Below are 72089 nucleotides of genomic sequence, written 5' to 3'. Positions count from 1 at the left end.
GTTACCTTCATTATTCAGAACAGAAGTTAAATGCCTTGAAAATGGATTTCCTGAGGAAACTCTTATTGTTGTTTTTTACCCCAAAGAACCTTATCCTTAACAATGACAAACTCTAATCTTTTGTTTTAGTTTTCCCCCCAAAAGAATCAGTTTTTCTCTGTTGTCCTGCCCTTGAAACTCTGCCAACAGATTCATTATGGTTACAGGAAAAAGAAGAAACCACAAGTTCTTTGTCCAAAAATACCTGGGCACATATCTCTGAAAAAATATGGCACTCTCCCAAACCACTAACAGGTTACTTCAGCCCCATAAGACACTCTTTCACTTATTTCACTGTGGCTATTTCTATTTCTATTTCTGCTTTGATGAATAACATATTTCCCCTCTGGAATTGTTATATGAAAAGAGATTCTATGCACTTGATAAAAAGAAGAAATAAGGAACTCAATATCCATTCATCATTGAAACCTTTTTCAATGCACATATTAAGGTCTGAATGTTCACATTTCATGCCAACACTTAAAAGCAAGTAACAAAAACTTGCTCACAATGATAAAGTCATTGTCCGAGATGGGCAGCTATTGAAATTGAATATGTAAATAAATATTTTACAGCAAACAGATAATGCATTACTAGGCTCTAAATGTACACTGCGAGCTCTGTCAGATGCACAATGCAAAATAATAAGATATATTTAACAGCATATTAACAAATATATTTTAATTTTCCAATATTCAGAATCTCAAGGGGAAAAAAGGATTTCATTGCTGTTTCATGAAAAAATCTAAATCTTTTCTAGATGATTTTATAATGCAATATTTAAACCTAAAACGCTACCAAATTCCATGTGCCAGCCTGATGCTAAAGAATGAAATCTTAGCATAGAAAAGGAAAACACCATTATTCTTGTCCAGTTGAGAAATGACAACACAGAGGGAAAATGTGCAAAACTTTCTCTTTGCTGACTTAGACTTATAGTAACTTTATTGTCACTTTGAATGTAGACTAATCGGCGTACATTAAAATGAAATTTAATTGCATACATATGTCAGAGGATCTCCATCTCTAATATAAACTACATAAACATGACAAAATAAATAAATAAGTACAAAATTATGCATATATCCTCATATATTATATGACACGGAGAAACAACACAATCTAGTATGCATGTACATGGCGAAAGAAACAAAGCTTGTGAGTTTTTCAGACAGATGGCATAGGGAACAAAGCTGTTAAAGAATCTGGTAGTCCTTCTAGAAATACTTTGAAACCTCCTCCCAGAGGGGAGCAACAGCAACAGACTGTGAAGTGGGTGTGTGGGATGTCTAACAATGCTTTGAGCTCTAAGCACATACTGGATATCTTTAAAAAGCAGGCATCAGACCCATCTTTGGCTCAACCTAGGAATGTTAATAGATGAACATCTCATTTTAGCAAAGGCATTTGGAATAAATTATGAGAATGATGGTAGTGTCTGAGAAGACCATGTTGTTATAAAAAAAATCCACTGTGCTGCAATCACATTTTAATGTGTTTTGTAAGGATCTTAAGATTAACATGATGATTTGAGTGGTGCCATCTAGTACTTACTTAAAGTGTGATGTGAATTCTCATTATTATCCACTCCAATGCTAAACATGTTTCACCCTTGGAATTGTCTTCTTTTTCTGCAGATTATGGTACAATTTGGAATACATGCAAGTGAATGTTCTTGCATGAAAAATAATGTTCTTGTACTCAGCATATAACAGAGGAGGTTGAACTAGAATCTCAGAATATTGAGTAGGAATACTCAAAACCTTGAACAGATAATTCAGTTTGAAGGCGATTCAATTGAATGACCTCCATGAATTAATTCTTTGAATTGATTCAGGGCACTGAATAAATCGTGTCCCATCATATGCCTTCATAGAGATTCAAAAGCAGTTCAGAGATTTGATGAGATTCTGGTGCTTTCTGGGACAATTTAATGCTATAAATTCAAAGGGGATTCAGCGTGTCAAGCTAAATTTACAAATCAACTCTTGATTGAAAATTTGAATACCTAAATTGAGGGAGAATCTTACATTTACATATCCTGAAATAATATATGTCTGGAGTCATTTTAGAACTCAACAATAGTTTTCCAAAAATAAGTAGACAGCCTCTTATGTCTCAAGACTGCTTTTCTCAGAAATCCCAGCCAGCATCAACTGATGGCAGTCCAGAAATCTACAGGAAGACCATGTGGGGAATGGTCTTACCCAGAATTCTTACAATAAAAAGGAAGGGAAAATTTGTGAGTAAACCAGGGTACTGTTAATTACTTTTTAAGGTGGCATTGATCATCCAGGTCAGAAGTGGGTTGCTCCCGGTTCAGCCTGGATCAGGCGAACCAGCAGTAGCTCCGCCCACCCTCCCGGACGCTTCTGTTCATGCGCAACAGCTTCTGCGCAGGCGCAAGCATGTGCGAGTGCGTGTGAGCATGAGCAAACCAGTAGTAAAAAAATTAGAAACCCACCACTGATGCAGGTTAACAGCAGTTGCAGGAGAAAAATGTTTGTCTGCGTGGCTACCGTATTTTTCGCCCTATAAGATGCTCTGGAATATAAGACGCACCCAATTTTAAAGGAGGAAAATCTAGAAAAAAAAGATTCTGAACCAAATACTGTAGTAAAATATTTTATATCAACTGTATAAAGTTAACAGCAGTTTAAGAACAATTTTATGTCCCCCATTTTTAGATGACCCAGGCAATGTTCCCTCTAATTTTTTTTCAGTGTGAGCAGAAAAGTATAGTATTTGAGCAGCACATTTTTATGCCTGAGCAGCACCTGAATTTTTTTCACAGGTGTCACCTAAGACAACAAAATCAGTATTATTTGAAACTCAAAGTTATGTTTATTCAAGGTACCCCCTTAATTAAAAGTGTTATATAGTATCACTTAACAACGCTCCTGCTTAGTAACCAAAATGTTGGGTCAGGAACTCTGGCATTGAAGCATGCAAGTCTTAAAGCTGTCAAGTTGCAAGACCCTTGCACCCCTAACCCTTTAGGAAAAAAAAACCAGGTGTCTTCAAACCTGACAGCTTTAAGACTTGTGGACTTCAACTCCCAGAATTCCTCCTCCAGTCATGTTGGCTCAGGAACTCTGGCATTGAAGCATGCAAGTCTTAAAGCTGTCAAGTTGCAAGACCCTTGCACCCCTAACCCTTTAGAAAAAAAAACCAGGGGTCTTCAAACCTGACAGCTTTAAGACTTGTGGACTTCAACTCCCAGAATTCCTCCTCCAGTCATGTTGGCTCAGGAACTCTGGCATTGAAGCATGCAAGTCTTAAAGCTGTCAAGTTGCAAGACCCTTGCACCCCTAACCCTTTAGAAAAACAACAACAACCCAGGGTCTTCAAACCTGACAGCTTGAAGACTTGTGGACTTCAACTCCCAGAGTTCCTCCTCCAGTCATGTTGGCTCAGGAACTCTGGCATTGAAACATGCAAGTCTTAAAGCTGTCAAGTTGCAAGACCCTTGCACCCTTAACCCTTAAAAAAAAACCCAGGATCTTCAAACCTGACAGCTGCCCCCTCCTCCTCCGCTGTGCTTTTGAGAAGCCATGAGGCTTTTTTTCCCCCTGCTGCCCTCTGCCGCCTTCCTACTGGCTCCCGCGGCTCATGGCTCCTCAAAAGCACAGCAGAGGAGGAGGGGGCAGGGGTAACGGGGCTCAGCTCAGATGCTCTGAACAGAGGGGGAGGCGCTGCTGCTGCTGCCACGGGCGGGAAGGCGGTGGAGGACAGCAGGGGGAAAAAAGCCTCATGGCTCCTCAAAAGCACAGCAGAGAAGGAGGGGGCAGGGGTAACGGGGCTCAGCTCAGATGCTCCGAACAGAGGGGGAGGCACTGCTGCTGCTGCCACAGGCGGGAAGGCGGTGGAGGGCAGCAGGGGAAAAAAGCCTCATGGCTCCTCAAAAGCACGACGGAGGAGGAGGGGGCAGCAGGGTAACGCGGTGCCCAGCTCAGATGCTCCGAGTGGAGGGGGACGCGCCGCCACCACTGCCATGGGCGGGGGCGCCAGTGGGAGCTTTGGCGGCTTCACTCCAAATGTGGTGGTGGTGGAGGAGGAGGAGGCACCTGTTATTCTGGCAGGGGCTCGTCGTCGGCAGGAGCTTTGGCGGGAGCTTTGGCGGCTTCACTTCTCACTGTCAGGAAATCTGCCGCAGCGTCGGGCAGCAAATGTGATGCTGTTAGAGGAGGAGGAGGAGGCAGCAGATATTCCAGTAGCGGCAGGGGCTTTGAGGGTTTATTTTAGCCGCAGCGCCGGGCGCAAGCAGCTATGATTGGCCGCCCACAAAGGACCTCCCCGGGCTTGCTTTGCTGAACTAGAGTTAGTCACCCCGCGCTCACCAAAACAAGTCCGGGGAGGTCCTTTGCGGGCGGCCAGTTCTAGCCGTCTGCAAAGGACCTCCCCAGCCTCCGGCGCCTGTGACAGTACAAAACACCGTGCGGCAGTTGGAAACTGCCGCACGGTGTTTTGTTGCCGGGCACCTTAGAGGGAACAGTGGACCCAGGTGGCTACATTCGGCTTATAAGACGCACTCAGATTTTCACCCTCTTTTTGGGAGTAAAAAAGTGCGTCTTATAGGGCGAAAAATACAGTAATTCTATTTCTATGAATAATATACATGTAAGGTAAGTTTTTTAGTTGTGAAACCTAATCATAAGAGTGTGCAAAGCATCCTCAATTTTGCAACAGTGAGCTGAGAAATAGAGAGGTGCCCTGTTTCATAAGTGCTGCAAACAGTAAGCAAATTCACACACCAGAGTTAAGCCACTGTATATTTTTTTGCACCTCTGTTATTTATGGTGACAAATTGCTTAGAAAAAATACATTTGCTTATAATACCTCAAGCTAAAATAAACTTATCCTGCAAAGTGTAATAGTTTTTTTTTTAATCTTATTTTAAGCTTCTTGTGGCAGGGAGCTACCTTATACACTCTTGGGGGTAAATAAACAAATATTTTCTGGTGCAGTGTTGCCTACAGGTTTTCATTCCAAACTGCAGGTCACTAAAATAAATATTTTATTAACCCCCAACAGCAAATAATCCCCTGTAATCAGGTTACTTAACTGAGCCCTATTGCAGGTCAGAAGCCTTCAATACAGATATGATCGCAGCCCATTATTACACAAAAATCTAGGATAATGTGTTACTCCTGAAGGAAAAAAATATTAAGGAGTTTATTTGAAAAGCTGTCCCTAAAGAACTAAGCCCCAGCAAAACAAAAATACAAAAAAAAAAAACCCACTCAACTTCACAGAAAACAAAACCATTTTAAACATGTTCTGAAAGAACAGCTTCACCTTAGAAATCTTCCTCTAAATGTTAGGAACAATTTCCTGTTAGTGGAAAACAACTGGCAGTATAAGGGATTTAGATGTGGGTTGCTGCCGGTTCAGCCTGGATTGGCTGAATCAGTAGTAGCGGTGGTAGGAGGCTTCGCCCACCTCCTCAGAAGCTTCTGTGCATGGACGTGCACGAGTGCACCCAAACCGGTAGTTAAAAAATTGGCCCACCTGAAAACCATCACAGATCCACTGTTATACTTCTTGCAATTTGTTTACCAACCAAATAGATTGAGAGACGATGCTGTTAATATGACTCTGCACTACATCCTACAACATCTTGAATCTCCAAAGACCTTGCAAGAGTTCTCTTCAGCTCAGCATTCAATACCATCATTCCAGATATTCTTCTAACTAAACTAAATCAGCCAGCTGTACCTGACCACACTTGTAAATGGATCATAAGCTTCCTAACAGACAGGAAGCAGCAGGTGAAGCTAGGCAAAATCACATCAGATACATGTACAATAAGCACAGGGCCCCTCCAGGGCTGTGTGCTCTCTCCACTTCTCTCTATCTACCAATGACCGCATCTCAACAGATCCTTCTGTTAAATTACTGACGTTTATAGATGATATAACAGTGATTGGTCTCATTCAAGACAACAATCAATTGCATAGAGACAGGAGGTTGAACAACTAGCTTTATGGTGCAACAGGAACAATCTTGAACTAAAAACACTCAAAACCGTAGAAATGGTGGTAGATTTTAGGAGAAACCCTCCTATACTACCACCTTTTACAATACTAGACAACACAGTATCAACAGTAGAGACCTTCAAGTTTCTAGGTTCTATCATATCTCAAAACTTAAAATGGACACCTAACATCAAAAACATCATCAAAAAAGCACAAACAAAGAATGTTCTTTCTGCGCCAACTCAGAAAGTTCAAACTGCCCAAAGAGTTGCTGATTCTGTTCTACAGAGGAATTATTGAGTCTGTCATCTGTACCTCTGTAACTGTCTGGTTTGGCTCTGCAACCAAACAAGACAGACATAGACCTCAATGGATAATTAGAATTTCAGAAAAAACAATTGCTACCAACCTGCCTTCCACTGAGGACCTGTATACTTCATGAGTCAAAAAGAGGGCTGTGCAAATATCTACAGACCTCTCACATCCTGGACATAAATTGTTTCAATTTCTACTCTCAAAACGATGCTATAGGGCAGTGTTGGCAAACCTTTTCAGCACCGAGTGTCAGGAGTGCGCACAAGGAGCAGCTCTCTGGTGTGCACAGGTGGGAGCGCCAGAAACCAGAAGAGTAGTTCCCCAGCAAGCATGCACATGCAGGGAATCTCAGTTTCTAGTTTCTGACGTGCATGGTTCCAGATTCTGGCATGCATCCATGCATGCAAACCAGCTGGCTGGCACGCATGGATGTGCTGGAAACCAGAAGCTCAGCTTCCCAGCATGTGCATGTGAGCCAAGGAGTTGTTCTTCTGATTTCTGGCACTCCCACGGACGTGAAGACCAGCTGGCCGGTGCCTGTGTGCAACGGAACCCAGAAGAGCAACGGGCGATGGCTGCCATGCCCAGAGAGATGGCTCTGTGTGGCACTCCTGGCACGTGTGCCATAGGTTCGCCATCATGGCTATAGGGCACTGCATATCAGAATGGCTAGACACAAGGACAGTTTTTCCCCCGAATGCCATCAATCTACTAAACAACTAATTCCCACAGCACTATCAAACTATTTATTTAGACTATTTATTTATTACTATTACCTATCTCTTCCCACTTATGACTATAACCATGTTGCTTGTATTTTTACGATTTATATTGTTCTGTTTCTTTCCTAGCATGATTTGATTGCTTATTAGTAATCTATGACTATCATTAAGCGTTGTACCTTATGATTCTTGACGAATGTATCTTTTTATGTACATTGAGAGCATATGCACCGTCAAATTCCTTGTGTGTCCAATCACACTTGGCCAATAAAGAATTCTATTCTATTCTATTCGGGGCAGCCAAGCATTGTATGTGGATGTGATGGTAATGATATATTCATAGGAGACTGCACTCAAATACAAGGCTTATTTGTTTCTCAATTAGAATGCTGCATGAAGTCAGTCTCTGCAAGTTTCAACTTGTGTTTTATAAGCAGGTGCTATGGTTATTTTGGCTTGTGAGTGAATGGCCTAACATTAGATGGGAACCCTGTTAACAGTGTTATATGTACGATATCAATAAGAAACAGCTGTTAAGCAAACCAAATCTTAGATTGGTGCACAAACACAGCCTGTTAAAAATTGGGCAATATAAATCTTACGTAAATATATTTGTAACAACTGCATTACAGTATGTTTATCAACAAAAATAACTGATAGGATGGCATTTTTAAAACGCTTATGGTTTGGAGCATGGAGATCACTTTACTTGTGGGAGCATTAAGAGTTTATTAAAAACACTAGCTAACAATAAAAAAGAACCAAAGTAATGGACAATCTCTTTGAGAATGTGAGACAGTTTAGTGTCATTGATAAATTGCCATAGGCTAAAGTCCTAATCCTACCTTAAATACAAAGACACCTGGGTGAATTTGGGCCAGTCCTTCTCCATCAGCTACATGGAGAAATCTTCCCTTTGGGTAAATATGGCATATCAAAAATATTTTTAAAAAAATATTTTAAACAAATTGTTTAAAATTTCTACATGCACTTCAGGACATCTGTTTAAACTTCTCTCTGTTCATCATTTTCACTTACATCAAAAGCATCCTTGGGAAGGATCAAAATAGTTAAGATGGCCATTGTAACTATAGAACCACTTGTGACTCATGTAAAAAGGGGGCAGAGTTTTGATTGCACAGTGGCAGATGCCATCTTAATTTTTAACTCCCACCTTTGAGATGCTCCTGAATCATTCAGAAATATCACATCTGAAGTCATATAAATGTCATTAATTTTACTTGTTTAAAACATTTACATAGCCACTAATCTTATAATCAACTCTGGACAGCTCCCAACCAAGTTAAAACAGCATAAAAGCCACATTGTGGCACTCTGCAAGGCCTATGACACTTCCAGCTCTCTATTAAAGTTCATGTTTATCTTGCAGATGCACTCTTTGTGAAATCTTGTGTGAGAAGCAACATTATTTCAAGTTTACACCTGAAAGAAACTTAAGAGCTGCAATAGGAAATACGATCTTGAAACATCAGAATGATGTAAGGGCTTAGGGGCTTGAGACCATTTGGTTTCCTAAACCACAGACAAATAAAAATGCAGGGCCCATGAACCAGAAGTAAAACTATGATATCTGAGATAGAATAAAATGGCTGACAGGCATCTGGAATGGACATCTTGTTGTTGCCCTGCAGTGGCCAGCGGAGCTAGCAGCAGATTCGGACAGTGAGGAAGTTGGGGAAGAACACGGACCAGTCCTGGAGTCTGGGGAAGGCTCTGACGGGTGCTCTGCATCAGAGGCAGAGATTGGGCCAGGGCCGTCCAATAGTTATCAGCTGCCTTCGGAGTCAGACATCAGTGAGGCAGACAAACAGTTGGAGCCTGTTCCCAGTGTGCGCATGTGCAGAGTTACCAGATGAAGGGAACAGCTAAAGAACAATGGTTGACTTGGGAGTAAGGCCACAGGTGGACTATGAATGGTCCCTCCCATAGGGAATACAAGAGGAACGAAAGGGAAGAGATCTGCAGGAGACAATTAGTTCATTCCTGCATTCTTGCTAAGTATTGTGGCATCTGGAAGATATTGGCCTGGCCACTCTCCAAGTCTGATAAAGGTCAGTAATTGTGAACTATCTTGAAAGACTGTGGGAGAGGAAAGACTTTGCTGGAGAGGAATTATCTGTAAATTAAATAAAAGATATTTTTTGGCTTCGTGCTGCTGGGGGAGCCTAGGTCAGAATACATCTGTTACTAGGACTGATTAAGAGCCACACAGATATTTTGTTTATTGATGAACAAAAGCTCAGTCAACTTGAAGAACTAATTTTATAGATGCAAATTAATTTGTCTATAAAGACTGGACTTTTGAAAACGTAGATTTGTTCTCTTTCCAATATTTAGCTATTTGTATTAGAGTGGATTCTGTTTCATGGCAGCTTTGGCAACAACTGTTTATCCTGAGCTGCGTACTTGTATTATTTGTTTAATAAAAATTTATTAAGAATTTATTTCTGAGAGAGTTTGGTCAATGTAGGTTTCACATGCCATTAAGCCACATTTTTGGAGATCTTTAAGTGATTGTTTAGAAAGAGGATTATAATGTCCTTAATGGGAAAACATACTTTTTCAAAGATGATAGTTAAAAATTCTTAATCTATGGTTGTACTGGGTGAGTTATGCGAAAATATTTCTCAGTCCAGTCCTTATTTGTCTTGTGCATAAGGTTTATTAAATGCCTGTGATGTTATTCATTACTATATGCTTACTTAATTGGCCTAGGAATCGTTATGACAATTGTCAAATCTTGGAAAATATAATCTGTTAATAGCAGCTTTCCAGCTCTTAATTTTTTTTAAAGCTATAGCAGGAAGTCAAACAAGAACACAAAAAAATTGAATTAATAGTCATGCATTTTTATTTACAGTGGTCCCCACTTTTTGTCAAGGAAGTCATAGTGCTAGGCAGGACTCTCTCTCCTCTTACATTTTACTCTTTAAAAGCCCTATCACACAACATTAAGAACCATTAGGACATTTAAGATGTTGCTAAATTACAAATTTGATCTCTCACCCTTGGCTATACTCTCTTAGGGATGCTGCAATTCAGTACCACCTCACCTTGCCCTGCTCAGAAAAATATGCTGGTCCAAGGTCATGTAATATAACCTTCAGCTTGCATGGGGCATGTGATAATTTGTGAATGTCTCATAGCACTAGCCTCTCTCTGCCCATGCAATGCTGAATGGATATAAATGTGCTATGTTCTCATTTATCATACCTGTGATGTATGTGAAGTCTGAAACATCTGGAGAGCATGAAGTGAAAGAAGTTTCCATTAGTTCTTAAATTGCTGTGACTCTTAATGTTTGTTGTTTTCATGCGTGAGATCCAGACATTGTCTGCATTGTTCTTGGAAGAAAGTCAAAGAGAAATTTTATCAAGATTACAATGAGAAAAATGACTTTCTAGAAATGTTCCCAAGCCTTAAAGTTGCTTTAAAATGTATTCAAACTAGTTTTCCAAACCTGCTGATCTGGACAATGGGCTACTTATTATCTCAGTAATACTGCTTATAGCTCAGAAATATTTTACCTAGCCCAATTTTAAATATTAAAGCAAAAAATAATTTACCTAACATGTCCAGAAAGGGCATCAATTTGCTTCTGTACATCCAGGGTCCCCAGACTCTTTGGGTCCGAGAATGAGGGTGCATGGGGTTGTATTTGATTTCTTCTTCTTTTTTAAGGTTGCATTTGAATTCTGATAGAGTGTTCAATGGACAAAATGAAGCATGCAGAAGGTTGAAGCATTCATTTCACCCCTTAAAATTTCTGAGCTTCTATCAGAGTTTCTCTGAAGATAAAGAGGCAAAATTTATCTTATGAATACAGGAATTATATTAGACCATTGATAGTGTGATCAGATAGGAAATATGGTATAGAACTTACACCTATTCAAACCAGATACATTATGCAATGACCTAGCTTTATGGAGAAGACTCTAATGCTGGGAAAGGTGGAAGGAAAGAGAAGAGGAAGATGAGTAACAAGATGGTTGGACTCAGTTCAGTAGCATTGGAAGATCTGATAGAGCAGGTTAGGGAGAGATCATCATGGAAAAAAAATCTACCTATGTGTCCCTACAAGTCAATAGCAACTTGTTGATACATAATCAACCAATCAAATACAGACTTGATAAAATGGGTCTAGCCCCAGATACTTTTGGATTTTGGCCTTGATATTGTACACAACGTTTGATTTGGTTCTTAAGCTAATGGAAATTATGGATCCATGAATAAAGACATTTTGCTGTTGCTCAACCATCTAATAATTAGCCATTATTATTCTCCCTGACAATAGTGACAAAATAATGGCCTAACCCAAATCTGCTGAAAGGAAGTGGTGGCTCAGTGGCTAATACACTGAACTTGTCAATCTGAAATGTTGGCAGTTCAGTGGTTCAAATCCCTAGTGCCACATAACTGAGTGAGCTCCCATTACTTGTCCCAGCTTCTGCCAACCTAACAGTTCGAAAGCACATAAAAATGCAAATAGAAAAATAGGAACCACCTTTGATGGGAAGGTAACAGTGTTCCGTGCACCTTCGGCATTTAGTCATGCTGGCCACATGACCACGGAGACGTCTTCAGACAGAGCTGGCTCTTTGGCATTAAAATGGAGATAAGTACTGCCCCCTAGAGTCAGGAAAGACTAGCAAATATGTGCAAGAGGAACCTTTACCTTTAAATCTGCTACCAGAGGTTATTGTCTCCGTCTGCCTAATGATATGGGTAGTCTTGGAGCCCTCTCTGTTTGTCCAAGTCATATACAAAATCTCCATACAATTCCTCATTAATAGAGGAATCCTTAATGGGAAAATATAAATTTTCAGAGATGACAGTAAAAAGCTTTACTTTAATATGATAGCCAAAAGCTCTGCATCTAACATTTCCAAGTGCATTCTTTCCCACCCTCTCCTGACCATTCTTTTCAGCTTTATGTTTGTCAGAGAAAAAAAATCTACTTAATTAAAATGATAGTAGATTTTGCTTCAAGGCATTAAATGAAAGAGCAAGTTGAACAAAGGCCCATGTTTGGATGAAGAAAATCCACGGTCCAGAAATCTGGTTCTATTTTGATACGCTTACATTGTGCCAGAAGGGCAATAAGCTATAGTAACCTCCTCCCACTCTTCTGTCTCTCTCTGCAAACCTATTTTGAGTGTTTTAAGCAAGCCGTTGTTGCGTTATTCCTGCCTTGTCTTCATTATTGTTAACATCTCCCCACTCTGATAGCATTTGCGAACATTCTTGGCTACTCCTATGCAGATCATAGGATCCTAGGATTATGCCAAGATGCTAAAGAGTTAGCTTATATGAATAGATTTGTGCCATGAGCACACTCACCTTCCTGCCTGTTTCTAAAAGCCTAGGCTTCTGTAATCCAGTTCATTGAGTACTAATTAGTCACACAAGCAGTATAAATATACTGTTTAGATATAAATAGCACCAGAAATTGTCATTGAAGTTGTGCAGGGTAAAATTCAGGGTTATCTGGGAAAGGTGGTGATTATAATAATAGTAGATATGAAAAAGTGTATATCTGCAATCACAACTCTATCTATAGATGAAGACCATAACATTATTTTTATCTCTTTGGGTATTAGGTGGTTTCCATCCCATGTTAAAAAAGGAAAAGGTAACCACAATCACACTATTTCTCTGTACTTATCAAATGTCTATATTCCCATTTTCTTAAAGAAAAGTCCAATCTGCTTTTTTGCCTCAATTGCACTAGTTCTTTATTCAAAGGAGCCCCATCATATTTTTGGTATAAAAAAGGAGTATGTTAGCAGTTTTTAAAGAGGTCCAGAGAATAAGACTGCAAATAGAGCATGCTCCAAAATTCTTTGAGTCTCCAGGTAAGCCCTGGTATTTTTTAGATAAAGTGATGGCTATGACGTACTGCTTCTGTTCTTTTACATATTAACAATTGAACCTGGAAGCCTGATTTCAAAGCAATTTGTTTTCCACAGATTTTTTAAAAAGCCCCCTACCTTTCAATCAGAGGTAGAAGCAACTGGTTCACCTGGTCTATGCTCAGACTAAGCATGGTCAGAGCTGGTGAGTCCTCGTATGAGAAACCTTCAGGGAGTATCAGGCCTGTAGGCTAAACTAATAAATCAAAACCCATCCCATTAAGAAAGCAACAGTGAACCGTTTCCTTACTGCTGCCAATGAAATGAAGTCATCGAAAGAGATATGAGAAAATGTCTATGATAGGCTTGATCTTCCATAATATGTAAATGTACAAGAGCTACTTTTTCTTGCAAAACTAATGAGATGGACAGACACAGGGCACATCCACCCTGCATTCTTAAGATTCTCCTGTCCCATGCTGATGGTGACTGAACTCTAAGCCAGTTTAAGAAAAATCTCTCCCGATTGCAATCTTTTAACAAGAACCTGTCAAAAGTAGAGGAATGGCCTTGAAAGATAGGGCAACAAGGGAATGATGAGATAAAAGGCAGCTTAGCAAAAAGCAGGAATGTGGGTTGAACAAGAGGCTCAGGAAAAAAAACCCTCTCTCTAAAGAGGAAGGTAGGGAGCTTCCCACCGCCGCTACTACCGGCTCGCCTGATCTGGGCTGAACCGGGAGCAACCCACCTCTGATTCAGACTTGCAAGTTTCTGTTAATGCAACCTTACAATAAAGTAGAATTTGCTCATCTAGTCAAGTTCCTTACCTGATAGACTGCATTGTTAATCACACTGGCGTCCTAATAGACAATTCCCCTGATAACATACCTGCATAACTTTATATAGAATTGCTAATTGTTTTGCTTCTAAAGGTGTATATCCACAAAAAATGTATTCAAAGTATGTGTGTGTGTATTTAATGTATCAAAAAGCATATATAGGTACAATAAAGAGATTTAAAATATTTTTTTAAAAAAACCTCACTCTTGCATTTTTGACCCAATAGTTTCTGCTGCAAATACTGTTACATGAATATTTCAGCAATATAGTGATTATAACATTTGCTTGACAATGCATGCAGAATGTCAGCAATTTAAAACCTTGTAATATTCAGAATGTACAACTGGAATGTACCAATAGAAGGATATAAACTGTTCAAAAGAAGCAGAGCTAACAAAATAGGAGGTGGAGTTGCTTTATATGTAAGAGATCACTACACCTTTATGCAGAAATGCATAAAACTAAGGGTGAAAACCTCCTTGAATGCATATGGGTTAATATAAAAGGGAAAAAGAATGACATTGACATACGTTTATACTACAGACCATCCAATCAAGCAATGGATTAACTTTTTGCTAATTACTTAACAAAATATATGTAGAAAACACACCACAGTAGTAATGAGAGACTTTAACTCCCCTGACATCAACTGGGAGAAAAACTCTGCACAAGAGGAATATTGAACAAGTATCTAATTAACCTAGCTGACAATTTTGAAACTTAGCTCAATAGCAGTAACTGGGAGAGGGATCTTGAAATTGTAAATAAACAGTCACTTGCATATCAGCCAGCAGTGTTTTGCAGACATCAAAAAAGGCAATGCAGTCCCAGGTTGCATTAACAGAATGATAGAATCAAGATCACATGAAGTGTTAGTACCGCTTTACAGTATAAGGCCTTGGTAAGACCATACTTGGAATATTGCAACCAGTTTTGGTTACCACAATATAAAAAAGATGTTGAAACTCTGCAAAGAGTGCACAGTGGAGCAACAGAGGGAGCTGGTGGCTAAAACATGAAGAAAGGTTGCAAGAATTGGGTATATCTACTCTAGGGAAAAGGAGGATTCTGGGCAACATGATAATAGTGTTCCAATATTTGAGAGGCTGCACAAAGAAGAATGATCAACCTACTCTCCAAAGCAGCTAAAGGCAGTCAAGAAGCAATGGATGGAAATGGATGGGTTAATATAAAAGGAAAAAAGAATGACATTGACATACGTTTATACTACAGACCATCCAATCAAGCAATGGATTAACTTTTTGCTAATTACTTAACAAAATATATGTAGAAAACACACCACAGTAGTAATCAAGGATAGAATCAAACTAGAACTAAGGAGAAATTTCCTGACAGTGAGAACAATTAACCAGCAGAAAGACTTTCCTTCAGAAGTTATGTGTGCTTCGTACTAGACGCTTTTAAAAAGAGACTGGGCCACCATTTGTTTGAAATGAAATAGGGTCTCTGCTTGAGCTGGGGATTGGACTAGAATACCTCCAAGGTCCCTTCCAACTCTGTTATTCTGTTATTTGTTTCTTTCTCTGAGCTACCCACGTTACTTCTTTTCCTTTTTTCTGCTAAGAACAACAGACCAAAACATGGTGGAAAATGATCCAATTAGAAGAAATGTCTTAGATTTTAGTAACATTAAAATACAAGACTTATGTCTGAATGGTACCTTGTCTCATTCTATGAACAGGATGGCCAGTTCAAATTCAAGGGATGCGAAAATGAAAGCTCACCAAACCAATGAGCAGCTGCAACAGTTAGTCACATCTCAGCTGAGCAAGGTTGCAGTAGCCTATAGCTGAGATTGGCCCAGTGCAGCTGAGAAGATTTATGCACAGGAAAATCTGCCAATTAGAGAGATTCATTCATCCATGTATTCATTTGCAGACTCTGAGTGTCAGAGTGGTTTAAAATAAAACATAAAAGCAAGTGTAAAGGTTTTAAAATGAATAAAAAGTAAGAAAAGATTAAAATTACAACTGGTGATTTAATAGTCTTAGAAATGGGAATCTTAAGGACCTTTTATAAACAGAACAACAATATTAGGTTGGAAGAACCAAAACAACCTACATAGTTTAGATACATATTTCTTATTTGAGCTAAAAAAAAAACCTAAAGTTTGCTTCAAGATATATACATTGCTGCCCCATAATCTAATGTAACTGGATTAGGGACAGAAATATAGCATATACGTACACTGTAGATCAAAATAATAATTATCAACATTATGTACAGTTTCTATTTTATTTATTTAAAACTTTATTTAAAAGATAAGTATAAAAAGTGGAAGGAGGGGGACATAACTAAGGCAGAATATCAGCAAATAGCCCAAGCCTGTAAAGATGAAGTGAGGAAAGCTAAGGCTCACAATGAAGAAAGGCTTGCCATAAAAGAAAAAAATAACAAAAAAAAGCTTCTTCCAACATGTTAAAAACAAGAAAAAAGTTAAGGAAACAATTGGTCCATTGCTGGGAGAAAGTGGCAAGAAGGTGACAAGCAACAGGGAGAAAGCAGAACTATTTAACTCATGTTTTGCATCTGTCTTTACACAAAGGGATAAAACAGTACAACCTATCAAAAACAGCACCATAAAAATCAGATTAGGAACACAAGTTGAAATAGGGAAGAAAATGGTAATTGAGCACCTGTGTATCCTAGACGAGTTCAAATCACCAGGATGGATGGATTACACCCCAGGGTTCTGAAGGAACTGGCAGACGAGATCTCAGAACCACTGAACTATATCTTTCAGAGATCCTGGAGCACCGGGGAACCACCAGAGGACTGGAAAAGAGCTGATGTGGTTCCCATCTTCAAAAAAGGGAAAAAACAGATCCAGGAAACTACAGACCTATCAGCCTGACTTCAATACCAGGAAAGATTCTGGAAAAGATAATCAAGCAACAAATTAGCGAACACCTAGAAGTAAACAAACTAATAGCCAAAAGCCAACATGGGTTTGTCAAAAACAAATCATGCCAGACTAATCTTATTGCATTCTTTGATAATGTGACAAAATTAGTGGACCAGAGGAATGCCGTCGATATAGTTTACTTGGACTTCAGTAAGGCATTTGATAAGGTAGACCATAACCTACTACTAGATAAAGTAGAAGAATCTGGGTTAGATAGCATCACCACCAGATGGATTCGTAACAGTCTGACCAATTGCACTCAACATGTAGTCCTCAATGGAACTGCATCTTCATGGGGGGAAGTATGCAGTGGAGTACCGCAAGGCTCTGTTTTGGGCCCAGTACTCTTCAACATCTTCATCAATGATTTGGATGAGGGAATAAATGGGGAACTCATCAAATTTGCAGATGACACCAAGCTGGCAGGAATAGCCAACATTCCAGAAGATAGGCTAAAGATACAGAAGGATCTTGACAAACTTGAACATTGGGCACTATCTATCTAATAAAATGAAATTCAATGGTGAAAAGAGTAAGGTTCTACATTTAGGCACAAGTACAGTATAGGTGGTACCTTACTCAACAGTAGTAACTGTGAAAGGGATCTTGGAGTCCTAGTGGACAACCATTTAAATATGAGCCAGCAGTGTGCAGCAGCTGCCAAAAAAGCCAACACAGTTCTAGGCTGCATAAACAGAGGGATAGAATCAAGATCATGTGAAGTGTTAATACCACTTTATAATGCCTTGGTAAGGCCACACTTGGAATACTGCATTCAGTTTTGGTCACCAGAATGAAGAAAACATGTGGAGACTCTAGAAAGAGTGTAGAGAAGAGCAACAAAGATGATTAGGGGACTAGAGACTAAAACATATGAACAACGGTTGCAGGAACAGGATATGTCTAGTTTAATAGAAAGAAGGACTAGGGGAGACATGATAGCAGTATTCCAATATCTCAGGGGTTGCCACAAAGAAGAGGGAGTCAAACTATTCTCCAAGGCACCTGAGGGTAGAACAAGAAGCAATGGGTGGAAACTAATCAAGGAGAGAAGCAACTTAGAACTGAGGAGAAATTTCCTGACAGTTAGAACAATTAATCGGTGGAACAGCTTTCCTCCAGAAGTTGTGAATGCCCCAACACTGGAAGTCTTTAAGAAGATGTTGGATAGCCATTTCTCTGAAACAGTATAGAGTTTCCTGTCTAGGCCGGGGGTTGGACTAGAAGTCCTCCAAGCAGTGGTGGGTTTCAAAAATTTTTAGAACCTCTTCTGTAGGTGTGGCCTGCTTTGGGAATGGCTTGCAAGCCATGTGACTGGGTGGGCGTGGCCAACTTGTAAAATGTGGTGAAACTCACTTAACAACGCTCTTGCTTAGCAACCAAAATGTTGGCTCAGGAACTCTGGCATTTGAGGCACGCAAGTTACAAGTCCCTTGCACCCCTAACCCTTTCGGGAAAAAAACCCAGGGGTGTTCAAACTTAACAGTTTTAAGACTTGTGGACTTCAACTCCCAGAATTCCTCCTCCAGTCATGTTGGCTCAGGAACTCTAGCATTTGAAGCACGCAAGTCTTAAAGCTGTCAAGTTACAAGACCCTTGCACCCCTAACCCTTTAGAAAAAAAAACCAGGGGTGTTCAAACTTGATAGCTTTAAGACTTGTGGACTTCAACTCCCAGAATTCCTCCTCTTGCTCTTCATCTTGATGATGTGCGGACAGGCGGGCGGGGGGAGGGAGCTGGAACTGGTTCTAAATGGCACTGTAGATTTGTGGAGCCTCTTCTATAGAAGAGGTTAGAACTGGCAGGAACCCACCCCTGCCTCCAAGGTCCCTTTCAACTCTGCTATTGTATTTTATTGTATTGTATTTATATAGTCATCTTATAACCAATTCTGGGTAGCTGCAATCAAAAGTAAAAACAACATAAAAAACAATAATACTGTAAAACTGAATGCATTCAAATCTTTAAAAAACAATGCTTGTAAAAAGAATGCCCTACAAAATGATCTTGATCATGTGTCAGAATGTTCACACAATTGGCAATTCCAAATCTCAACTAACAAATGCTCTGTTTTATACATTGGCAACAAAAATATGAAGACCAAATACAAACTGGACGGATCGTAGATGACCCTCACTCTGTCAAGGATCTAGGAGTACTCATCTCAAATGATCTAAGCCTCAGAGCTCACTGTAACAACATTGCCAAAAAGGCATTAAGAGTTGTTAACCTAATTTTGCAAAGCTTCTTCTCTAGTAACATTGTATTGCAAACTAGTATACAAAACTTTTGCAAGACCAATTCTCGAATACAGCTCTTCTGCCTGGAATCCACACTGTATATGGGACATTAATACAATTGAATGAGTCCAAAGTTATTTCACGAGAAGTGTCCTCCGCTCCTCTGCTCACAATAGAATACCTTATGCCACCAGGCTCAAAATTTTGGGCTTGGAAAACCTGAAACTACAACGCCTACAGTCTCACCTAAGCATAGTACACAAAATTGTCTGCTACAACGTCCTACTTGTCAATGACTACCTCAGCTTCAACCTCAATAATACATGCGCAAACAATAGATATAAACTCAATTGCAGAAAATACAACTTCAGCAACAGAGTGGTCAATGCCTGGAATGCATTACCTGACTCTGTTGTTACATCCTCTAACCCCCATAACGTTAACCTTAAATTGTCTACCATGGACCTCACCCAATTCCTAAGAAGTCCGTAAAGGGGGAATGCATAAGCAAACCAGTGTGTCTACCGTCCCTGTCCCGTTTATCTGTACCTGTTATCTTGTACATGTTTGACAAACCAAATAAAATAAAAAATAAAATAAATGTTATTCTTGATATTCCAAAATCTTAAACTGCTGTCCAAAGATGCATTGATTGCTCACAGTATGTAGCAAGGCACAGTCATAGATTCAAGTGGTGGAAATGAAAGGTTAAATACATCTTGGCTTTCTGTGCTCAACTCATTGGAGATCTGGCACAAAGGAAAGTAAAAATTATCCCCTCCTTCTTTCTGTGAAGGGGATGAAAAGGAAATATATTGAAAGGGCAATAATGTTACAAAGTTTGAAAGAAAAACAATAGCTTGATTTATTTATTTTCTTCATATTTAGCCATCTTTAAAGAAGTAGCTCTAATATAAAAATGTAGTACTCAAAAGCTCAAATGTGAGAAGAGAAACCCATCCTCAAATGTATAAGATCCTGCCATAACGTTATCAAAAAAAAACCTCTTTAATTTTCATCATGATTATTGTTACTAATAGAACTTCAAAAGATTTTAACCCCAGTGACAAACTACTTATTCCAGTTGAGGAATCCAAACACTTTTTCTGCATCCATAAGCAGAGAATAATAATAATATCATGTACATTAGACCTAAAATGATGAGAGAGACAGGCTGATTGCAAAAGAGCTCCATCATCCCTTTAATTGGTACAAAGAAGAGAGAATTTTACCATATAGTCTTTTAAATAGGGTGTGCTCAATTTTCCACATGAAGGCTGTCTGCCTTTTAACACATGCGTGATGCCTTTTTCCTGAACTTCATACTAGCAAAACTAAAGAGAATACATCATTCCCTTCTTACATACATATCTGCATAAAAATTCAGCTCTTTTCTTTCTCCTATGCTATGTGTGCTGATTCTACCTCCAAAGTATATCTCTGGAAGTCCTTTTACCTTTGAAGGACGCTCACTAGGCATGTGAAAACATCCTGGTGTCTATTTATTTTGGTGTTTTGCATACCTTGCCTTGGGATGAGCTCTTCTATTGTACCCACTTCCTACTGATTTATAAACAAGGAAGAACTTCACAATGGAACTTTTCAGCTGAGCTTTGATGTCTATAAGTCCCAGCCTGGCAAGAACCATCCAGGTTGAACCAAGGAAGTACACTGATGTGGCACATCCCCTACAGAGAGTTCCGTGCACCTGCCATGTGACCGAGACAAGAAGGCTATAGCCCTGGGAATCTTGTGACACAGTGTTCCAGGAAGCAGCCTTTGTTTGCCCACACTGTGTCTCTTTTATTTTATAATATGTGCATTCCACAATGCCTATTGTCTCCTTTCATGTCGAATGCTGTCACGTGAGCAATTTGAGTGACACCAAAATGCTTGTGAGGCAAAGCCAAGTGGCCCTGTGGCTCCAGCTTGAAATGTTATAATTCATTAACACTCTGCACGCCTGACAAATGTCTCTTTTCAGAGCCAGTCACCCACATACATTTTTAAAGTTTTCAGTTACAAGGAAGCACCAAACAATAAAGCCAGCACAAACATGTTTTTCTCTCACAAGCTGCCCGAAAAGAATGATTAATTTATGAAGTTGTGGGAGCAACATCTCACGCGGCACAAAAGGCAGTGAAGTGCCTAATCAGATTATCTGAATTTCTGAATGCTGAAAGCTTGTGCAAGAGTCATTGCTTATGGCTTTATAATTGTTAGCTGTATTGTTAATTGCTAGGTAGAAGACGGCGCATTTCTTTATTTTTATTGATTGATTTTTATCCTGCCTATATTTTTTTAATATAAATAGGGTGGGAAATATGCCTAATAAAGCTTCCTCCTCCTATTTTACTCACAACCCTTTGAGATAGGTTGGATTGAAATAAAGTGACTGACCCAAATTTACTCCGCCAATTTTCATACCTAAAGTGGGACTAGAGCTCACAGTGTCCTGGTTTTTAGCCTAGTGCCTTCACTATTATACCAAACTTTTTAAATAATTTATGGAAAATCATTACCCCATTCTCTACACCTTAGTAGGATTATTCTTGTTATATAATCAATACACAGTTCTTACTTATCTGTGGTGCAAGACGTGATCATATTCTTGTGTTTGTTTTATGGAAAATGACTGATGGCGTGTCCTTGACATGTACATGAGATTCTCTGTGACATCATCAATGATGAGGGCATATTTTTAATCCATTTAAGTGCCACCATCTATTTTATTCGTTTAGAATCATTGCCTGCCATTAATTTAGCCCTTTAGGAACAAATATGAAAACATAAAATAATTAAACATAATAAACGTTTTTTTTTAGTATTGTTACTTTCTCATCTTGAAAGATAGGGTGTGTCAAGAGTATAATAAAGACTTTGCCTTTTTACACTACAGTAAGGGTATTTCTGCATTTCTTGTTGGGAATTAGATACTGAATGAGAAGTAAAATTTCTTTCAGATTTTTAGTTGATTTGTTTATTTCATGATCCATTTAAAACCAGCTTAAAATGCACTGACTGATCTGAATCATTGTGAATAACTGTAGATCTCTTCAAGCATTAAGATGACATGAGTCCATGTTTATATATTTGCAAGTCTTGCAGAAAAGCATCAGCCAATCAGTGCTTCATTTCTCTAGTAAGGCGGGGCACAGAGAATTGCCAGCCAATTGGTGCTTCTTTGTTTCTTTTCAAACTGGTCAATGAAAGAATATTTCATTCCACTTTTATCATGTCCATGTCTTACAGAGAGAGGGAGGAGAGAGAGTCCTGTTTACTTTCTCCATAGAAATCACTAGCATTCTGCCTGTCTTGTACGCTTTCTGTGCATATATTTGTGAATATTTTACTAGGTTTACTATGTTTTGCATTATAAATACAGGGGTATTTTAAAAGGAGGAGACAAACCAGTTAAAAATATCAACAAATACATTAAAATACAGCCAGCAGTCCCTGTTGGCAAACTTACATGGGATCCAAATATCTAACTCTGCACAATAAATTCTTTTCCTAATCATTCAGGCATGCTGCTAGGAGAGGAAGTGAGGGACTGGGAAGCACAACAAGAGCACAGATTGTCCCTTCAGTCACAAAGCAGTGATATGTTGCCATTTCTGATATGACCTTGAAATATACTCATCAAATTGCTCATCATTGCAAGCCCTTGTTGCAGCATCATGTGATTAGTGTGAGGCTCATCACACCTCATTATAGGAACCACTCCTCAGCATGAATGCCTTACAATATTAAACACATCACAAATAGTACTCTGGAAAAATTCCATGCGGAGGTACAAAGATTGACTGCAAATGTATAGCTCTGGTAGTGTGTCTCATACTTTTAAAAGCATATTTTAGATCCATGCTGGTGAACCTATGGCATGCGTGCCACAGGTGGCATACAGAGCGCTTCTGCGGGCACGTCAGCCATTGCCCCAGCCCAACTTCCTTGTGCATGTGCATGTGCCTCCCACCAGCCAGTTGGTCTTTGGGTTTCTTCGAGGCGCATGCAGGGGATGCCCGTGCGCATGTGTGGGGAACGGGATGCATGCGTGGGGAGGTGCTCGCATTGCATTTTGGGGCATCATGTGCGAGCCCCCCCCCCATGCTCCATTTTGGGTCTGGAAAGCCTCCTGCATCAACCTGAAAGCCAAAAATGGGCAGGGGGGACCTGGGGCGTATGTGTGTCTGGGGGCAGGGGAACTGTGGGGTCACGTGTGCATGTGTGGGGGCGAGGCACAGTGGGCGGTCACACACACACACACATTGTGTTATTGGTTTTGGCATGTGACGACAAAAAGGACATTTTAGATGCAGAATTTAGAGACCATCTCACTTACAGAGTGACTCACAATGGCACTGGAATGGCATTTGAGAGTTATGAAACACAGATAGAAAAACATTCCTAAGGGAAACAGGTATTAGATTGGATTTAGGTTTAAGAAATTAGGGGGTAAAAATCATGTTACATTTCTGCACAATTAAGCACAAGTCCAGTCCAGATATATTTGGCTTGCTTATTGTACTAAACCATAATGTGGGGCTCTGTTTTTGTTTGCAATGTGCAAACAAAACAAAACAAAAAGTTTACTCACCATGGTATATCACTTTGCATCAGGGGTAGGGTTCACTTACCTTTCCAACCGGTTAGCAAGTGTGAGCGTGCATGCGCAAAAGGTCGCGCATTACGTCGTGGTGGGTGGGCGGAGCCTCCCGCAGCCGCCGCTACCAGTTCGCCTGGACCGAAAAGAACTGACTGAATACCACCTCTGCTTAGCATTATGTAAAACAGGCCATGCTTAGCATTATGTATCAGTCATTGAAGTCAATATTAAGGAGTATCTGAGGGATTGCAACGTCAAGTGAGACCTGAAATAAATGAAGCGAATTGGGAGGTAGGGAGGCTAGAAGATAAAAGCAAAGCTAAACCATTAAGTATAAGCATTATTGTTTGGAAGGAATTGTTGGTGTAAGGCAGGGGTGTCCAAACTTGGGAACTTTAAGACTTGTAGACTTCAACTCCCAGAATTCCCCAGCCAGTCCACAAGTCTTAAAGTTCCCAAGTTTGGACACCCCTGGTGTAAGGCAACTGCCCTGAGTTTAGAAAAAATCATATCAGACTTCACTGTTTTGTACGCTGAGGAATTCAGATGTTACTCTGATGTTGTAGTTGCATCACACAATGACACTAAATACTGGAGAAAAACACTACATGTACCATTGTGCTAACAGCTTTAGACATAAATCTAAAGGACAGTTCCACATGAACTAGCTTCTGAATGATTCTTGGCCTGGGGTCCTTCCATGCTGCTGATGGTCTTTTGCTACCTAGGGTAAGAGAATGATTGGTAAGGAAGGACAGTGACACCCAGTGGCCAAAGACATTTATGTCTGTAGCATGGGTCATATTCTCAATTAACTCAATATGATTCAGTAAAGAAAATACAGTTACACCAAGAATTTAAAACATTCTTTTTTCCATCTTCAACCGATGCCTTAAAAACAGGTACATTAAAATAGTACAGAACATTTAAATGAAATATTTTAAAAAGCCAATGTTGTGTACTATTGTCAGAGGTGGGTTGCTAATTTTTTTACTACTGGTTTGGGTGCGCTCCTGCGCGCGCTTGCGTTCGCGTGTGATGCCTCTGTGCATGCACAGAAGCATCTGGGTGGGTGGATGGAGCCCCCCACCACCACCACTACTACTGTTTCGCCCAATCCAGGCCCAACCGGCAGTAACCTACCTCTGACTATTGTGTACTGTTCTATACCATTATTTGATTTCTTGTACCTGAAAAGAAATCATGGCAACTCATAACACTCCATTTTCAGCTCCACAATTCCAGAAGGATAGGTTAGGAACCAAAACAATAGGCTCCTGAGAAGCAAGTGACCTCATTTTCACCTTTCACAATTTCCCTGTTTCCAAAAATGTGCAAATCGAAGCCACCACAATTTACTGTCAAATTATAGCAATATTGAATTGAGAAGCTCCCTTTTTGGGGGGAGAGTAATTATTCTCTGCCATGTTTCATGAACTTTCCTTATAATTAAGGAGTAATGGTTTAATGTAACTAATCTACTAAAAATTTGAATGCTTTGGGAAATTTCTTTTTATGAAGCGGGTAGGTGACACTATGAGAAAGAAAATTTAAAGTTTAGAGACACTTAAATTCCATGGTTCGATGTTACTACTTCGTGCAAAGAACTCCAAAGATATTTGGTTAAAAGTTAAATGCATAAATAACACAAAAGTGCATTTAAAATATTGTAATGTATTTATTGTGTCTATCTTTGTATAATAAATTCAAGCTCGAGGCAGTTTAAATTAAAGATGTAAGAAGAACAGTTTAAAAAAGCAAAAGTATAAATAAATAGCTGTTCCTGTGGGGAAAAGCAGATAAAAACAAGGTAGAACAATGGTACTATCAACAAAACATTGATTTGAAAGAAACATTGATCTCTATCTCACTATTTTCTAACAGTGGGATCAACATTATAATGCCAATTGTTCGATAATTAAAACTGCAACAATTTTTAAACAATTCACTTTTACTTCTGTAAGTCAGCCAGAGTGGCGGACGGCATATACATTTTCTTAATAAATGTATAAAATATTAAACTTCTGACTCAAAATTCAATAGTGACTGGTCTACTAATACTCCCCACTTCACTATCTTTTCTCAAGATTCTAGATACCAGTTTAATATGGTATCTAGTGTGTCTGTGCAGCAGAGGGGAATGCCTCTCTCTTGAGTTTTGAGAGATTGGAGATATTTTGCCTCCTGCCTTCCTTGCTTTGGGGACTTCTTTCAATAAAATATAGGTGTTTTGCCAGACAGTTGAACATTTGGATTAAAATATAATCTTTACCCTATGTCCAAGCTACATGAAACAGTCAGTTGTAACTGGCCCTGCCTCTTCTCTTGTACTATTATCCCATCATCTTGTGCATTTAATTTCATTAGAAACACAATCTATGGTTAGGGATGTTTGCAACAATGTGAAATATGCTTCATGATTTAACAATTCAGCTGAGCCTTTTATGTTACTCCTTATGAGTAACAACATTACAATGTAAATTCAAAAATGGCAGCGTTTGAATTACAGTTTTTGTCATTTCCCCTCTCCAAGAAGCCTTTCACTGCTATAATGAAGGAACCATCTAGGGTTGCTGGTGGTTTTTAAAAAAACCTACTTAAAGCATTTGCAGTATTCACCTTCTAAATTTACAGACAGAACCGTTTATTATATTGGAAGGTGTTTTTTTTTAAATTCTTTGCCTTTGTGGAAGAATTCTTCTAAGTATATATTATTTTGACAGTAGATAAGATATTATTTTTGAATTGTATCCTCAAATAGGAAAAGACCCTTCTTGCACACAAAGTTCCTAAAAAAGCAAAGATAGCAAGTGGCCCTGATATCATTTCTGCTTGATACATCTCTGTGTGTGTGTGTGTGTGTGTGTGTGTGTGTGTGTGTGTTGTGTGTGTGTGTGTTTTAGTGGGGGGTTGTTTGTAGGTCAATGATTTGTTTTCCATCTTTATTTCCCACCACACCTGTAGCTTAAATAGAAAGAAATACAACAATACTACATTCACTGTTACCCAGTTTTCCAGGATATTACACAGCAGGAGCTCATAAACGGATAAGGGAGAATAGGAAGTGATGCCACATGATCTCCCTCCTCTCCATTCATATTTGTGAGGTAGGAGGGAAAGATTGTAGTGGTGACTTTATCCCCCTTTGGGGATTGCAATGGAACTTTGTATGGAAACAAACAAAAATTCAAAAGTTATCATATTTACATAGTGACTTACCAAGCATTTATATTAAATTAACCAAAATATATATACAATCCCCAAGGATTGCCACAACTTTTTAGCATCTCTAATGTTTGGAAATTGAAAGTTGAAAAATTTGACATGCCTTTTGGGCTGGGATGGCTAATGTGGATGCATGTTTCCAGACTGTGCTCCTGTGGGGTAAAAATGGACTGACCAAAACAGAAATGGGTTGGGTGGATCACCTGTCATTTACCCACAGAGAGCTCACCTCTGTGTGAAAGTGAATGTCTCCATTCTGTGTGGAGAAACTACTCCCTGGTATTAAAAAATGGGAAACTTCTAAAACAATGGTATTTGGTGAAGAAACAATTCAAGGCAGCAAGAAATATATAGGGATGTAGACTACAACCATTGGGTTTATTAGAATAGTCTTTCTTTGTCCTGGGACTCTGAGCTGGATTGAGTGGAAGTGTGATTCAAATGGAACTCATTCTTTAGCATCACCCAGCCTACAATCATGAGGGACATTGTCTCTCTTCATCTGTGACTCTATCTGCTACTCTAAGAAATAGCTGGTGTCAGATAATTCCTTCTGCCTTCTTTCCATGAACAGAATATTTGCTCTCCTGGTAGGCTATGTTTAATAGGGATCAAGCCAGTGATGGGATTCAAAAATGTTTACTACTGGTTCTGTGGGAGTGGCTTGGTGGGCGTGACAGGGGAAGGATACTATAAAATCTCCATTCCCACCCCACTCCAGGGGAAGGTTACTGCAAACTCCCCATTTCCTCCCGACCAGCTGGGACTCGGGATGCAGAGGATTGATAGGGGCCAGGCCAGTCAGAGGTGGTATTTACCGGTTCTCTAAACTACTCAAAATTTCCACTACCAGTTCTCCAGAACTGATCAGAACCTGCTGAATGCCACCACTGCGTCAAGCTTTACCTCTCATATATTTCTTTAAATAAATCTCTCTCTCTTGTTTTTTACAGAGCTATAAAACTTGCTTCACTAATCATTACTCAGGCCAAACTTATGCTCTTAGACATTCTCATATCTGCTTGCAAAAACACTTCCCTTCCATTAAGGAATGGAAATTCTGTCGGGTATTTGTAGCTAGATAACTGCTGGGTTTCTAGGCAGAAAGAAAAGAAATGGTTCATTGGCTCTACCTATTTTGGGCAGACTGTTCCTCTTTGTTTCTGTTCCGAAGTTTCACCTTATGTGCCCTAGAGATTTATTCCTGTAAAAAAGCCTCAAAGGGGAACTTTGCTTTGATCAAGGTTTCAATGAATGCCCTTCTGTGGGGCTTCAGAAGAAAAAGGCTGTATGCTGCTTCTAAGTGCTGTGTTGGAGGTAGTCTTCACTGTCTTTTGTGCTCTTGCAGAAAATATTGTATACGGAGCATGTTATGGCTTTTGACTGGAGATGTGGTAGTATAATTCCTCACTTCTGCACCCTGCCTTGAAGAAGATCTGTCTCAGGATCAGCACTTTGCTCTATGAGCAAAAATGCCCAATTTTACTCAACTCTATGATCTATGGACAATATGAAACCAGAAACTGCCATCATGCATCAGCAATGCCTATTATCTATTACTACCTACCTGTCAAATAGCTGAACCATTAGTGGTGCCATGTTGTGATTGGGAGCACTTTGTTTGACATGGGTTCTTGGGTTGAGACCTCTGAATAGGATCTGAAGGATATGGGAAGAAGTGGTCTTTAAACTTAAAAGCAACACTTCCTCTGGAACTAACAGTTAGCATTACACACATACACACGGGCAATAAATGAATGACCTTATTCTGGCCTTATATTATTTGGGAAAGTCTGTTTATCTATATAAGTCAGTATGTTCTAAATGGAATGATCCAAGTATAGGGTAATTGTGTCATCAGCCAAGCCAACTTTATCCAGATAAGGCTGCAGTTAAACCTCAAGCTTATTAAAGCCTTTAATGACAGTGTTGAATCAATAAGTATCCTTAGATTATAAACCCTTTCAGGGAGTGAGATTCCATAGAAATAAATACATGACTAATTTACTAGCCTTACCTGTCTTTTATCTGGATTAAGCCTCAGTTTATCACCCCTATATGTCTATTGCCAAACCAAAGCAATGGGTGGGGACAGTCACAGCCTCATCTCCTCTGTTGTCATCTCTATACCAAGCTCAGGTCAAATCTCCAGATGACCTCTCTCAGGTATTGCAAATGTTAAACAGCTGCAAGAATTAAAAGAATTCCACAGATTTCCAAAGCAGAAATGCAAAGGAGACAAGTATCATTCCCCACCCCCCATCCCCCAAGAAACATACCTATAAGACATCCGTACTATTGAGATAGATTTATGAGTTTGGGGTTCAAAAATTAATTTCAAGGACAAGACATCAGTACTATAATTCATGATTTGGCAACATCTAAAACTTGGTTGAAATAAATCTAGTTTAATTATTTAATCGAATAGGGATTAGAGTTGTCTTAGTACTGTTTTCCCAATTACCAAAAAAAAGCATGTTAGCAATGTGGTCCATTGTTATTAATGCCCACATCCTCTCTAGGTATCTTTACGAGTGGTTAAGTTATGGTTTCTTTTAAAGAGGCTAGAATCACTCCTTCTCTGGACCATGTATTTACAGCTTCCTGGCCCAGGATGAAATCCCAGTTTTAATGAGCAATGAAAGCAAAGGTTGAGTTCATAAGTAATTCAGCCAAGGTCTCTGCCCGTATTCTCAGATCCAATAAGTGAATGTTATCCAGATGATAGGACTCTTGTTAGATATTAACATATATCGGAGGAAGTCTCCTCTCTGGTCCGCTGCTACAGCGGGAAACAGGTATTACTCTGATTGGTCGAGAGGCGTACCCGAGTACTATAAAAGGGGAACCCTCCGACCACAGAGCAAGCTGGATCACTACTACTACTAATAAAGAGCTGTTAAGTCACTTCGTGTCCGCAGTCTGTTCTCTCGTTGCCCAGATCTAACATTGGCGACGAGGGTGGGATCGAGAGACAGATAGGACGAAGAACGCTACCTCCAGAATCTCCGGATTTGATCCAGCCCAGGAATTCGGCAGAAATTCCGGCAGCCATCTCAAGCCACCGCAGCGCGGCAAATTCAAACGAGAGAAGATGGCGATGCATGCTCCCCCCGCTCCATTCGACCCAGCGAATGACGAGTGGGAAGCCTTCATGATTCGTTTCGAGTGTTTTCTCGAAGCGAATGAATACATGGGAATCACCGACGCCCGGAAGAAAAACATTTTCCTCGGCTACTGCGGAAAAGAAGTATTCAACACGGCCAGAGACCTCACCGCGCCTACTCCAATACAGGCAGTATCATGGGCGGCATTGCAACAGGCTCTACAGACTCATTACGTGCCAAAACCTTCCCGCCATGTTTGCCGCCAAGCGTTCAACACGAGGAACCAGAAGGCGGGAGAATCTATCAACCAGTACGTTGCAGCACTACGAAAAGCAGCCACACATTGTGGATTCAGAGACCTGGATGAGCAGATTATGGATCGACTCGTTAGCAGGCTGAGAGACATTTCCCTACAAAAGCGGCTGTTAGCCAAAACCAATTTAAGCCTACAGATTGTACTCGAGGAGGCAAGAGCTTCAGAAGCAGCAGACAGATCAGCGGAGACAATTCAACGCGGATTCAACACTGGCCAGCCAGCGCCAAGACACACCAAAGTTCACTACGAGGACACAAGCCCCGACTACGAGGATCCCGAGTTCGAGGACAGTCACCTGATGCGGAGCAGTCACGTGAGGCCTGGGGGGAGACCCGGATTCCGTTTGCCGCCCTGCGCAAGCTGCGGAGGGAATCACCCCAGGTCTACTTGTAGGTTCAGGAACGTTGTTTGTTCGCACTGCAACAAACTTGGGCACATCGCACGAGTGTGCCGGAGCTAAGTCCCTGCCTCACGGCAGCCACCCATGTACCGCCAACAGAAGCCCAACCCAGGGGTTTGGCGAAACCAAAAAGGGCGCCCAGAGAGAAATCCACAAGTGTTTACCCAGAGAGAAAATTCCCAAAGAGCTGAGCGAGCGTATCCCCAGAGAGATTACACACAAGGAGCTGAGCGAGCGTATCCCCAGAGAGATTACTCACAAAGAGCTGAAAGAGCGTTCTATCAAGACGCTCAACGAGAGTATTTTCAGGATACAGATACTGAGATAGAGTTGACCCAGAGAGAGGAGTTGCGAACGTATCTCACCACGATAAGTCAGGTCCGCCCTAAGCGGCCAAAAAGGCTGAAAGTCACAGTCCTCTTGGAGGGCTCACCTTGCGAGCTAGAAGTTGACACAGGATCGACCCTGACGATCATTTCATGGGCATCCATGCAACAGGCTATCCCTAGCCTCAGAAAGAGCCAACTACGCGTTCCAGACATCCTGCTACGAGACTACCAGGGGAACCAAGTCCCCATCGTGGGCCAAGGCACATTCCAAATCCGTTTCAAGGACATCGTAGCCCAGCTGCCCGTGACCATCGCCAGCGCGCCATTACAGAACCTTCTGGGGCTTGATTGGTTTGAAGCCCTGGGGTTAGAAGTCACCGGAATCAATGCCGTGGAAAACAGCAGCGCTGAACAGATTTTTAAGGAGTTCGAGGATGTGTTCAGCCCCGGTCTTGGTAAGTATGTGGGTAAACCAATATCATTTAATTTAGACCCCAAAGTGGCGCCAATCCGTCTTAAGCCGAGACGAGTGCCTTTTGCACTCCGCCCAAAAATAGACAAGGAAATAGATAAATTAGTAGAGCAAGGAGTCCTTGAGTCGGTGGATCATGCGCGTTGGGAAACTCCCATTGTGACCCCAGTCAAACCAGACGGATCAGTCCACATTTGCGCGGACTATAAATGCACAATTAATGTCGCGCTACAACAAAGCGCGTATCCTGTGCCCGTAGTACAGCACTTATTGCACTCGTTGGGGCCGGGAAAGGTATTTGCTAAATTAGACATGGCACAAGCTTACCAGCAGCTGCCCGTAGATAGCGCCACAGCGGAGGCCCAAACTATAGTGACGCATAGAGGGGCATTCAAATGCAACCGGCTGCAATTCGGTGTGAGCATTGCTCCAGGTTTGTTCCAGAGCGTCATGGAACGGCTTTTGCAAGGGATACCGGGAGTCGTCCCCTATTTCGACGACATCTTGGTGTCCGCTGCAAACAAGGAGCAATTAAATAAAAGAGTCAGAACTGTTTTGGCCAGAATCAGAGAGAAGGGTCTCCGCCTTAAAAAGGAAAAATGCCAAATTAACGTTCCTAGCGTAGAATTCCTGGGATATAGAATCGATGGTCAGGGAATACACCCCACTTCAAAGAAAATTAAGGCGATCCAGGACGCCCCCACACCACGTAACCAGACCGAGCTGCAGGCCTTCCTCGGACTACTTAACTTCTACAGCGTTTTTCTGAGACATAAGGCGACCGTTGCTGAGCCGCTACATCGACTACTCCAGCGAAACGCACCATGGAGATGGGGATGATCCGAAGCAGCAGCTTTTGCCGGGGTAAAGCGCCTGCTCACCACTGACTCGCTGTTAGTCCAATACAGCCAGACACTACCGCTAGTATTGACCTGCGACGCATCACCTTTTGGAGTCGGCGCAGTCCTTAGCCACAGGATGCCAGACGGAAAAGAAGCACCCATCGCGTTCTACTCTAGAACTCTTTCATCGGCCGAGAGGAACTACAGCCAGATGGACAGGGAAGCGTTAGCTGCGGTAGCTGGAGTAAAACGTTTCCATGAATACCTCTACGGCTGCGATTTTGAACTAATTACTGATCACAAACCGCTGTTGGGACTTTTGGCGGGAAACCGCCCCACCCCGGTCTCCCTTTCTCCACGCATGACCAGGTGGACTGTTTTCCTGGCAGCGTACTCCTACAAGTTAATTCATCGACCGGGCTCCACTCTAGGACACGCAGACGCACTCAGCCGTTGCTCACTACCGGACCTTTTGCCAGACCCCACTCCCGAAGTACCAGTGTTGCTCATTGATTGTTTGGACTCCAGACCGGTTTCTTCCTGCGACGTTGCAAGGTTCTCCTCTAAAGACAATTTAATAAAGCAAGTTCAAACTTGGGTTTGGAGGGGGTGGCCGAAGGGAAACGTGGGCCCAGAATTCAAAGTATTTTGGTCAAAACGGGATGAACTCTCAGTGTTACAAGGTTGTTTATTGTGGGGGGATCGAGTTGTTATTCCTTATGCTTTACGAAAAAATGTGTTAGATGCATTACATGTCGGGCATCCGGGGATCGTTAGAATGAAGGCCTTAGCGAGAAGTTACGTTTGGTGGCCAAACATGGACAAAGAGATAGAGGAGTGGGTGGCCACTTGCGATCCATGCCAAGAATCGAGACCAGCACCCCCAGAAGCACCCGCCACAGAATGGGAAAAGCCGAAAGCACCCTGGTCGAGAATACACATCGACTTCGCAGGGCCAATACAAGGTCAGACTTTCCTTATAGTTGTAGATGCATATTCCAAATGGCTAGAGGTAGTCCTAATGACTTCAACCACGGCAGAGGCAGTCATTAAGGTTCTACGGCGACTTTTCGCCACTCATGGCCTGCCCGACCTCCTAGTCTCCGATAACGGGCCCCAATTCACGGCCATGCATTTCGAAATGTTTTTAGCAGGTCAGGGAATTCAGCATGCCCTCGTCGCGCCATTCCATCTGGCATCAAACGGACAGGCGGAGAGAATGGTGCGATTCGCAAAAGAGGCCCTCGCTAGGATGGGTCCAGGTGATTGGCAAACACGCATTGACCATTACCTCTTAATTCAGCATATTACCCCAAGCGCAACGATGGGTAGGAGCCCCGCTGAACTACTCATGGGCCGCCATCTACGGTCTCACCTGACCGTCTTCACCCAAATTACTCTGCCACAGCTCCCCCAGACTCCACAAGCAAAATTCGGTCTTTTAGCATAGGGGATTCAGTATACGCCCACAACTATGCAGGGGGAACTTTGTGGATGCCGGCCAAGGTCATTGGCATCACAGGTCCACGATCGTATCTGTTGGAGCTGGAAGATGGGCGGAACTGGAAAAGGCACATCGATCAACTTCGGGGTCGCCTAGCACATTCAGACCTTCGAACCGAAGACGAGAGTTTCCAGCCAACGGAAAGTCAGCCACTCGAGAGCCCCATCATAGAGAACTACGACACCTGCGAACCCAGGTCGGAACAAGAGATCGAAGCAGAGCAAACCCCAGACAACGCAACCGAGCAGACTCCGGAACGCCCTAGCAACAAAGGCACAAAACCTCCCGAACGTGAAACAGGAAAAGCACCCGATCCTGCAACCACTTCTAACCAACCCGAACTGCGACGCTCCTCCCGAGCAAGACAAACACCAACGTATCTAAAGGACTATGTCACTTACCGCAACGTTCCGTCTAGGAGGGGAGGGGTGTTAGATATTAACATATATCGGAGGAAGTCTCCTCTCTGGTCCGCTGCTACAGCGGGAAACAGGTATTACTCTGATTGGTCGAGAGGCGTACCCGAGTACTATAAAAGGGAACCCTCCAACCACAGAGCAAGTTGGATCACTACTACTACTAATAAAGAGCTGTTAAGTCACTTCGTGTCCGCAGTCTGTTCTCTCATTGCCCAGATCTAACAACTCTTGTAGGTGATATCTGAGAAACATTCAAACCAGACTGAGAATCCTTTTCTTTCCTGCCTTTAACCTGCCTCCAAAGCTTCTACTTCACTCTAGCCACAGATTTTTCTAAATTATGAAAGATTGTATGTGTAATATTCCTGGCACAGGGGCCTGTGATAAGATAACCCAAGAGAAATTTATTTATGGCCTTTTTATAGTCATGGACCAACTTGTCAATTGAAACAACACATTAGGATCATTTATTAGCTTTTCAAACTATTAGAATTCTCTGCCTGAATTTTATTTATTAATTAATCTAAGCAGAGGTAACAGGAGAAGTCAAGATTGGAACATATGGGCCAAGAAAAAAAACATAGTTTATGAGTAAAATGCTTTTTTAATTATGCATAATCTGGAATGTAACAAACCAAATCTATTGGGGTATGTAATGTGTAAATGTATTCTCTGCATCTCACTATAAAAGATGGAGTATTAGTGAAGTAGGATGAATTATCATTTGGGATTGTAGTTCAATAGAATAAAGCCAGGTAATCCTCAAAAAAGTCATGTCACAAACAAACCTTTATTTAGCTAATCAAGTTCCTGCTCTAGAAGCAGATTGTGCCGGGGAGATTTTACTTCTTTCTCTAGTTCAGTTACAGGATTTGTTTGGAGGCATAGCATAGAAAAATACATACAATGGCAAATAGAATCTTTGAGATGGCAGAAAATATTCCTAGTGTAACGTTTTCTGGCACATTCCTTCTGGCAATCCCTATTCTACCATAGGCACAATGAGCTGATTTAATGTTCAAAGCACATTAAGGACAAGGAGTAGCGATTCCCTCTGACTGTTTCTCTTTTAATATCTCCAGTTAGATAGAAAATATACACCATCCATTCTTGTTAATATGGTTTTAAAAAGAACCCAGATTATTGGAGGCAATATGCTGACTCTGCAAACCACTTAGAGAGGGCTGTAAAGACTTATGAACAGTTACGTATATTGCTATTGCTATGGGGTGGAGATAGAGTGACAGTAAATGCTAGATCTATGCACCTGTCAAAACCTGCTCTGGTTTTGCACAAATGTATGAATGCATTCAGAAATCAGCTGACAGGTGGGCTTTTTTTTTAATACAGGTTTAGCACTATTCCAGAAGAGCATTTAACACAAAGTCCAGAGCAGCCCAAACAACAAGTAAAAGGGACAGGAAGAGTTAAACAGCAGAGGAGAGGCAGGCTTTATTTCTCTGGCTTTACTATGCAGATCTCCTATTGCTGCTGTTCAGGTTGATCCATGTCTCTGAGCTGGGGATTATTCAGGATCCTTAGAAGATGCAAGGTGACAGCCTATTACAGGTAACCCTTGATTTACGACTGATCACTTAGCTCCATTATGGTTGCAAATCGAGGACTACCTGTATGAAGGACTGTTGATGCCAAAAGCGAAATAGTTCTACGAGACAATACCCAAGAACTACAGGTGAAGGGCCACCCCAGCCTAAAGTGGCTAGCACATACCAAAATTATCAAATTCCATAGGGATCACTTGACTGTGTCATCAGGAGGAGGGTAGGTGAAATATATCAAACTAGACCCATGGAGAAATCTGTGTTGGAACAAGAGGGAAAGTCTATCACGGGTACCGTTAAGAATGATTTAAGGCAGCCTGGATCAAGTGGGAGTAATGTGGTGAGGACATAGTTTTTTTAAAAAGTAGCTGCCAGAGCACAGTTGTGCTACACAGGTAGCCTCGACTTACAACCATTCATTTAGTGAACTTTCAAAGTTAAAACAGCACTGAAACAAATGATTTATGACCAGTTATTCCCACTTAACATCTGTTGCAGCATCCCTATGGTCATGTGATCAAAATTTGGCCAACTAGCATGTATTTATGATGGTTGCAGTATCTTGGGGTCTTGTGATCATTTTTTGCGAACTTCTGTCCAGCAAACTCAATGGGAAAGCCAGATTCACTTAACAGCTGTGTTACTAATTTAACAACTGCAGTGATTCACTTAACAGCTGGGCAGGAAAGATCATAAATTGGGGCAAAACTTACTTAACAACTATTTTGCTTCACCACTGAAATTTTGGGCTCGATTATGATCATATGTTTTGTGGTACCTGCAGTTAGATGTTCTGTAAGTAAAGAGAACTCAAAGCTCACGGTGTCTGACAAATGCCTGAAAACAAAGCACTGTAGATGAGGAACCAAGATGCAGTGTGACTTACTGAAAGAGGAAATATAATTTGAACACCATGCTATAAAAGTTTATTACAATGAAGAGGGCAGACAAAATCCCTTTGCAATGTTTTATTGCTTTTATTACTCAGGAAATTGCTGACGATTCTGCTGAAAACATTTAATAAGGCTAACCCTAAATATAATTTTCACCAAATTTCTGCAATCTGAATTCATACAGATTTGATCTAAATTCTCCCTCTAGTCTATTTCAACATAAGCTTGCAAATTAGATTTAACTGTCCAGGGAGACTAGATGAAGTGCATGGTTCGTTTTATATTGGGGAAGCAGAAAGGAGAGAATGTGTATTTCATTAAAATGATGAAAAAGCCATTAAAAGGTTCTTAGCATTTGTGTGCCAGAAATACTGATAGTATTTATTATGTGGTGACAGCTAGTTATGAGTGAAATGTATCACAATCTTCATCTTTTAGATAAAAGGGGATCGTTTTAATGGGTTTTTTTTTTTAATCGCTTAACATAATTGAATTTTTTCCTCTTAGTTTTACAGTTTCCCCCTTTTGACTTCTATGAAAACTCCTTTTTTTCCTCTTTTATTTATTTATTTATTTTGCATGCTGTTTTTTAACAGTAAATCCATTTGTGTTCCTCTCACAGCATGAAGTCACGGGGTAAATAAGCCTTCCATTCACGTAGGAAGTGCTGGACAATTGGAGGCACTGAACATTGTACGTAATTAAATTGTACACATTTGGAAACTGCAAATGCCTCTCAGCCTTAAACGCAAGCATTTTGAGGCCAAAATATTTAGATAAAGAATGCTTTTCGCAGTATTTATCACCACGCTATTCTTTCCACACACACAAAAAGTTTTCATGTGTAAACTTGTAGGGATATCAAATGGTTATTCAAAACAGAGGAACGGTGTTGATTTTTTTTAAAGTTCACAATCTTAGCAAATACGATTACTTTCCAAAAGGCTAGATTCATCCATCCACACAAAAGAACTGAGGTTTTAAAAGTCTGCATTTTTGAATCCTTGAATATTAAAACCTATGTTTGTGATGATATATTAGGGTTGAGTGGAGGGTGTGATTGGCCTTGGCTAGTATTCTTTAACAGGCTCATGGCTAGCAATATAATTGTCACTTCTTTCTATTTAGCAAGTGATAGGTGAGAAATTCATTCAGTGGGATTGGAAAAACCTGAGATTCATAAGAGCTTATTATGAGGGAAAACTGACATGCCCCCGTCAGAGCCAGAATCTGCAGAGGAAAGAAAGCCAGAATTGGAGCCGACGGAGATCAAGGGGGCAGCTTCAGAGGAAAAGGGGAGGCCCAATCAGGCCAGGCCCTTTCAGGATTCGGACGGCTTGTAGGCAGGGGGGAAGGGGGCAGGACAGAGGTGGTATTCAGCAGGTTCTGACCAGTTCTGGAGAACCAGTAGAGGAAATTTTGAGTAGTTTGTAGAACCGGTAAATACCACTTGTGACTGGCCCCACCCCCATCTATTTTCTGCCTCCCGAGTCCCACCTGATCAGGAAGAAATGGGGATTTTGCAGTAACCTTCCCCTGGAGTGGGGTGAGAATGGAGATTTTACAGTATCCTTCCCCTGCCACGCCCACCAAGCCACAGCTACCAAGCCATGTCACACCCACCAAGCCACGCCCACAGAACCAGTAGTAAAAAAAAATTAATCTCACCACTGGGGCAGGATAACCAAAAGAGTCTAAGCAGGGAATATGAGAGACAGAGCTCATGTGATGAGCAAGGACCACCCTTCCTGATCCTCTAGCACGGAGAGTGGAGAGAAGGCAAGAACAGCTCAGACTGACCTACTACTCAGGAGGAGAGCGTTCGACCTCTCTTCACAGACACACCTGGGGACTGAGATTTAAGGAGACACTGTGGGGAGGGGCATTTGTCTGGAACAAACACTGAATTCCTGGAGTGTTGATTGCCAACATTGGAACTTTCCTAGATTGCTTGCATTCTTTCTGGATTTCTTGCTTTGCAGCTATGGTGCTCACAGCATTGGGCTCGACTATTTGCAGCCAGAGGCTGCTTGAGGTGTGTGTGTGTGTGTGTGTGTTTGTTTGTGTGTGTTTGTGTGTCATCACTTTGCTCTGGGTCATGCCAGAAACGTGGGAGCGTTTGGGGACATTTGGAGCAATAAAGAGGCAGTTTGAACTGCCAGCTGCCTGTGTTACCTCTGTGCCATGCCCTGGGTCACCACAGAAAACAGGCAGATTTCTTCGTTCCTGTAAGAGCACTTTAGGGAGACCATTTTGTCAAAGTGCATGCAATAATAAGATTAATATTTAAATTGGGAGATGTATTTACTAGAGTAGTAGTAAATCTCATCTAAAATAGACAATGCAGCACAGACCCTTTTTGTACAAGTAGGCAGCTTGTACCATTTGTCCAGAATGGTATCGGGCCTCTGTTTAAGCCAGGGATTGGATTAGAAGACATCCAAGGTCCCTTCCCACCCTGTTATTCTATTCTCTATTCAGTTGAATTCCTGTCCAGCATTGCAGAATTCCCAGCTTGGCTAGGCATTCTAAATGAAGTCGTTTCAGCATATTCAGGAATAACAGACATTTGCTCCAGATACAGCATTTTCATAATTTTTTTCAGATCTCTTAAATACAAAACACCTAATTCTTTGTTGCCATGAAATGGCCATACAGATTTTTCTAGCCCAGATCTGGTAAATCTGTACTTCCAGAATTATTATCTTGATTAATAACAATTGATCAACATGATAAAACTGGTAAAACTGTCAGCATTACAGAATCATGACTTACAGGAATGTTTCACCCAGAACTCCAGATGTTGACTAAGGAATGAAATAGCTGTTCCAAACTTCAGAGGGATATGCAGCAGCAGCTTAAACTGGAATTCTTCTTGCCGCAGCATCTCCATTGCATTGGGATCAGCTGTCCCAGCTGCTAGTGGGGAAAATTCTTTGAAGTTAAACTAAAACTGGAAGCAGACACCATGTGCTTGTTTTAAGATCGGAGGAGGTATCCGCTAGGCCATTATAAAGCATTAGGCTACCAATAGAAGCCTCTGTCCTGGTTATCATAAACATTGGGTAGATGTGTCACATAGTAGTACCCTCTAAATACTATATTATGTATTATAAGAAAACTAAATGTACTCTCTCTTTTTTGCAATTTCTGGTTCATGTGTTAAAATGTGGGAAGGGGTGATAACATCTGTGAATACTATTTTGCCCAACAGAGCTAAGAACTCTGAACTAACCTCATTGACTATATTCACAAAATGTGTTAAGCTTAAATTTTGTGTGCTAGTTTATGGCTCAATGTGGGCTACATACCCAGCTAAAGTGGATTTAGTGTACTGTGTAGATCTAGGCAATTGCTTGGTAGTGTTAGGCTTTGGGTTTAGTAATCATTGTGTAGAGAACAGATTTTGCTGACAACTGTGGCTGCATCTTCAGAGGCGAATTGGTCTGCTAAGAAGGCCACCAGCAACTGAGCTGTGACTGATTGGGCTCCCATCTTTGTAGTCAGTATCAGTATATTGCAGGCAGTTTTGTGAATTCAGTATGTGTTGATTTAACTCACCCTCGATTAGCTGTTGTGCAAGCACATTCTTAAACTATTTTTTCCAATATAGCTTTCCTAGCCCAGAATAAAGACTGCTTTGTATAGGTTGCCTATTCATATTCCAATTTTGAAAAGCTCGCAAATCTAGACCTGAATATCTGTAGTTCTTTTTAAATAGCTACAGCTATTTTTAAAATGTCATCTGCTAAATTGGAAGTGGTGTTAAATGAACCAGCTTAAAAAACATTAATCAGGAAAACATTTTCTGGACATTGCAGAACAGATGAAGTAAACAAATGAAGTAATTCTGCTAGCTTGGATAAAATATAATCAAATCTCTCTCACATTGAACTTGATTTCTGGTGACTTCCAGATAGCTATATTGGTAATAAAATGTGTGATTGCTTTTTCCAGCATGTTTTTTTAAAAAAACGTTTCCATTGGTCTAAATCAGGGGTCCTCAACTCCCAGTCCATGGAGTGGCACCAGCTGCTGCATGCCAGAAACAGGGTCACGCAAATAAGTGAAGCCCCATCCACATGATGCAGGCAGCACATGAAACCAGTGGTAAATTTCAAATATTTTTACTACCAGTTCTGTGGGTGTGGCTTGGTGGGCATGACAGGGAAAAGATACTGCAAATTCTCCATTTCCACCCCACTCCAGGGGAAGGATACTGCAAAATCTCCATTCCCACCCCACTCCAGGGGAAGGATACTGCAAAATCTTCATTCCCACCCCACTCCAGGGAAAGGATACTGCAAATTCTCCATTCCCACCCCACTCCAGGAAGGATACTGCAAAATCTCCATTCCCATCCCACTCCAGGGGAAGGATACTGCAAAATCTCCATTCCCACCCCACTCCAGGGGAAGGATACTGCAAAATCTTCATTCCCACCCCACTCCAGGGAAAGGATACTGCAAATTCTCCATTCCCACCCCACTCCAGGAAGGATACTGCAAAATCTCCATTCCCATCCCACTCCAGGGGAAGGATACTGCAAAATCTCCATTCCCACCCCACTCCAGGGGAAGGATACTGCAAATTCTCCATTCCATTCTGGGGCCAGCCAGAGGTGGCATTTGCCGGTTCTCCGAACTACTCAAAATTTCCACTACCAGTTCTCCAGAACCTGTCAGAACCTGCTCGATTTCACCCCTGCATGAAACCATGAACCCCCCTCCCGATCCATGGAAAAACCTCTCTCCACAGAACTGGTCCCTTGATACCCAAAACATTGGGGGCAGCTGGTCTAAATAACTAATGGTATCCTGTTCAAGTACTTGCCAAATAGAAACCTGCTTAGCTTTTTTTAGGTTAGTTAAATTAAACCTGAAACTGATACTGACTCCTAAATACTGAGAGCCAAATTATGTTGAAATCTATCATCGTCAATATGTTTCTGTAACAAAACTACAGTATATTGATGCAGGTTTTGTGAAAGGGATCCGGAATGCCATTAAAAAAATATTATTTTTTAACGCAATCAAATGATAATCTGGGTTGCTGGAAATAGGATCCAGTGTAAGTAGGGAAATAGCTTTCTTATTAGAGAATGGTGTTATTTTCTGATACATAGTTTCCTAATCTCCACCATGCCTATGTCAGCCTATGAACTAATTGTGTCCTCATCATAATGTGGATGTTGATTATTCACAAAGCAAGTTTTGGAAAAAACATATTTGCACTTTTGCTGCTTGATGTCAGTTGTGGAAAAAAGGAAGCTTTGAAATGACCTGAGCAATCTTTATTAGGCAAACAAACACAATATATCCCTATTGCTATAATTCCTAGATTATTCTAGTAATCAGCCTATTTCGTACACATCTTTGTGATCATGAACTAAACATTCTAGAGTCCCTTTACTGCTCGAGAATTAGCTGAATATCAAGAGACTGCTAAAAATTTCTAATTGCCACAAACTCAACATTCAATTTATAGCTTTTAGAATTTCAATGACTGATGTAATGTGATTCCAATTATAACTGGTTTTGTTGACAGTCTTTGTAGAAAACTACTCTTGTGCAGTAGTTACTGATCCCTAGAGATCACATTTGGAAGTCACAGGGGGATTTGAGGGGAAGGAGGGAAGTAAATTCTCTCATTTCCCTTAATGGAAGAAGCTCTACCAATCAAAGAAAAGCTTGATTTCATCCTGATCATACTCTGGCATTCAAGAAAGGTGTATTTTGCAATGAATTTACATTTTTAGGGAAAAGCTCTGAAAAGTTAAAGAATGATGTTGTTTTCTTCTAAAAAAAAATATTCTCAGATAAAATAAAATAAACACATAAAAAATCAGAGATCAGGGACACTGAGGTTATGGACCAGGATTGCAATTATAGCTCTCTTGGTAAAGCATCATTTTAATGTTTTGGCCATCTATGAATGGAATCATCTGTCTGTGCAGTTTTGCTGCCAGTGGGAGTAGAAGGGCAGAAGGCACTGATTGGTGCAGAAGGATTCCACCTCTGGGCTACCTCCAAAATTTGAATGCCACTGTTGAATGCTACTACCATAACTCAGCACAAAAACATGTTTTCACACTTTTTAAATGAACATACGAAGAGAGATAAAGAGACAGATTTACCAGAAATCTATCACAGACCAATTTTTTAAAAAAGTTATTTTATGCGCTAGAGAATATAAAATGTCAGACTGGATTCACTTTTTCTTAGAAACCATAATTGTTTATCCTCTAGATTAGTTTATTTCTGTGTATATTTTAATTCTCCGCAGTGTATTTTTATTTTAAAGCCCTCATGCAGTTCATAGAAAAAATTCCAGGAGGTCAATTGTCAACCTGAACTTCATTAAGAATGTTGATTATAATAGTAAAATCCATTACAAACTAAATTTAAAGAAAGAAAAGAGAATACAGAGAAGGGGCAAAAGTGCGAAAAGTGATAAAAAGACAAAAGAGAAAAAAGTGAGTTTACAATAAAGAAAAAAAGAAATAGTAACTTTCAACCCCCATCCCAACAAGTATAAACAAATTTAGTAACTCCTCACCCTCTATAAAATTACATTTATTTCTTCATGCCATATCCCATCTTGTTTAAGTGATATAAACAACTCTGTGAAACATCATCTTTTCAGTCATAATGTCAGCAGAAAGTCCATAAAGAGTTGCCAGAAGTACAACAAATCTTGTTTTAACCTTTATCAAATAAACCAACTTTATATTCTTTCCTTTTACTTCAAAAACTCTTAATTTTTAATACATCCAAATATTGTTCTAGGATTTGAATTATTTTAAAATTTTTGGTCAAGCTATTTTGTATATTCTATGAGAAAAAATTTTTTCCAGGTTATTTTCTTCGTTTATCCTTTTCTAAGTCATTCTCTTGGGTCGTCAATTATAAATCCATGTTCATCTCTATCTTGACAGATAAAATTTGTTCCACAGCTGTCATTTCTTCAATGGGCATAGTTTATCCATAGGAGTAGACATCATTACTGGCATTGTTGATATTGTGACTACCATTTTCTGATTCCATTCTTCAAAAATCTCCTTCAGTATTTTTATTGTCATAATGTTTTGTATCATCTTCCATATCTATATATCTTTTCTCTACCTAAAATGTTTAGTTTTCTACTGTCTAGTTTTAAAAATCATGAAATTGCTTATCTATGTTGTGTTTTGTAATAATAATAATAATAATAATAATAATAATAATAATAATAATAATAATAATAATAATAATAATCTCATAAAAAGCTCTTTGTACTTTATAATTGATTGCAAAATATTATTGTAAAAATTTTAATATTCCAATTTTATGTGGTGCCTTAGCCCATTTATAACTTTTTAAGATCAACATCTTATTTAATTTTTGCTGGTTTTCTCAGTTTCTTTAAATTCTTAAACTTACAATTATTTTTTTCTTTCATTCAGGATTGAAAATTATTACCTGATGCTTTCAAACTTGTTTAAATGTTGTTCAAGTTTCCTTAAAAGTAGTTACTGAACAATTTTTAAAAGGATTAAAAAGTGATTTGTGAACTTAATGTCCTTTAAAAGTCTCCATTGCAGTTGCAAGAAAGATGATTAATCCCATCAAATCCCATCAAAACCCACAAAAACCTCTGGCTATGTAACCTTCTTGTGAGGAGTAGCTGTCCAAATCATATATGGGCAATCTCCTTTCTTTTCCTTGTCAGGAAAGGTTCCAAAGAACAAGTCTACACCAATCCCTTGGTTTTTGCCATACTCATCAGCTCTGCTTTCTATGTATATAGAAATCTTTCAAATCAAAATTAAAATTTTGTGAGGTTATGAGATCCAGAAACCCCTTTAAAAATTATTTTAGATTTAATCATAGCAGGAGAACAAAACAGAATAAGTTTAACAGGGTGAGAAAATTACATTTATTGTAACACCCCATGACAACAAAATAGGAAGAATATATACTTGTCTATTAGTCAGTCAGTCAGATGACTGAGAGATTGTGATTGACTGAAAATCTCCCAGTGAGTTCCACAGTTAAAATTGCATCTCATCCTGCATTCTTAGTTCAAGTATAATTCAAAGGAAACAAAAGGAAATGAAGAAAATAAGCTTAAATGTCAACAGTTTAAAACAATAAGAATTGTTTTAAACTGTTGACATTTAAGCTTATTTTCTTCATTAATTGCATATAATTCTACTGTCTTAACCAACAAGCTGTCACAATGGCATTCCTGGAATATTCATTTTTACTGTATTTTGAAATTAGAGGGGGGGGGAGAGATCCTGACTGCTATTTTGAAAATCTTAAGGATTTATCAAGAGAGTTGACTTAAACTTTACAATTCTTTGAAATAGTTGTTTTTCAAATTGATAAAACCCTTGGATGCAAGCCAGAATTTATTAATATTAATTAAGCATTCCAGCTCTTTAAAAGGTCTTTTCTAAAGTGGCGCATAGGGAAAATCCTGACAATTATCATTCAGTTTAAGAAAGAAAAATGGCTTAGTAATCCCACTGGAAAGAAAAGCATTTTTAAAAGAAATTCTTGAGTATATGGAGAGGCTGGCCACCACCATCATGAGTGCTTCCTAGAGACATGCTGGAAAAAAGGAAAACCAAATGTAAACCTAACTCCTCAAACTCAGTCCCAGAATCAAAGAGGCACCAGAGCCTGAATGGGTGGTCAATGTGTCCAGGTTTCCTCTATCCCCATGATGGTGAACCTATGGCATGTGTGACAGAGGTGGCACGCAAAGCTCTCTCTGTGGCCACGCTTGCCGTCACCAGCTGCTCTCCTGGTTTCCGGCATGTACATGCATGCCAGCTAGCTGGCCTTTGTGGGTTCCGGAGCACTGGAAAATGTCTGGAAAACAACCAAAAAACAGGCTGTTTTTCAGACCATTTTTGGGCTGTTTTTAGGCTGTTTTTTGGGCCAAAAGATGGCCTGGAAAATGGCCTAAAAACAGTCTGAAAAATGACCAAAACTGGCCAAAAAACAGGCATGCCGGCCAGCTGTTCTTCGAGTTTCTGGCGCTCTGGCATGCACAGAGACCAGCTGTTGGTGCACATGAACGTGCCTGAAACCCAGTGCTCTGGTGCCCATGCACATGCGTTCCAGTTTAGGCACTTGGTACCGAAAAGGTTCGCCATCACTACTCTATCTGCTGCAGAACACAGCATGCTACAGAAAGGCCTTAAAACCTAACTCTGATGATGTTACCTAGCTTGGGTAATGAAACGTCTGCAAGAAAAAACAAGCCAGGAGAGCATCAAGTACCCCCTCATTTCAACTCCGAGCTACAAATATTCTCCTTTTAAGGTGCAATCAGAGAATTGATTTGCTACCTAATAAACCAAGTAGGAGATATCAAAAGAATCTTACTCCCACATCTGAGGATTACCATACAGAAAATAACAACTGCCAAACCTTTCCATCGTGCCAAACCTATTGCAACAGTATCACTCAAAAAGCAGATTACTTGAATCCTCCCATGACGCCAGCTGATCTTTATCGTGCCAGAAGGGATCCTTGTTTTTTCTGTTGTTCCCTGGTTGGAAGCTTTGCAACCTGATACAAAAATTAAGGGTGGGAGGGGGGTTTCCTTGAAGAACACTGTAACAGAAATTTCAGCTGGGATATCAATCTGCAAACCTTTAGATGTACCGTGAGAAACAGCATGGCCACCTACGGTTCATGTGTCTTCTAGAAAGGAAAATGCTAGGAACCCAAATTAGGCTTTGGGGCTTGGCAAAGAAAAGGTCTTCCTTTTCTTTGAAATGTGTGATACTGACTCATCTGTGAAAGGTGGCATCAGCATATGCCACAAGGGAACAGGAAGCTAGAGAAGAACATTTAATGGCATTGTATTTCCATAATGTCAGAATAAGCATACGTTCAGTAATTAGCTATCACATTAAGTAGGGGGACAACAGGATTTAATAGCCCTGTTTACTGTTTTAATACTTATGCTATGGTAGGTATCTATAAAGATATGAAGGATTCTAACATATAAGTCAATGAACACTGTTCTATTCACAATTATTCAATTGCAGACAATTTCCAATTTTGCATTCTACAGGATTGCTACACGGAATTACTACATAGAAAGTACGTAGAATCATATATCTGAAAGGGCTTATGTGCCAGTCTGCTGAGATATAGTAGCTTTAAAGAGTTGCAGAGGCTATTATTCCACCTTTGTGTTTGAAGCACGTTTAAGGCCCTGAATTTGAAAGGCTGCACAGCCCTTACAGAAAAGAGCAATATCAATTTGTCTTTTCAATTTGTATAGTCGTCAATAGTAACTATCTCCTGCGCAGATCAGGGGTGGGTTCTGGCTGGTGTTACTGCTGGTTTGCTCGTGCACGCACTTTGAGAAATTGTCCTGTGCATGCGCAGTTCAATAGAAATTGTCCTGTGCATGCACAAAACTAAAAAAACAAGATGGCGGTGGTGGCGACCAGGGAACCAGTTTGTAGGCGTGGCTGGCCTGGATCTCTGCAGGTTCTGCGACCCAGGCCAGCATACCACTACCAGTTCAGCTGAACTGGTCCAAACCGGGAGGACCCCACCACCAGTGCAGATGGTCATTGTTTATCGGCTGCCTTGTTTAAAAACCAGTTATAAAAATCCAATGGTACATAACTTTTGAGACCCAAGTCTATTCGGCATCAGTTACCGTTTTGCTCCTGTGCCCTCCAGAGTCCTGAAACTGCTAAAGATAATATTGATTGGAAGGAGGGAGGTGTGTTTCTGTGTGTGATGTCTGGCAACTGCCTGGACAAGCCCCTGCAGTTTTCTTGGCAAGATTTCAGAAGTGGTTTTCCATTGCCCCTTTTCTAGAGAGTGACTGGCCCAGAATCACCCAGCTGGCTTTGTGCCTAATGAGGGGACTGATATCATAGTCTCCTTATTTCTAGCTTAGTCCCTCAGCCATAACACAAAACTGGTTCTCAATGGTCATCTACATAAACCCAAAATGTGTGTGTGTGTCATTTGCATTTGCACAATTACAGGCAATCCTTGACTTAGCGCCATTCAGCAACTGAAATTACAATGGTGCTAAACTTGGAACTTATGACCCTGCCTGAAGTTATAATCACTGCAGGGCCCCTGTATTGACGTGAATAACATTCATGTGCTTAGCAATCCATCCACCCTTACAAGCAACTGCGGAGATGTAACAGTCTCCCCACCACCTACTAACTCCATCCTCTCCTGCTGAGTCTCTGCAGGTCTTGTGCCTGTTTCCCAACCCTCTGGGTCCCACATCTTCCTGTCCACCTCCCATCACCAATCGGGTTACTTGCCTTTTTTGGTAGGCCTTTGGGAAGCAAAGTGCTATGCAGCATTTTCTGGGCAGCAGAGGCTACATGATGCCATCTCAGGAACAGGTACCATTTTGGGAACAGTTGCAATGAATTGTGGTTGCTCCAAAATGGTACCTGCTTTCAGGAGACTAAGGGGTGGAGCAGCTGGTTCTCCTTCTTCAGCGCAACCTCTGGAGATCACATTTGAGAAGAAAGTCTAGCCAATATGCCCCTTGACCTTCCTATATAGTGGAGGCCATGTAGCACCATCTTGAAAGCTTAGTGGCCCAAATGGGGAAAGCAGAGATTGGAGTCATTAAGCAAAATGATCATGTCAGCACCTCATTTAATTTCTATGGCAATTTTTGACAATGATGGACCCGTTCCATTATGGTTGTAAGTTGAGGACTACCTGTATTACCATGTTTATTGTCATCAACAATAAATTTATTTGGTACTAAGCAGCACTGAAAACAATTTATAAGGGAAATATTAAGGAAGGGAGAAATTCTTGAATCATTTCCCAAAGGCACAATTTTCTATTAATATTAATATTAGTGGTAGCACCACTGCTGATGAAAATTAATAGGAAGATTTCCCTTATAGTATCTTTTCTTGGGTTTTAATTATAACATACAGAAGCTGTGAGGCTTCAGAGAGACAATTGTGCAACAAGAGAGAATTTTCACCCATGCCTCCAGACCGTCTCTTAACTAAGTTGGAGAATATCCAACTTCACCCAAAGAATTTATCTGAAATTCTCTTCTTTTAGGGGAAAAAAACATCAAAAACTAAAATGAATTATCATGGATCAAATTGGATAAGACCTGATTTGAAAACAAAGCAGTACAAGATTTTTTTTGTTTGCCCTATTTCTGAAAGCAAAAAAAAAAAAAAACATGCCTTTTGCGGTTGTGTTATGTCTAGTTGTAAATAATTCTGATCTGCTGTTGACATAGTTAGCCTTTAATAATTCTATCTGTGCTACAAAGACCAGGAATGAAGACAGCAAGATTTATTCCAGTTCTTTCTACCCTTACTTAATTTTTTATTAAGTTTGGCTGCTTGGCATTTTCTGCAATGTTTATTCCTGATGGTTGATTGGAGTAGTTAGAAGAAAGATATAAAGCCAACATAATGAGCTGTTAAAACTTTCTAATAACAAATAGATTCAAATGGAAAGCTGGGACTCCTATTACATATCTTTGGAAGGATAAATAGTCCAGGACATGAGATGACAAGGCTGGCCTCACTGCACTGTGGAACTTGTAACTCATCCGAATCATTAAACATTTCTGAGTGCAAAAAATTCCCAAGGGACGTGTGACTCCAAAAAAGATTGGCAGTGTCCTCAGACCTACATCTCATCCAAGCTAATGCAAAAGTGCCATCTATCAAAATTAAACAACAGTGAACATTGGCTATGCAGTTGGTATGGAAGGACAGACAAAGGCAACATTTTTTTTGAGTCAAGGAATATATCTGGACTTTTGAAGGTTGTCCCGGACACCCTCACTGGTTGCCAGAATGGGTGTGGGGCTTAGTCTGTCTTATTTGGAGATGGCCACTTGTAAAGCACTCATTTACCAGAAACCAAATTAGCAAAGGTGTTCCCTCTAGGTTCACAAATATTTTTTTCTGTTCTGAGCAAGAGGGGCATACAGTATGCCCAAAGAAAGCATTGATCTGTCGATGCCCACCATTTATATTTTCTAAGAGAAATAGAAAACACATGGGGTATTCTTGCAGACAGAGAGATTGGCACTTTTTCCCCCCTTCGCTAAAATGTGGGGCGGGGCTGGCCAGCATGTGAAGCATCCAGCCCACGGACTGAAAGTTTGACACCCTTGCTCTATATGTATCCATGTCTGTATTTTTATTTAAAGCAATCTAAAGAATTACATTCTGGTGAGTCAAGAACACCATCAAGGGTAACTCTCGTAGGCTCAGTGAAGTTCCAGGCACACTGTTGCCTATCCCCATCATAGAGTTTGCCTGGGACTATTGTGTCAGGCCCTTTTAGAATAAGCTCTGGATGATTATGTATTTATTTTATTTATAAAGTTATTGAAATCATTTATATAGCTGCTCACCTTGTATAGAACTCTGGGCAGCTCCCAATCAACAGTTATGTATAGTACCCTTTTCTGAAAAGAAACGAAAGTTGTTACAGCATATGAAATGAGTATTATTCTTGTTCTGAAAGATTGACAATATGATGGGGAGGCAAATACAAATATCAGTGCTGAATTCTATCAGGTTTCCCCAAAAGAATGACAGTTTCACTTGCAACTGAATGCTGCTCGTTTTTATGCTCTCAAAATACTATAAAGTACTGTACACCACATGTGAATTTTTCCATGTTGTATCATAGACCCCAACAACTGGATTTCTAAATGTCATCATGGCTGTGTTCTTTGCGTTAGAATCGGACTCCATCTCCATCCCACCACCAAACATTTCTGAATGCCTAAGCAAAGTAGGAGACTAGACTTTTAATGACTAACTGTAGTAGAAATCAACATATGTTCCATTATTTGTTTCTTTTACACTCAAAAATCTTTATATAACAAGAAAAGAACAGAGAAAGGAGAGAAAATGTTTAACTTCACATGATGGCTTGACATAACCATTAATGTAAATAGGTCATAAAACAATAATTATTTACACAAATTACTATGTCAGTGCAAACAACATCTTCTGTTAGTACAAGCAAAGAGTTGGAACAGATGCAGGCAATGTGACCATTTATTTAAGAGCAGCTGTACAAAAAGTTTATATAAAAGGAGCTGAGACCCAATCCCTTTTGGTAACCTTGAAGCATAAAACAAAACTTGGCTTCATGTCAAGTAAGTAGTGTAGATTGTGTCGTATTTGTATCTGATTACCTGCAGCTTCCAAGTGTGGGTAGATAAATTTCAGCTTACTGTAAGATTATGCCATATTTGCATCTGTTTACCTGCAGCTTTCAAAGTGAGCCTTTTGTTGCAAAACAGGTGATGCGTTGTTGTCCCATCAAGCTGAAAGGATTGCCAAGGCTGACATCAAAGCTTGCCAGAAACAGGCACATGCCCAGCCAGGCCTACTTCCTGCTGGGGCTTTCTGCTATCCCTTGGAGGCTCATAATACTCCTATTGCTCTTTTCTTCTGCTTATTTTCATGCTTAAACCTTAATGAAGTGAGGAAGCTGAAGGTGAGAAGATGAATCAGCACCTTCACAGACCCTGAAGCTGATGTCTGCTGATTCTCTCAGTTCTCTTGGCACTGTCACAAAAGTGCCGCTAGTCCTCAACTTACAACAGTTCATTTAGTGACTGTTCAAAATTACAACGGCACTGAAAAAAGTGACTTATGACCATTTTTTCCATTCTTACCACCATTGCAGCATTCCCATGAACACATGATCAAAATTCAGATGTTTGGCAACTGGTTCATATTTATGATGGTTGCCCTATCCCGGGGTTTTTAATCACCTTTCTCAACCTTCTGACAAGCAAAGTCAATGGGGAAGCAGATTCACTTAGCAACCATGTTACTAACATAATAAATGCAATGATTCACTTAACAAATGTGGCAAGAAAGGTCGTAAAATGGGGCAAAACTCACTTAGCAAACATTTCACTTAGCAACATAAATTTTGGGTTTAATTGTGGTCATAACTCAAGGACTACCTTGGCTTCTTCTGGGATATGTCCCCCCCCTTCCCCCACAATTATCCAGTCTAGCAATGGAGTTTGGACTTCCTCGGAGTCATGGAAGTTAACCTTGCTTCATTTGTATGATCAGGCAAGGCTGATTAGATTCTGAAATCAGCCAATAGATAGATTTCAGGTTAGATGAGCATTTGTCTCAAAATAAATCATGCCACCAGATAAGTCGCTTATTTGGGGAATAGGATTGAAGTCTTACATGTCACTGATATGAATTGAAGTTCTTATAAATCAAAATGTTTGACACAAAAACGAATCAGAAATTATGTCCGTCATCCTTTTCCAGCTGGGCAATATCCAGCCATGATACATCCAGGCATTTTTTTTTTTCATCAAATGCTCACTATGTTTCCCATCTATTCATCCAATTTTAGCTTGTTTTGCCTGGGTGAGAAGAAGAAATGTTTCTAAGAAGCTACATTTCTGGCTCTAAGCCAAAACATAATCAAATTGTCCTTTTTCTAGCCCCTCCAGCCCATCTGTCCAGGTGGCAGTTGGCGTAGTCCTGTAAGGGTCTAAGAGGATTCGAAAACATCGGACAATGAGAACACCAAGGAAAATAAACAATAAAAGCACAAAGGCAAAGGTAGTTTTCTGTTCCAAGGTAATGTCAATTTCAGAAGGGAAGTTTCCAGAGGAAAAGAAATTGGAAGTAAAAGGCTCTCCATCCATTCTTCAGAAATCTTAAAACAGGAGTTTTGCAAGTTTCCTTTCATTCTTGATGCACAAAAGCCAGAACTGGAGACACCTTGAAGTCCATTGTCCTCTGCAATTCAAATGATGGGAAACAGATGTTACAATTGGGATTGTTTAGAAATATTACAGTGTGAAGGGCTTCTAGTTTGGGATTCCAAGCACTCAGCTCTCCTCCCACCGTAGTCCTTTCATATTTCCTGACCAGTGAGTCAGTGGTGGGATTCAAAAATGTTTACTACCGGTTCTGTGGGCATAGCTTTGTGGACGTGGCTTTGTGGGAGTGGCAGAGGAAGGATACTGCAAAATCCCCATTTTCTCCCCACCCCACTAACCTGCTTTGCAGCTCTGCTCTCCTGATCATGGCAACAAAAGAAGATCAGCTGGGAGACTGGAGGCAGCGGAGGTGGGGCCAGCCTATTTGCCGGTTCTCCAAACTACTCAAAATTTCCTCTACTGGTTCCCCAGAACCTGTCAGAACTGGCTGAATACTACTTCTATAGTGAGTGTTCCCAGCCCTTATCAAGTTCTTGTTTGGTCGGGAACTCACCCTAGTCATAGTTTTCATACCATTAAAGTATTACTTATCTGTGAAACTTCAACCACATCCTTGTGGGTGCCATTTTGACTTTTTGGGCTTTCTCTAAAATAACCCATCTGTGCTGATCATAAAGAGTTTAAGGAACTGTGTCTCAGCCTCCTTTAGTAAAAGAGAAAACGACCAATGGCTACTAATATCTGGCTATTAATATCAATGTTACTGGACACTTATTAAAAAGGACTCAAAGGGAATTCAGGTGAACTAACAAATAATGTTTAACTAAACTGAAGATTATCTAAACAATTAAATAAAGAGGGGGAAAGTGGTTATGCTGTTCCTAGAAAATCTATCACATCTCTATTGTCTGTCTGTCTGTCTGTCTGTCTGTCTGTCCGTCCGTCCATCCATCCATCCATCCATCCATCCATCCATCCATCCATCCATCCATCTATCTATCTATCTATCTATCTATCTATCTATCATCTATTATCTCTTGTTTTCAGTGGAGGTAGTCACATTTCCTGACTACACACTGAATTACAACCAAACATTTTTATTGTCTAAGAACATGTTTTTGGTGCCCAGAGCCATGTTTTGAGATAAAGAAGATAATGAGTATTTGTTAATTAATTAACTTTTTTTAAAGTAAAAAGATAGTTCTAGAAGTATCAGAACCTTTCCTCCATCATATATATTCTGATAAGACAAAGTTTAAATCCACAAGTTGTAGCAGCAAGAGTTGTAGGGATAAAACACAACAAAAGATAAGGAAGTGCTTAGAGGAAAACAATCGGGGCAATCCCAATTGGAACAAGTACATTTGAGTAATATATTAACTGAGTTTTTGTATGATGTTTTATAACAGATTGGCATAATGACTTCTCCATACCTGTGCAAGAAGATTGGCAACAAAAGTTCACTTGGCTGAAAAGTTTGTAGACAAATTGTTCTTCTCAACCAACTTATGAACAGCTTCTTTTGCAATGTTTGTTTATTCTGTAATGGTTGCCAACTGAGGAACTGTGTGGTGCCCTTGGAAGATTTAATTTCAAGGAAGCCAAAATAAACAAATGAGCACTCCTCACTTTGCTCTTATATTTTACTACAGCAGAAACAACAGCAGGTTATTTTACATCTCCTGTGAAGTTCAATTTATCCTCCCCCAACTCTTTTCTTTCTTTCCTTCTTTCTTTCTTTCTTTCTTTCTTTCTTTCTTTCTTTCTTTCTTTCTTTCTTTCTTTCTTTCTTTCTCCTTTTTTTTTGTTAAAATTGGTTCAGGGGCCTTATTCCTGCTAGCAGCCTTTTTATTTTTGGTCCAATCATTCATAGGCTTTCCTTTTTTTGTGATCCAGTGGGTGTCAGGATTGTCCATCAGTAAATATTTCTTTTTAATGGTTTCTTTGAAATTATACTGTAAATATTGCAAGGAGTTTATGATCTGAGCTGAAGCTAGAACCAGATCTGATTCTGTCTTTCTTTGAGGAGCTTCTCAATTTGTTCACAGAGCATATGGCCAACTTGATTTTTATATTGTCCAACCAATATTTGTCACAAATATTGTGTTTTCTTGGCAATGCTCCATGAGCCTGTTTCGTGCTTTATTTTACACATGGAGATCAAATTTTCCTGGTATTCCAGATGTTACTTTGTTTCTATCTTTAGCATACCAGTGTCCTAAATTAGTATGGTGTTTTCGCAGGGGGATGCGGGGGTTGTCATCTAAATATTGCATATCATCATAGAATTGTTCAACTTATGCTTCCTCTGCATCTGTGCTAGGAGCACAGGTATTCAGCAGGTTCTGACCAGTTCTGGAGAACCAGTAACCGGTAGTTTGGAGAACCAGTAAATACCACCTCTGACTGGCCCCACCCCTATCTGTTCTTTGCCTACAGAGTCCCAGATGTTGGGGATTTTATAGTATCCTTCCCCGGCCATGCCCAACAAGCCACACCCACCAAGCCATGCTCACAAAACCAGCAATTCTAGGAGAATAGAGTTGAATCACTATAATATAGATTGGTTTGCCTTGGATTTGAATTGAGATCATGCTATCTTTTTGAGATTGTATCTCTTTCCTGATTGTGATTTTATTTAATAATAATAATAATGAACTTCTCCATTTCTTCTCTGCCTTTCCTGACAACATTTGATGCTCCTTTGATCTGAAGTGACATGTTCCAGTACATTTCCGTTCACTGATTCCCAGAATGTGAAAGCTCAGTCTTGATGCTTCTGCTCTGACAACTTGTAATTTTCCCTGATTTATGATTCTGACTTTCCTCATACCAATGAAATTTGTATTTTTGCAGCATCCAACTTTCCTTTTGCCTGCAGTCAGTATGCAGGAGCAAAACATCCTTTTTACTTTTTTGCAGCCACATCAAGCACCAGTGCTGTTGTCATTTGCCCCCCGGCTCTTCCCCATTACTTCACTGGATACTTTCAATCTCAGAACTTATTTTCCAATATCATATTGATAGAGAACATGAGAACTTCCCACTGGTTCCTTCACCCCTTTATCTCAATGGTCTGTTCCTGCCCCTGCATTCCTGCCAACAGTCTGTGAGACTCCTGGCACCTTCAGTGGAACTGGCTGGTAGAATGGGAACATCAGCAGAAGCTAAATGGCTTGCGATGTTACTGGTCAAACTGGGAGGAGACAGATCAGTCTTGGTCCCATGGGGGGTGATGACACCAAAAGAGCTACTTTTTATTGCATCCACGCAATTGTCTTAGTACATCGAAAGTAATTTTTGGGAAAATATTTTTTTCAGTATCTGCCAAATTTTATTATCTTCAGTATCTGCCAAAGGTCTTGGAGAATGATCGTGAAAACATAGGAAGGTGTATGAAAATTTGAGTTCTTGAAGCATCATTTGTTGAGTAAATCTCATATAGTTGGTGTACAAAGGGTCAGAAATTGAAGCGGGGAACCTTCACAAGAAGCTTTGCAGGATATGCAGCTTGAAGGTTTTAATATAGTGTCATGTTTATTACTAAGTTGAATAATTATTTTCACCAAAATTAAGGAAAGTGTTTAAAAGTCTGTTTTAATTATATAAGCAGTTGAGTATCATTGTCTAAAGGTGCACATTGGAAATCCAGTTGAGAAGAAAAGAAAACTCTTGTATATGCAATCTAACAAAAAACAGAAAGAATGTTGCTCTCCAAGTTTCCTGTGACTCATCTAATAGTAGAAATAATCCATCATTAGTATAAATACAGTACATCTAAATATTTATAGTTGTCATAACACTGAACTGCCAGCATGAAACATTTTATTTCATAAACATTTCAATTTTCAAGATTGTGATGGTTCTTCCTGGTGCAGCTCAGGCTTCTGCTCTATTAATTCTCAAGAATCCTCAAGAATTCTGGATTTCAGTTTTTGTTTATATCTATTCTCCGCCAGACAAGAGCTGAGAAGAGGCACAACATGGTCAAGAAACAGTAAAGAGTCAAACAGTTATTCAGTTGGGGAAGTAGTAACTCAGTAGTTCAGTCAATACTGTATAGTAACCTTTTGAAATGTAACCATGTAACCAATAAGAAGGTTAAGGGACAGGCAGGAAGAAATCTACCCCATATTTCTGGATACAATTCCTTTACCCTCATTTCAGACTGCTTGTAAGTATTTTCATAAACATTTTTTTCGCCAAAGTACTTTCCTCTGTGGCCAACTCACTGCTTCTATGCCATGAATAGATTCTCCTAGAACCAGGAGGGCGAACCTATGGCACACAAGGCACAGGGGGCACACGGAGCCATATTTGGTGGCACACCAGCCATCAGCTCCAGTGGATATGTGCGTGCCAGCTAGCTGTTTTTTTTTGCCCTTCGGAGGGCTAGGGGAGGCCGTTTTTGCCCTCCCCAGGCTTCAGGAAACCCTTCAGAGGCTGGGGAGGGCAAAAAACGGTCCCAACGAGCCAACCAGAAGTTTGGGGCAATTTTTCGTCCTCCTCCGCTTCATTGGGGCAATTTTTCACCCTCCTCAGCTTTCTGAAGCTGAAGAGGGCGCCTGGGGAGGGGTCGCACATGCATGTGCAGGTGGGCAAGGAGATTGAGTAGGTGTGCACACGTAAGTAAAAGGTTCGGCATCACTGTCCTAGAAGATCCACATCACTTGGGTTGAAACATAGTACAGGGTCCTGGTGATTTTCTTGGTGCCAAGCTATGTAGTCCAAAACAGCACTTGTAATTGTATATGAAATTCAACAGGAAGCACAAATATAACATGATAATGTGTCAGGTGAAATAAATTGACATTAGTAATATTGATATTTTTGTAAAAATATACAGTAACTTCTGCACTGTTTTATATTATAGTGTGGATTTGCAATTTAATGTTAGATGTGTCACAAATACCCTGTTTCCCTGAAAATAAGACCTCTCTGGATAATAAGCCCAATCGGGCTTTTGAGCGCTGAAAATAAGCCCTCCCCCCAAAAGTAAGCCCTCCCTGAAAATATTGCAATACAGCAGCAGCCATGAGGTGACCATGCTCACCATCTCCTGCACCTCAAAAATAATAAAGCCTCCCCGAAAATAAGGCCAAGCACTTATTTTGGGGGTCAAAAGAAAATAAGACCCTGTTTTATTTTCGGGGAAACACGGTAGATCTTTAAAACTGATCCTGTTTGTTCCTGCAACACAACCCAGCAACAGAAGCACACCTGAGATAATTAACTACAAGAAGATGCTGAAGAAATGGCAGAGAGGAGCTTTGGATAGAGATTTTCTGTATAAACCTCAGGTGAGTATATCTTGTCAAATGGTCTTTTTATACTGTTTGGCACACTCTGGTGTCTAATTATAGGCTTTTGAGCCAACAGAGCAATTAGACTTGCTCCTAATTTAAAGACAAAGCTGGAAGGGCACCATCATGTTCATGTCCACGCCGTCTCATGGCTGCTTTCATGAGTAACCTGTCCTTATGTGTAACCTAGAAATAATGCATGGGTGCCTAATCAATGGTTTTGAAGTCAACAAAGTTATTAAAGGCCACTTAAGAAGTTCTCAAATGTTGATTTTGGAAATGATAACAGTTGCTCTTTTATAGTTCATTATTTGATCTCATACTTGATATGGTAAAATAATATGCAATGGAAAATCATGAACATTAAAGACTGTATTGTTAGCTTTAGGCTAAGATGCAAACAGAATCAATGTAAAAATGCTTAATTCAATGTCGCTACTGCATTTTCAACATTAAAACAACCATACAAAAAGTAATACCTTTCATTATTTTTGCTCAATTATATCCTATAATCATTTAAACTTATATGTTATGTGGAACTATGAATGGATTTAACATGGACATAATAAAGAGACACAGGAAAGAAGAGAATCCATAAAAAATCTGGATCACTAACATTTATGTACTACTGTTAGCCTAGCAAGGTAGTCCAGACAAGAAGTACATCCAGAAGAACTAGCAGTACTTTATTGTAAGGATGCATTAACAGAACCTTGCAAGTCTGAAAGGATATTTCCCTCCATCACCATTATTGTCCAATAAATTAGGGAAGGTGATTGCTGAACATTTGCCACGTCTATGTTCCTGCTGCTACATTCTTCTCACTGTCTCTTGAGGTCATTCTCACATACCACAATATAACATACCAAATATGTTTCTTCTTACTTGGATTTCTAAATGCTATACATCATAGTAGACCCACACCTCTACTTCCCGTATAGCAACATTTTCCTTTTGGTTTGGCAAAATATTACACAGAATGGAATGGTTTGGTCAACTGTATTGGTCTCTGATTCAACATGTCTTGGAAAACTTTCAAAGTTTGGGTTGAGGCATCTGGTGACCTCTTTTTTTAGCAGTCTGTCATTTAGGCAAATTAATAGTATTTAGTAACATCAAAAAAAAAAAGGACTGTCCTATTATAACCCATACACAATTATGTCTTGCCGTGGCCACACAGAGTTAAAATTTGCTAGAGTTTGGGTAAAAGGCAGGTTACTAGACCAACTTATAGATGCCATAAAGAGTATTTATTAGACCTCTCACTGAAAGCCTAGTCTGAGATGCCTTACTGCATGATAAATTCAGAAACTGCAGCATTTAAAGAACACCTGCTTTGGAATAGGAGCAGGATATAACAAAAGATTTCTAATTGGAGATAGTACTTTTTTTCCTGGTTCTTTTTCCAAATAAGTTAAATGTCTCTTAGCCCCCTCTAACTTAAAACAGGAAACTTTAGAAAAAACTCCAGAGAATGTGTGAAGAGACTTATGAACTTGATTCTGTTTCTGACCACAATTCCTGGGCTGAGCATGTGTTTCAATGCTTTTTGGACCTTGATTCTTAACATATCTCGATCACAACTTTGCATTTTACAATTGCAAAATTGGTGAGTCCTTTTTTAAATGAAAAATGTATTTTGATGGATTGCCAGATTGCTCCCTACCTCATTTCTACATCAATAAACAAACTAATGTACTAGAAAATAATAATAAGTATCAATAGCAATGTGTTACTAGCATAATATAATGAAGCAGGTGTGCAGCGAACTGTTATACATATATAAAAATGTAATTACTGTATTTTTGGAGTATAAGACGCACCTTTTTCTCTCAAAAAAGAGGGTGAAAATCTGGGTACGTCTTATACACTGAATTCAGCATTTTTGGCCTACAAAACACCCCAAAACAAGGCATGCAGAGGGTTTTTGAAGCCTGCAGAGTGCAAAAACTTTTTTTAAAATTTACCTCTTCAAAATCATGGTGCGTCTTATACTCTGGTGAGTCTTATAGTCCAAAAAATACAATAACCTGAAAAATGTAAAAAAAACTAATTCAAACTGAATGTTCTTGATTGTGGTGAATTATATGAATACCAGCTTCTACTTATGTTATCTCAATGATTAGGGAATGCTGTCATTTACAGATACTAGATCAACACTGGTAAATTTAATATTAGCATAAAGTTACTAGCAATAACACTTAGACTTGGTGCTTCATAGTGCTTTATAGCATTCTCTAAATAATTTAACATAAATTGTAGTTATTCATCAATTAAGTATTGTTGTATTTGATTTTCTAACTTGTTTTGTGATAACATTCAGTTTACTGACAGGAGCATCATGCACCTTTGTTCTTTTTATATTATATAACTTTTAACAAAGAGATAACAGTTATTACAAGCTAATAGAAAGTAAGAAAGAAAAGTACAAAATTAAAAAATCGAATGAGGCAAAAAAGAAAAAAATAAGGAAAATATATAAAAGAAAAGAAAAAAAACCGGTATAGACCTGGCTGAGCCAGTGGTGGGTTTCTGCCGGTCTGCACCGGCTCGGACGAACCAGTTGGTCAATGGACTCGGAAGTAAGTTCCTGCCCCAGCCCTGTCACTCACTAGCTTGCTCGCTCGCTCGCCCCCGCCCATCCAGAAGCCATTCCATTTGCTCGCTCCCCCCCCCCCCGTCTGCACTATCCTAGCCCCCACACCACTCACCGATTGGCTACCTCACCAATCGCCTCGCCTTCCTGTAAGAACCCTATCTAAACCCACTTACCTTTTTTCCTGTTTGGCGCTCTATTGCAGCCTGCCGACTCTGAGAAGGTAAATAAGCTGCAACTAAGCATGGGGCGGGGGGGGGGCTGCCATGGCTCTGCACTATAAGTCCGATGGCCTTTTGTGGCCTTGCAAGGATCCCGGGCTCACTTATAGCGCAGGGCTGCCAGAAAGCACGGGGGTGAGGACGGTGGCAGGAGCTTATGTGGCGCAGCCAGCCAAAGTTCGGGGACCTTGCAAGGCCTTGGCGTTTTTTGCATTGGGGCGTGCTGCAAGAGAGAGGGAGTAAAGACCTTTACCGGATTGTTGGTGGTGGAGGTGTGAGCCCATGATCACTAAAGCAAGTCCGGGTATGTCCTTTGAGCAAGCTGGAAAAGGTCTTCACTCCTCCCCTCTTTCAGCATGCCCTGATGCAAAAAATGGTGAGATCGGCGCACTTGGGGCTGCTGCTGCTGCGATGTCCAGGGAAGCTAAACCAAGCCGCGCGCCTCTCCCAGCCACTTTTGCGGCTTCCCGGGCTTCCCATTGAATTTTTAAACTAATTGTTTTAGATCATCCTAGTGTGTGATTATAAAATTGATTGCAAACAAACTTGGTAACCAATGCAAATCTGAAATTTTCTTAAACAACTTAACAGGGCACATCATCATAGCCAGAAACCAGAGGAGGTCTCAACAGTAGAACAGTAATGCTCTATAGTTGTCAATGACTAGCAGAGTAAACTCCGCATGACTCCTTTACTTTTTACCTCAGGGATAAGCATAAAGAAGGATCCTTCTAATGGCTGCCAAGTTCGGGCATACTTTGTGAAGACTCCTGAAAGCCTTAAGGTTTAATTAAGTACATAAGTACAGAAAGAGGTTTGTCTCTGGTAATCTGGATTAGTTACTGTATTTTGAATTTATCAAATTGCAGGCACAACATTATATATTCTTAATTACACTATTAAATTACCATACAGTGATGATAAAATCATATTCTAGGGATGCTTAATATTCCTATTGTGGTGATGTATTGTACTTGAATGGTGAAGTTCCATTTTTTAAACCCAGTTTGGTACTGTAAGGAAATATCATTCCTGTTTTCTATGTGAAACTACCTTAGGGAATACAGCAGTATTCCAAGACCCCACATTTATTCACATCTTTGAAAATAAAATAAAGGGCATTGTTTCTGTGAGGAAACAGTAGTAGAATACTGATAACCTTTCACATTTCATTGGAAAATCCATAAAGGCAGGACACATAAATGCAGTGCAAGTGATAAGTTATGTAAAAACATTTTTATTATATAAGATAAGCCTTATTACTTATTACAAACCTTACAAACGTTATTAAAAACCCCATCAATTTGCTTGAAAACATTCCCTGAAATTAGTTGTGGTTGCTAGTTGTGGTTGTGCCCAACCCATCACAACGTTTCTCCAGGCCTTCCTGTCCTCTACCATCCTCTGGAGTCCATTTAAGTTCACGCCTATTGCTTCAGTGACTCCATCCAGCCACCTTATTCTCTGTCATCCCCTTTTTCTTTTGCCCTCAATCGTTCCCAGCATTAGATATATTATTGTACTAATTCAAAGGACCAAAATCTGCCAGAGAATCAGCAGTGAAATAAATCCTTTTGCGACTATATTGTGTATCTTCACAGAAAATAAATATAAATTGATGGGTTCTATCACAGCACACTTTTCAGAAGATAAAAACATTTTAGATAAAAGACACAATATGCCTAATTCTTTTAAAATAATCTCTCTATACTTTAGAGATTTGCTGGAGTAATTGGTTGCAGCACCTTGAAAATGCACACCAAAGCATTCTCCAATTGAAGTAATAAAACATACACTGGAAGCATTACTGTAGAGAGAGCCATCAATGCAAGGTTTCTTTGCCTGCTCATAAACACAAACAAGTGGAAATGTTTAGCTGCTGGCTAAGCCTTCTAAGAGACATGGTGGTGAGCAGATTGCTCACCCTAATATGCTTTGTGGAAAAATTCCCCTTGAATGTATTGCAAAACCCTCCTAAGCAACAGCTGTGCTATTTTGATAGAAAATATGCCTGGACCAAGTTCTGAAGGTAGCTTTCGATTTGACCAAGTTTCAATCAACCCCCACCCCCTCAAAGCAGAATAATGAACCGAAGCCAAATCCCATTTTAATATTGCAATTTGAATCAAGTAGCTGCAAAGCCCTATTCAACACTGCAGATTCCATCGCTTTTATTACCATACATAAGGAAAAGGGAGACGTTGATTGGTGTCCCACCTCTTTTGGGGGTGACAAAGCTGACACTTCTTGGATTTCATTCACTTTCCCTCCTTTTAGCTTTGACTTTGTTCTGCCTTGTCCTAATGGAATGCGGATCCTGTCAATGCAAGCAGACATCCGTTCAGCTCCCAGCATGCTAAATATGGGCTTAGGACTGATCCTGATGATTAAATTCTGCTCATTTGGGGTTCATTTAAATCACTGGCCATGGAACTGGAAGTGTAACAGCCACTTTCTTTGTGCTTGCCACTTCCCCTGTGCCAGTCTATTTCTGATATTGTTCTCTATAATACAATACAATACAATAGTAGAGTTGGAAGGGACCTTGGAGGTCTTCTAGTCCAACCCCCTGACTAGGCAGGAAACCCTATACCATTTCAGACAAATAGCTATCCAACATCTTCTTAAAGACTTCCAGTGTTGGGGCATTCACAACTTCTGGAGGCAAGCTGTTCCACTGATTAATTGTTCTAACTGTCAGGAAATTTCTTCTCAGTTCTAAGTTGCTTCTCTCCTTGATTAGTTTCCACCCATTGCTTCTTGTTCTACCCTCAGGTGCCTTGGAGAATAGTTTGACTCCCTCTTCTTTGTGGCAACCCCTGAGATATTGGAACACTGCTATCATGTCTCCCCTAGTCCTTCTTTCTCTTAAGCTAAACATACCCAGTTCCTGCAACCGTTCTTCATATGTTTTAGTCTCCAGTCCCCTAATCATCTTTGTTGCTCTTTCTTTGCACTCATTCTATATCTAGGAGAGCCAGCTTCTGCTCTTTCTGCAAATCAATTCATTCCCAGCAAACCACAATCCTAAATCAACACAGTCTTGCCCACAAGAGGCCTGACTCCCAACCTAAGGTAGAGATAATCCCCCCTCCCACATCTAATCCATTTGCTTTGAATCGTGAAGTAGAACTCAAATGAAGTTACACCCTCCTTTCAAATCAAATCAAGGCTGATTTGCCCCAACCTCACTCATCTTGAGGCACTGGTTCCTCTATAGGAAACAGATTTTTTTTTGGTGTTGTTATAAATTATATGCTTTTATATTCAAATTCAGGGGAGATGGGGAAGCCTTGCACAGATTCTAAAGAATTACAGAAAACAATATTCAGTCCAATGAAGCGGTGGGATTCACTTACCTTCCCTACCAGTTCACAAATGTGAGTGCATGTGCATGCTTGCTCCACTTGCATGTGCCTCGTCTGCGCATGTGCAGTGCTCACACATTACATTGGGGGGGGGGAGAGACCATACCACAGCTGCCACTACTAGTTCCCCTAAACCGGAGACAACCGGCTAAGTACCACCTCTGGTCCAATGGATGGAATTACACCCACCTTTATTTTATTTTATTTTATTTTATTTTATTTTATTTTATTTTATTTTATTTTATTTTATTTTATTTTATTATTTTATTTTATTTTATTTTATTTTATTTTATTATTTTATTTTATTTTATTTTATTTTATTTTATTATTATTTTATTTTATTTTATTATTATTTTATTTTATTTTATTATTTTATTTTATTTTATTTTATTTTATTTTATTTTATTTTATTTTATTATTTTATTTTATTTTATTTTATTATTATTTTATTTTATTTTATTTTATTTTATTTTATTTTATTTTATTTTAAAAAGTAATAATTTCCAGTTGTTTCTGTGTAAAGATTTATTTAAACAGCAAATTCAGGTTTATGCCATTTGCTGACTTTTTCAGTCTGGTAAAATCTTTCATTCCTTTTTCTCCATAGACACAGTAACTATTTTTAGTAAAAACAATTTTATATGGGTATAATCAGAAGAGATCACTCAGAAAGAAACAAATTTAGTTTAAAAAAATGTTTTGGCAGACGCCCTTCCACTCAAAATGTTTTCTGCCAAGTCCTTGTGCAACGCCTTTCATTAATTTATAATGGAAAAACTATAATATGCTTTTTGTTAAGAGAAGAAAAATGGGGGGAGGGGAGGCTGCGAAATAGAAAAGGAGCTGTTTTAGACCAAGGAAACTCTATTCTGGTAGGCAGATGCTCTCTAAGGTCTCAATTGGTTTAATACTTGCCCCACAATTAAATCAGGAATCAGGTTTGAAAAGAAAAGCTTGGTGATCATGAAAGGAAGTTTAGAAATTCTGTTATGTATGAAAGTTTATAATATTTTTTAAAAAGAGTAAATTAAATTTAGTTAAACTAAGATTTAAAAAATGAAATGATGATGGATATTGTTAAATAAATGATTGATAATGATAATAATGTAATATTTGTATTGACATGATAAAAGGGAAATTGGATATAAATTGTAAACAGTGATTAAGAAAGGAGGTTTAGAAACATAATTTTCTAATTATTTTCTAATTAAACATAATTAATTTTTATTTAGAAAGTGTTATAAAGATGTAACGTTGCTGGATGATATTGAAAATAGATAATGGAATGCCATCATGTGGTTTTGCTTTAAATTTTGGAATATTTTATATAAAGGGACGTAAAAACAATTATCGTCATATGAGGATTGAGGTATGATGATAGTAATATATATATAAATATATTTGATTTAAAATATATAACTTGATATGAATTGTAGGTGATGACTGTGGAAGGGATGCACAAAAGCTCTTTGTAACCAATTGACGCACTTTTTACAATTTGTAATGGAAGATATTTTTGTGGTGTTTGTTGTGTTTTGCCTGTTTGTGTTTATTCAAAAAAAATATAGATATTAAAAAGAGAAAAGAAAAGAAAATCTTGAGGAGGCTAACAAGCCAGCAATATCTCGGATGTGCCTACATTGTGCCTAATGCTGCCTCTGCCTCATACGGGTGCCAGTTGGACTCTAAACTGCTTAAGAAAATTCTTTCTGGGCTGGAAATGCAGCAACATGACAGCCGTTCAGTCCAGACTGCCAGGTGCTGCTCGCTCTCCAATTGGACAGTTCCTCTGCTGTTGTGTCCTCCCAACTTTCTGTGCCAGAAAAAGATTGCCAACCATCTTTTCTTAGTAGAAGTATGAGAGTTTTCAAATACGTTTACATAATCAACCTCAGAAAATAAGCATATTTATCCCCAGACTAAGCTGATTTCCAGGCAGGCATGGGGAGCAGAGGTATAACATCCCCTCTCCTTACTGATGATCAGAAATAATCTCTTCAAAAGCCTAAAAAAAACCCCACCCTAAACAAGCACAGAATTGCAGCCACGGGAGAATAAATGACTAGAGGAAGAAATTGGGCTTGGAGAGAAGAGAACTGGAAGAAAGAGCCAACACCAGAAGATAGGCTCAGGATCCAGATGGATCGCAACAGCCTGGGACACTGGGCCTTATCTAACAGAATGAAGTTCAAGGTAGAGAAAAGTAAGGTTTTGCATGTACGCAAGAATAAACAAATGTACATGTACAGATTAGATGAAACTTGGATCAATAGCAGTAAGTGTGAAAGGGATCTTGGTGTCCTAGTGGACAATCACTTTAAATATCAGTGTGCAGCAGCAGCCAAAAAAGTCAATGCACTCTTAGGCTGCATTAAAGAGAAGGATAGAATCAAGATGACGTTATGTACTAGTACCACTTAATAAAGCCTTAGTAAGACCATACTTGGACTATTGCATCCAGTTTTGGTCACCATATTATGAAAAAGATATTGAGATCCTGGAAAGAATGCAGAAAAGAGTAACCAAGATGATTAGAAGATTGGGGGATAAAACATGAAGAACAGCTGCAGGAATTGGGTATATCTAGTCTAGTGAAAAGAAGGACTTCGGGGTGACATGATAGCAGTGTTTTTATTTTTTTAATAATAATAATAATAATAATAATAATAATAATAATAATAATAATAATAATAATACTTTAATTTATATACCGCACCCTTTCCTAAACAGGACTCGGAGCGGTGTACAGTCATATTAAAAACAATGTAGATACAAAAATATAGATATACATAGATACATAGATAGACGGAGGAGGTAAGATATGCACTGTACAATAATAAATTAAAATTCGAATAAAAATTAAAAATTACCCTTAAAAACTACCCAAAATAAGATGTTTGACAGGAGGTTCTAATATTTGAGGGGCTGCCACAAAGAAGGGGGGGGGGATCGACGTATTTTCCAAAGCCTAGATGGCAAGACAAGAAACAATGGATGGAAAGTAATCAAGGAGAGAAGCAATCTAGAATCAAGGAGAATTTCTAACAGTGAGAACAATTAACCAGTTGACCAGCTTGCCTTCAGAGCATTTGTGGATGCTCCATCACTGGAGGCTTTTAAGAAGAGACTGGACAGACACTTGTCCAAAAATGGTATAGTGTCTCCTGCTTGAGCAGGAGGTTTGACTAGAAGACCTCCAAGGTCCCTTCCAACTCTGTTATTCTGTTATTCTGACTAAAGCAATTAGTTTATACAAATAGTGCTTAACAATATTGAATTTCCATCACTAAGCGCAACATCAAATGACCACATTGCTTAGCAATGGCATTGCTAGAATTCACTGTTGCCATTGCTAAGTAGGGATGGTGTTTCATTAAGTGAGACTAGTTGGTTTGAAAGCAGGCTGACAGGCATGTAAGTGGATGCTGCTAGGTGGGGAAGAGTGCACAGGGGCATGCATGGCACATCACCAACATGTAGGGCTAGGCACATCACCAGCACATGGGTTGCTGCTAGGTAGGGGAGAGTACAAGCAACTTACTGGAGTAGTTTGTTCCCTGCCACCTTTCTCATTGACAATTTGTGGAAAGCTTGCAGGGAAGTTTGCAAGTGGTAATTACATGATTGTAGGACACTAGACTTCACATAACTGCGGTTATGTGATTGTGCATCCAGATCACAATCACATAATCGCAGAGGAGCTAGAACTTCAAGGACGGGCGATAAGGGCCATTTGTTAAGTGTTGTTGCAGCTTGAAATATCCAATAAACAAGTGGTTGTTACACAAGAACTCTCAATAAGTATATATGATGATGGCCATCACCAAAGGTAGGACAGAAGACAAACAGAATAACAGAGTTGGAAGGGACCTTGGAGGTCTTCTAGTTCAGGCAGTGAACCCAATTATTTCTTTGTCAATTACAGAATGCCTATTCAGTTAAATCCTATATAAGATTAGTTGCATCATAATTTTATATAGGATATAATTATTATTTTATATATATATACTTTTAATCTTGTTGTGCTTTGATGTCAACGTCGTCAGCATCACACACTTCCTCTTTCTAAACAGTGATCCCAAGATAACACTTTCTTCTACTTGTTTATGTTGGTTCCTGTTTCGCACCTCAGCTTTCTCAAGTTGCTTTCAAACACAGTGCATATATCAGAAAGTCAAAGGCCAACCAGTCAGTAGGCCAAGTAAGCACCAAGAAAGCTAATTGCCAGTTTACTTTGAACTCTCTAACCCAGGGGTGTCCAAACTTGGGAACTTTAAGACTTGTGGACTTCAACTCCCAGAAGTCCCCAGCCAGCATGGCTGGCTGGGGAATTCTGGGAGTTGAAGTCCACAAGTCTTAAAGTTCCCAAGTTTGGACACCCCTGCTCTAACCTTTTACTAATCACTTCATTCTGAATTACCAATCTTGGGCCTGGTTTGAATTAGTAGATCAGTAAAAATGGCTTTTGAAACCTTTCCTGGAACCTACAAAGAAAGTCAAGACTGTGGGTATTTGTATGGCTATGAAGAAGAGCTAGCCAAGTGTATATTAAACTCAAATGTTGTGCAAACCCAATTCTTGGCTCAACGTGTTGGGTAATGCAAAAACCTTGCATTACTTGATAACACCACAGTTAAATAATGTAAACAAAGCAAGCAAACTTATTACAGTATAGCAATGAAGTACAACAAGCTATGCAAATATTCCTTTTGGTAAAGTATATAAATTTTAATAGGAAACTGTACAACCTTACTCCTTTGGGTCATTCTTCTTTCAATATTTATTTTAGGCCTGTGCCATTTCTCATTCCCTCACAACCCTCAAGTGAGTCTAGATAAAATCTCTTCCTTCTTTTGGCTGACCTACAGAACTGCCTGCCACTTTGCTTGGGGGAAGAGGAACAAAGGAAGCAGCAGACCACAAGAACAACTGAATTCCTGCTCCTCTTTCTGGCATGTCCCCAATGGCCCCCTCCATTGGGAGGAAGAGAGCTCATCCAAACCCAGTGCACTCCTGCCAGCCCTGCCTCACTAGTCAGCATCTAATTCAGTCAAATATGGCTCTCCCCAAAACAACTGGTGGAATCTATTGCTGTTCTGATTTGTTTCCATGTTTGAGATCATTTCCATTTGGTGTTGATTGGGAGCCAGAGATCTGTCCCTGGGCTCCTGTTTTGGGTAGGTGCTTACTCCACTTTTTCAACTCCTATTTTAACATCTACATGAAAGCATTGAGTAAGATCATCTGCCACCACAGGGTGAGATATTATCAGTATGCTGATGATACTCAGTTGTACATCTTTGCCTTTGGTGAGTTAAGTAATGCCACAACCACCCTTTCATGGGGCCTAGAGGTTGTTGATGTGAACTAATCAACAACTTATGAACCTTCTGCCTGATGGGGAGCAACAGGTTAAAACTGAACTCTGGAAGGCAGAGTGGTTGGGAATCCTTGGTTTTTGCAAAATTGTTTTGGAGATTGTGGGGGGTTCTCCAGGAACTGCACTGCTCCAGACAAACCCGGTGCCTAATCTCTCCTGGATTTGTGACTCGAGATTGAGGACCAAGCAGGAGTCATGGTCAGGAGGGCTTTTGCACAACTGTGTTTTCTGCACAAGTTACACTCTGGACCAACAGGCCCTTGTCACAGTCACCCACACCCTGGTCCCATTTGGACTATTCTAATGTGCTTTACAATGACAGCATCCAAAAGCTTCAGTTGGCTCAAAATACAGCAGCCCACATGGTTTTGTGCAAGTCCAAATTTGTATGCAACCTCTTTTGTAAGAGCTGCAGTGGTTGCTGATTTGCTTCCGGGTGCTGGTAACCCACTTTTAAAGCCCTACAGGCCAACCCACTTTTCTCAGATTACATCTACCCAGCCCACAGAGCAGGAAGGCAGGGTATATGGCAAGTCCCAAAGAAGAACATCTGGTGGGATGTAGGAACAAGGACTTTTCTGTGGTGGCTCCCTCTGTTTGGAATATATCTCACTTTGTTGCTTTTCTGCAAGATCTTGAAGACATGTTTTTGTCACCAGGTTTGGGGACCACATTCAGAATTGATCAAGTGGCTTGTTTCATTCTGTTGTCATTGCCACAGGGTGGGGAGGAGGGATTTAAATTGTGAATATTTAACTGTAGGTTTTTAATGTTATATGCCACCCAGAACCAGTTTGTGTGAATTCAGCAGCTATATAAATTTGTTTAATAAAATAAATCTTTATCTTAGTTTATATTATTACCATCCAATGTTTATTCAGATTTGCTCACTTACTATTTTTGGCCTTTTGGCCTCTTTTATGTTCTGCCAGTTCTACCACCGGTGATTTTAAAGGCTCTTTATTATCTACTTCAAGTACGTCTCTTCTTTTCCTCGGTATTCTTGTGACTAATCTTCCCCGAGTCCTCTCTATCAATTTATATATTTTCCACTGATTCTGTATCTATCATAGTACTCACTGTACTATAGAGCCAATTTTCTTTTTTCTCATAGAAGCTGAATTCTGATAGCTTTGTTCTCTAAATGACTGGAGACAATTTATGGACATCCCCCTCTCATTCTCCCAGTCATCATCAAAATCTTTGATTTAGCTATATTATTCATTAGAATGCATACACTAAAATGAAAGGCAAGCTTTATACATGATTCTGTACTGAATCATATTTAAAAGAACGACAAACATAAAAAAGATCTGTTCTGTTGCTTGCAATTCCATATACTTTAGAAAACAATAAGAAAAAAAACCCATTCAAATTATGGCATTGTATTGTATAACATTATGTTATTATATCTGAGATACAAACAGGACCTACCTTAGACAAAATGGTATTAAATTCATGATCCCAAAGCTTCCCTTTATGTAAGTTGGTGCAAAGAGCCATTCGGAAAGCACATCTTCTCCTGCCTTCCACCTCTTCCACTAGAAATTGATTTCGTGTTCAGGCTGCTTATATATCTGGACTCCCACCCACTGCAGGCACTTGGCATCTCATCCTACTCGACAATCATAGTAGCATGGTTGGGCCCCATCCTTTTAATTCTCTCTCACTTAAATTCTTTTTCACTTCATCTTCCTAACCAGAGTAATATTCTCCTTTCGGGAAAGCCTGAGGATAAAAACTTTCGCCATATTTGTCATCATTAATTCAAGGCTACTCCAAGATAGTGAAGCATGGTTCTCACCGCTATCGATGTCAAATGGTGTTCTATCTATCTGGGGTCAATTAAAAGATCTTACACCAGAGTTAGAAAATCCCACAAGTGTAAAATCTCTCTCATTCTGACGGTCTAGTTGTCATCATCTTATTTTAAAGACAACAAATCACTGCTGGGTGTTTTCACCCACTTCATTTTGCCAGATGGTAGCCTGGTAAAGTCTTTTGAATTTTTGTGTTACACTTATTGGCGATCACAAGCAATTGACAGCAAAGTTAAATTCTACAGCGGACCTGTGGGAAAGTGTAAAAGAAGAGCAGTTCAGTTCACAGTGTGCTGAAAGAGAATAAAAAATGTACTTTGCAAATCAAGCTGACAATTGGGATGGATTGGCCACGTAAAGTTTAAAACTATTGGATGTTGTGAATGAAAGCCATTAAAATAATGTAAGACAGTTGTTTGGACTATGAAGGGGCAGCAAAATTTTAATTATATTGTTATGATAATCAGCATTATTATATTTGAATGGCATAGAAAAGGAGATTCCAACATGAGTTAACTGCCTTTGGCCTCGTTTAGGGAAGTATGACAGTCTATAGGCACTTGGAGAATCCCTAGAGTGAATAGAAGAGGATTCTTTAAGAATCTGAGAAGTAAAATGGGAGTTTTTTTGGTCAGGCTAAATTATTTAACCATGTAGAAAGTGATGTCCCTTTAACAGCCGATGAGGATTTCCAGTGAAGACTGTAAACTCTCAGAGATAGCTGAGTGTCTCCTATGTCACAATGCTGAAAAGTATTGAGTTGTAGATGCTGCTCAGAGTTCTCACCTCACCATTCCCCCATTTTTTTTTTCTGTTTTCTGACTGGCTTTCTACTTCAGCTTCCTTTGAAGTTTATGAACTTGCTACCTGAAACTGAGTGGTTCAGGCCAAACGAAGATCACCAGGTATATATACAGCTATGTCACACATGACAATCTTCTTTTTTATGCAATTCGAGGCAGGAAGAATAAATAGGTGCCTTGCTAAGCCTCTAATGGATGGCTATACATGGTCCTAGGCTATGATTAGATCAGGTGGTCACAGGCTGGATCTAGAAATAGACTTATCATTTCAGGTCCATGGCA

General features: G+C 39.8%; 1 protein-coding gene across 2 annotated transcripts; it reads right to left on the bottom strand.

Annotated features, from left to right (window-relative positions):
• Positions 1 to 50412: 50412 nt before the first annotated feature.
• CTXN3 (cortexin 3) lies at positions 50413 to 70717 on the bottom strand. Of its 2 annotated transcripts, none has more exons than XM_081944480.1 (2): positions 70619 to 70717; positions 50413 to 52392 (listed from the first exon to the last, which is right to left on the bottom strand). In XM_081944480.1, the coding sequence occupies exon 2, from the start codon at positions 52296 to 52298 to the stop codon at positions 52056 to 52058; it is 243 nt and encodes an 80-aa protein (XP_081800606.1). In that variant the 5' UTR covers positions 52299 to 52392; positions 70619 to 70717; the 3' UTR covers positions 50413 to 52055. The 2 variants fall into 2 exon arrangements, with proteins under 2 accessions (XP_081800606.1, XP_081800607.1); XM_081944481.1 differs by lacking the exon at positions 70619 to 70717 and adding an exon at positions 59587 to 59637.
• Positions 70718 to 72089: the final 1372 nt, after the last annotated feature.

Source organism: Natrix helvetica, assembly GCF_964273705.1.
Source record: "Natrix helvetica genome assembly, chromosome: 2".
Classification (NCBI taxonomy): Eukaryota; Metazoa; Chordata; class Lepidosauria; order Squamata; family Natricidae; genus Natrix; species Natrix helvetica.
This window is presented reverse-complemented; position numbering and strand designations above follow the sequence as displayed.

Bases quoted from the DNA above. Each gene is read 5' to 3' on its own strand.
- CTXN3 (XM_081944480.1), bottom strand. From the start codon at position 52,298: ATGGATGGAGAGCCTTTTACTTCCAATTTCTTTTCCTCTGGAAACTTC.